The sequence below is a fragment of the Nymphaea colorata genome, chromosome 5 (genome assembly GCF_008831285.2).
Source record: "Nymphaea colorata isolate Beijing-Zhang1983 chromosome 5, ASM883128v2, whole genome shotgun sequence".
NCBI classification, from domain to species: Eukaryota; Viridiplantae; Streptophyta; class Magnoliopsida; order Nymphaeales; family Nymphaeaceae; genus Nymphaea; species Nymphaea colorata.
The window spans coordinates 5460035-5532123 of NC_045142.1; the positions used below are offsets into that span (position 1 = coordinate 5460035).

The 72089-nt window shown below is 37.5% G+C and overlaps 3 protein-coding genes and 1 long non-coding RNA gene across 5 annotated transcripts; 2 read left to right on the plus strand and 2 right to left on the minus strand.

Moving 5' to 3' along the window:
* Nucleotides 1–8944: 8944 nt before the first annotated feature.
* On the plus strand, nt 8945–10318 carry LOC116254426 (anthocyanidin-3-O-glucoside rhamnosyltransferase-like). Its single transcript, XM_031629808.1, has one exon. It carries the CDS (start codon nt 8945–8947, stop codon nt 10316–10318), a length of 1374 nt encoding a protein of 457 aa, XP_031485668.1.
* A 17128-nt stretch (nt 10319–27446) lies between these two features.
* Nucleotides 27447–29036, plus strand: LOC116254853 (anthocyanidin-3-O-glucoside rhamnosyltransferase-like). Its single transcript, XM_031630461.2, has one exon. The coding sequence runs from the start codon at nt 27487–27489 to the stop codon at nt 28861–28863; it is 1377 nt and encodes a 458-aa protein (XP_031486321.1). The 5' UTR covers nt 27447–27486; the 3' UTR covers nt 28864–29036.
* A 24950-nt stretch (nt 29037–53986) lies between these two features.
* Nucleotides 53987–56861, minus strand: LOC126410080 (uncharacterized). Of its 2 annotated transcripts, none has more exons than XR_007573459.1 (2): nt 56740–56861; nt 53987–54463 (listed from the first exon to the last, which is right to left on the minus strand). It is a non-coding gene; the product is annotated as an uncharacterized LOC126410080 (long non-coding RNA). The 2 variants fall into 2 exon arrangements; XR_007573458.1 differs by having other exon boundaries at nt 53987–54469.
* A 5922-nt stretch (nt 56862–62783) lies between these two features.
* LOC116253877 (ABC transporter G family member 6-like) lies at nt 62784–65567 on the minus strand. The gene has a single exon (XM_031628853.2). It carries the CDS (start codon nt 65513–65515, stop codon nt 63272–63274), a length of 2244 nt encoding a protein of 747 aa, XP_031484713.1. The 5' UTR covers nt 65516–65567; the 3' UTR covers nt 62784–63271.
* Nucleotides 65568–72089: the final 6522 nt, after the last annotated feature.

The window sequence follows — 72089 nt, forward strand, 5'->3', positions numbered from 1 at the left end:
TACTATTCACTCTTTCACCATATTTTTTTTCTCTCTTATCACGAATTTTTCTTCTTTTAAACCCTTTTTTAGAAGCTCTTTTATATAAAGAAATAATGGTTTTTTAAAATGTTTCATATATCCCCTTTAAATTAAAGACAACTATATCTTTCAAACTATATTTGTTTAATTTACAAAAACTGTTGTTGGAACTGAAGTGCCCTACAAAATTGTTTTATAGAAATCCCCACCTTGAATGTCTGCCAAACATTTACTAACTCCTTTACAATCATTTTAGTTTCTTAACAAGCTCGTCAATCTGCAAAAATATTTCAAATGATATGGGAAGCTGCTAACGCATTATTAAATAAAAGGGGAATTGGGGTTACCTAATGTTGATAATGCTCATATTCCCTAAGAACATGTTCGTTGAGCAAAATAATCTAATTTGCGCGAGATAGTATCTTGGATATCAGCTTCCAATTCCTCAACAATTGTAGGCATCTATAGTGAAAAACATCAGTTCTCATAGAAAGAATTAAAATAAGATACTCACTTGTACATTATACATGTAAAGTAGATTAATTTCTGATTGTACACAAATATGGCCAAGTTCACCACTCTTTGTCTACTGCCAGAAACCTCAAAAACTCTTTGAGTCCTTTTTGTTTCAATCAAACTTCTCCCAGTAGTTCAGAGGAAAACATTTGAAAGATCGAGCTTTCCATGCAATCTCCAATGAATTTTTCAACCTCTTTGCCACCTACAATAAAGAAAAAGTGTTGCATGAGAAGGAAAGTTATAATTATTAGCTGACAGCTGACTGTTCATAACAGATGAAAGCATGGAAAGTTTTGAGTGTGTGACTGTAACATATATTAATCAAGTGCCCTTTTCAAACAGTAAAGGGTCTTTGTCAATTAAGGACCCCAGAAAATGAAATAAATAAGTAAAAAATAAAAGGTATTGCTAGTGGCGTGCAGCATGCAAAAGAGGTGAATGGAGAATATTGACATTATTGATGAAGTGCTAGAAAAGCACGCAAGGGAACCCCCACTCTCAGTGGAGCTTCCTGGCAACGTCGAGATGGAGGACATGCTCCAGCTGCTTGGTAGAAACTCATTCGTCCTAGTGATGGAACAGAAGGCATTTGGTTCAACAATGGGAAAACTCTGTCCACTGGGACTCGGGTTGGATGAGCTTTGTGTTGGTTCCAAACTTCATTACATTCCTCTTCATCCTCTGCGATTGCAAGGAAAAAGCAATATTATTGATAGTCAGATAATGAAGAAGCAGTGGGCACTCTATTAGTATCTGCAAAATTGGTTTTGGTTTTTGGATTGTTTCATAAAAAAAAGAGTTTTTGTTTTGAAAAGTGAAAGAATGGGACTCATCTGTCGGTACGAGGCCCAGCCATTCCCAGCGCTGAGAGTAACCAGGTAAAACACTAGCTTCTTTGCTTTGCACATTCCAATATTGTTCAGTATTATCTCAAGATCACATATGCATGTGTGCTCAAGTTAATCAAAATTAAAAAAAAAAAATGATAAAGGGGGTTTAGTTTAAAATATAGTACTCTCAAGGTAGAACTATGGACTTCGGGGTTTTAATGAACTCCAAATGGTAGTAGCAACTTTTAAAAAATAAGATTGAAATGTGAAAATGTCAAATAGTTTAGAACATAAATTGTTGGAAGAAAATCTTTAACATCATTTGAGCTTTTCCAATATCGTCATTAGAACTCAAGTGTAAAAGATAATTTGTGGTTGAAGATAGTTTTTGCATATCAAAGTTTTCAACTTATTTTGATTTGAAAAAATATGATTGGAAAATATATTTGCAAGTTTATCATTTTGCAATATTCATAGTTCAATTCATCATAGGGGCCAATAGGGAGGCACGTTTCAATATTGCAAATATTTTGAAAATCAAAGTAGTATGTTGGTAAAGATTTGAATTAAAATGAAAAAATATTATGATTTGTAAAAAAGTTTCCCTTGAATCTTAAGGAAGTTTTAAGGTTTTGCCCTAATTTGATTAGTACTTTGTTAGTATTTGATTTCGTCTTACTTAAACTTCTTAGAGATGTAGTTGTGCATTTCTATAATCCTTAAGTGCATCATGTATGCATGACTGCATGAACTTTATATGCTTGAAAACAGATTATTCATTCGTAGCATGACATTTATCTAAGAGCATTCCTACCATCACATGTATCTAAAGTTTCATTCATTTAAAAGAATTTTTTACTTAGAAAACTATATTACTATGAAACTTTTCAAGAAAAAGTTTTTGAAAATATATTTAGATTGTAGGCCACTAAGTATTGTCTCAATGTTAGATACATTACTTTGGTTTTGGCCTTAATGAAGTGGATAGATTTTTAAGCCAAGGAGAATATATAAGAATTTAAAATCTAGACTTTGTGTGAGAGAGATAGAGATAGAGAAAGATGTTTAAAAGAGGAAAGGGATATTAATAAAAGAGAGAAAGAGATATAGATCAATAAAAGATAGATATATCAATGAAAGAGAGAAAGAGATTTAAAGAGAGAGAGAGAGAGATCAATAAAAGAGAGATAGATATATCAATGAAAGAGAGAAAGAGATTTAAAGAGAGAGAGAGAGAGAGAGATTAATAAAAGAGATAATAGATATATCAATGAACAAGAAAGAGAGATCTATTCAAGGAAAAAGAGATTAATAAAAGAAAGAGAGAGAGATTTTAAAGAGAAAAAGAGAGATTAATAAAAGAGAGACAGAGATATCAGAGAGAGGGGGAGAGAAAGAGAGTTTAATAAAAGAAAGAGAGTGATATCGATAAAAATGAGAGAAATTTAAAAGAGAGATAGAGAGATTAGTAGAGGAGAGAAGTTAAAGAGAGAAATCAAAGAGTGAGAGGCAGAGGGAGTATATATATATATACATATATATATATATATATATATATATATATATATATAAAAGGAAGAGAGAGATTTAAAAGAGAGAAAGAAAGAGAGAGAGAGAATACAAAAATTTGCTTTAGTAACAGGGTATCTTAATTTTTGGTAAAAGTTATGTTTCAATGGATAATTTTAGAAATTTTCGGACCTCATTCTTTTTATATAGGTCAAAAAGGAACTTTGGCTCGTTTTAGAGCCAAGACTAACCCTCTAAAGCCTTTGAAATCAACAAAAGAAATATAAGAATATAAAGACATAGATTTGAAATATCTTATTAAACTTATGATTTGCAAGAGAAAATATGCCCCTCCCACCGACGTTGGGTATGTGTTGGAACAAAAAAAAAAAAATTACATGCAAAATTTTTAATTTCTAAAAATCTGAGCTCCAGTACCCCTCTGCGCTGCTTGGAGTCATAATCTTAATTCTAGTGCAAAAACTAATGATTTCAACAGTTTATCTCTGTATAAAGTTCCACTGAATTTCACACACACACAAAAGATTTCACGGCAAATAAAAGGTTTGTATCCCACTTGTGGGCATTTGGGCAGTGTAACATCACTCTTCCAAGAGAGTCCCGAATTGAGTGCTTTTCGTGGCTGAGTAAGATATCAAGTTATATAGGATCTTGCTATCAATTTAATCAATATTTTTTAACATTTAAAGGTACCTAAATCATTAATTAGGCGCACACACGTTTACCACATCGTGATCGGCATTTGGCGATCGACATGCCCCGGCATTTCATCAACAGAGCCTCCTTTCTGTTGAAGCATCATTTTACTGTTCATCTTCCATCGATCCGAAACCAGGAGAACAATTAATGCAACATTAATGCATATTGGTCAACATGTATGTTGGCTCATTCTCATCTTTAAAAAATTTAAGAAACTAATAAATTTTTGTGATATAATATATTGATGCATTTCACCCCTTGCGGGCCACTATATATATTGACCTATTTTTAAGTAGTAAAGGTTGTGCACACAGTTATGTGTGCATAGTAAAAAAGGGAGATGTTTTTGCAATAAAAAAAATAAAAAAAAAAGATATTTTTTGTAGTCATTTCTTTTTTTTTTTTTCATTTTTAGCTTACCAAAGACTTGAAGGAAATGTACTTTTATTATTAACCATACTTCAACTTTGATTTTGAAGCACACTTTTAAAGGAGGCCACATCGGCTCTTGTGGGGATAGCAAGAAGCTTATGACCCACTGCCTTGAAAAGAACCACAAGTCTCCCTTCATTTCGAATGCCTCTGGGTCCAGCTGGGCCTCTTACGCCCTCATATTGAGAAAGTCGATTGCGTATACAGTGACGCAAGATCATGGATTTGAAAAATAGTTTATTTTGTGATCAGGGTTTTCCTCCAGAACCTAAGGAACTAACTAGTCATTCTTACTTTAGCCATTTATTCGTGCATTCTGTGAAGACAAGAATCTCAAGAAGAACCTCAAAAAAGGATCATTTCTTGGGAAAATCAAAATAAGGATTTCGATTGGGCCACCGACAGAACTATAGAGCTTTATCATGCGAATCATGCCAGCATAAATCTTCACTGGCACTATTTAATTTGCATGTGGAAAGTCATACTACCAATTGCTACTTGTGTGGCAATTACTTGTGCAGAATAATGAAAGGACGCGACGGGAAAAAGAGCGGGACACTCGATTTAATGTCCGTCGACATGTAGGCGACTGTCAGTGAGATGGACCAGCTCACCGGTAGAGAATGTAAGAGTCAATGCTGCCAGTGAGGCATCTACAATAATTTACATTCTCTAGGATGCAAGATAAAATCCTCCTTCAATCTTTTATGATCACCTTTACATGTTTGATTGACAGTTTCGCCATTCATGCACTGGGCATTCCCAAAGGTATTTTTAGCTCATATTTTCTTGCCATTGTTAGCTGGATTCACCTTGAGATTTCCCTTTTTGTTGGTATTACAGAATAACTTGCGGATCTTGATGATGGATTGCCTTATCTCTCGTGCAAGCTGGAGCTCCACTGCCTTATCTCATGTGTCCTCCGCTTCATTCTATTGTCGGTTGAGAGTCAAAGCTATGCTTCAACTTACGTATTGATATCCTAACATTTTTCGGTAGCAAATGCATTAGGAGTTAAAATGGCCGGCCAATTAAGCATAGATTTCTCAGTCTCTTTTTGAATAGGTAACAAATAAAGCAATGTATATTTTTGCACCTCACGCGCTAACGCAGTTTAGTGTTTTAAAACACCTTTCTTACAAGTAAAACACTTATTACTCCATAGCCAAACCCACATAGTCGACGGGAAATCACGTAACCATTTGACATAGAATGCGCACAAACATTTTTTATCTATGGTTAAAGTATAGCAGAGACGGAGAGCCAGAGACTCACTCTTCTCTTGACATAGAGGAATGATTGTTGACTGTGGATTAAACCATGGTGTTGGGGCATTATTTTATACTTGATTCCAAGGAACAATAGAAGATAGCTCGATACTACTGAAAATTTGCGGGCAATCCTAGAGAATAACATCACATCAGACACATCATGTCCTTTCTTCCACATGGTTTCCATTAAATGAGGACCGCCTTTTATGGGGGGATGATAAAGGCAACTCACTTTTCAAAGCGGGGAGAAAACTAAGAAATTATGTGACTATGAGAAAATGATACCCTTGAAGGTTAAATGCATTTATTCTTGGCTTTTACTCATACATGTGATAGGATTTAATGCATCAGTTTCTGCGTCATAGGTGTTTTGTCTATTATGCCGAGCTCGGCCGTAGTCAACGGGCCATCTTTCCTCTAGTTGGCACCAAGAAACATAAAATGGACGTTTAGTGGTCTCAGTAGAAGACAAAATTAAATCACAGCTGGAAGGATAGTCTCATCAAATTGCATGCAACCACCTCTAAGAGAGGTTGGATGTTAAAAAATTGAAGATCTATACCCAAATTAATTGTTGTTGAATCAATCTAGATGCAAGTGAGGATAGTCTCCCTACCCTCACGATCGCTCCCTGTCCCTCCCATGTGGCAATTCATATGAGGCACATCCTCAATCGGGTTAGTGTAATGATAGACGACTGGTTTTCATTTTGAATCCTCATAACATCAATCTTTTGTACTGCAAACAAGGACTGGTTTTCATTTCGAATCCTCATGACATCAATCTTCTGTACTGTAAACAATGACCATTGATGTGCAAGTTAAAGCACGACGGGATGACACCCCGAGACACCAAAAGCAGGCCCTGTACTGTATGGAGATAATGGGTTAGGTGAGGGCTTCCGCCTTTCTATGAATAGTTCAGAATTCATATCACATACACTTTGGTGGAAGGATAATAAAAAATAATCATGTAGGTGGTTTGCCTGCTCTTAACAAGCCTAGGACAAATTTCTAACCATAGGTCATATTGTATCTCTCATTTACAAACTCCTTATGTTAATCCCCAACGACAATCATAACATTTGTCTGGCTAGAAGTTCTCATGTTCAAAAGTGGAACTTTAAAAACACGTTGTGGCACTAACAAATTTGGTTAACTTCCTTATACTTTGGTACAGAAGGTACATATAGGTTCTTGTATAACTCCCTATGTCCTTGATATTAGGGTATCTTTTTTTGTGTGGCCGCTGATCTTCGTTTTGATATTTTGTTTTTCTTGTACTGATTTTGTTTGATTCCATTGAAACATAAGTCGGCCTTAACACTCTTCAGGGTTGATTCAGAATTGACATCTATTAGTCAGAAACTAAACGAACCAAGGGTTCAAAATTATACATTCAGTGAGCATGGTGCTTTGCAACTGACTTTACCAATTACTACGTACACTGGTAATTAGGATGAATATGCTTCAATTCTCTTGTTTAGTGTTGCATCTATGCAATTTCACACAATATTACATGATATTGTATTACATAATGTAATATAATATTACATTAATGGCAACTAATTGCTAAACACATGCATGTGTTCTTATTGTGCTATCAAGCCCATCAAGGAGTGCTCCCATTTTCTTTTCTTTTTAGGGAGGAGGTTGAAGTTGGTTTTATTATTGAACAGTGTCATGTTAGAAGGTTACGGGCTAACTTACCTGGTTCAACGTTGAGAAGGCACAAAGCTCATAGTTCTCATCATTAGGGTCCATAGAACAAAGCAAATCGAGAGTAGATGTGAAAGTAATTTCATAAATGAAATATACCATTAAAAGAACCACAATTGCTATAATTGGTGGAAGGAAATTTTCTAATTCCTTTCTAATTAGTTTTGCGATTAATGAGAACTAAAAATATTTCTACATATTCCGTAAATTTTTTTCCATATCATGAATCGACCCATCTCCACAGCGATGCAGCGTTGGATGAGTCGTCACATCTGCCAACTATCAAGCTAATTACCAGCCAATATTTGATTTAAAAGCAATTTTGATTATTCTCGAAATTCAACAATTTTTATGGTTGCAAAAGTCGACCTATTATTGACAAAAGTGGTAACTTTTTTTTTTATATATAAATGTGAGACTATGACAATCCAACCCTTTATTCAAGAAAAGATGCATTATTTGATGTGGGGAACATATCAAATCAAATGCCTTAAGTGCGGCCCCAATGACAATCCAACCCTTTAATGACCAGCTTCTTCCGCCTAAAATCAAAGGAAGCATGGATTGACCAAACTAAATGGGAGCTTTTACTTTCTACCTTTTTTTGCAGTAACGCTGGCTTTAGATTCAATTTACCAACACAAGACAAGTTTGTCCAGAAACTTTCTACAAGCACTTCATGATCTAGTTGATCTAAGGTGTGGCTCAACCGCTTGGATCTAGAGGTTAAAACAAAATCACGACTAGCATAGATAAGTCGTTGATGATATATAAATTCAATGAGGTGCAATGCTAGTAAGGTCACAGGCGTATCCTCCAAGAGGGTTTGATTGGTTAATGAGGTGCAATGCATCGTTAGGCTCAGTGGAGCCAAGATTTTTTAGTCATGTGACACTTGCAGGGAAATATAATTTTGGAGTCACAACAATGTATTGTTGAGATATTATAATGCGAGTTTTTAGTGGCCCACCCTAACCAAGTAGATCCGCTACTAGTTAGGCCCTGAATCGGTATTGGCCATAGTGTTTGACTCATCTGAGAATACAATACTTTTAACTTTCCTACACTTGGTTGAAATGGTCAACCCCAGATTACGACATATGAGAAATTGAGCGTGCCTGATTAAATGCTCCAAAGAAAGTGGGACATCCGCTCAATAGAGACATGTGGCCCATGGCCCACCTCTGTAATGGGTTAGGGACCCACGTATCTCTATAGAGGGCCAGATACATTGAGCTCCCCCATTTTGAAGCATGAGTTGGTTATATGCACTGTGTAAAAAAAAAAAATATGTATAGGAGATTTAATGACTAGAATAGTCCTTGTCAGTGAAAAGAAGAACTCCTTGTAAGGACAAAAAAAGGTAATGAAAAAGTAAAAATCTAGAAAAGGCATTACTTTTTGAAAAAGTCTACAAAATACCCCAACTCCCTCCTTCCGTTTTTTTTGGGTGTTATCTATGGCATACAATACTCCAATGCACTCAACTCACTCTCTTTTTGAGCATCTACATGACTCTAGGAAATGAGGATTCATAGTTGTAATGGATTCTAAGTCGAAAGTGTTTGTTTGGGCGTGGGGGTAGGGAGACCGAGTTTCATGCAGTAGCTGTGCTGCATACAATAAATATATACCAAAAAACAAGAATGGGGAAGTTGAGGGTATTTTTAAGGATTTAAAAAAAAATGTTTTTTTTTTTTTGAAGTTTTAACTTTTCTATTATTTTTTTGTCCTGGTAGGAAGACTCCTTCAGGGGTATTCTAGTCATTACAATCAAGTGCACATTTTTTTATACACCAGCTTCATTTTTGGGGGTGGGGGGGGCTGTGGTGTCACTTGTATATATACATGACCACTTAATCTATATCTCTCCATCAAGCGAGTGAGCCTCATACAGGAGGAGAAAAACTAGTGCTTGGTCACAATGGAAGGAGTTTGCCACCCTTTTCATGTTGTCATGCTCCCATGGCTAGGCTTTGGTCACATCTGCCCATTCATCCAACTATCCAACAGGCTGGTCGAGAATGGTGTCACAGTCACCTTCCTCTCTCCGCCAACCCTCGTGGAGAGGATCCGTGCTGGCCTCGACCCTAGCATTCCAATCGTCAACTATGACCTCCGTCCCATCCCTGGCCTGCCTGCTGGAGTTGAATCGACTACTGCTTCTGTGTCTGCGCGCCTGCGCCTGCTTCTCATGGAGGCCCTTGACGCCAGCGAGCCACAGATCACCAACATTCTACGCAAACTCTCTCCTGAAGTCGTCGTCTTCGACTTTGTTTACCACTGGCTTCCCCCGCTCGCAAACTCCCTAGGAATCAAGCCTGTGTTTTTCTACGTTGCAGCTGCCATCTCTACTACGCCCATGAAGATCTTCACCGTGGTGCACCCAAAAAAGCTAGCCCTTACGCTTAGTGAGAACCTTCCTGTAAGGCTTGTTTCAGCCATCACCAGCCTAAAGCCCTATGAAGCACGCGACATGATGCAGAACTTAAGGAGGCACCATAAATCGAGAAGGTCCCCATGCACGAGGATTCTCGCTGTCATGGCACTGAGTTCTGCAATCATCATAAAAACTGCCGTGGAGATCGAGGAGACGTACCTCAAGTTCTTCTCGTCCTTGACCGGGAAGCAGGCGCTCCCATGCGGTACGCTCATGTCCAAGGCTCCAAGGGGAGAGCTCGAGGAACGATGGCAGAAATGGCTGAACAAGTTCCCTGTAGGATCTGTTGTCTTTTGCTCCTTCGGCAGTGAGGTTTGCTTAACAAATGAGCAGATCGTCGAGCTCATTGCGGGATTAGAGATGAGTGGTGCACCATTTTTCGCTGTCCTTAATTTCAGAACACCTGGGGAGCAGGCAGCAAAGCAAGAGATTGTAGGGGAAAGAATGGGAGGAAAGGGGATGGTGCATAGCGGATGGGTTCAACAACCACATATTCTGAGGCATCCTTCAGTTGGCGTGCACCTTAGCCATGGCGGCTTCGGCACAATTATGGAGGCCGTAGCAGGCGGGTGCCAAACGGTCCTGCTTCCCCAGATATCAGATCAGTTTTTGTGTGAAAAGCTAATGACCAAGAAGCTTAAGGCTGGCGTTGCCGTGAAGAGGAGGTCTAAGGACGGATGGTTTACTAGGGAGGCTGTGTGTGAGGCAGTGAGAATGGTGATAGACAATGATGAAGAGAAAACGAAGAAGATAAGAGCCAACAATGCCAAACTAAGGGAATTCTTGCTTAATGAGAGCGTGCAACAAGAATATATTAGGACTGTAATAGGAAAACTTCAAGAGTTGGTGTTATCATGATCCTGCTGTTGAAGATGGTCACCCCCATTTAATGTGTGTTTTTCTTTTCCTGTGTGCCTAATGGCTGTTACAAAGTTATTGCTCGTATGTGAAGTTTGATCAACTTGCATTTGGCAGAAAGTTGGTGTTGTCATGATATTGTCGCAGACAGTCACTCATTTAATGCTTGTTTTTCCGTTCAGTGTAGTGTGGCTGCTGCGTGTATTAATAATCCTCTCTCTCTCTCTCTCTCTCCCTCTCTCTCTCTCTCTCTCTCTCTCTCTCTCTCTCTCCGATGGGCAAGTAGTAGACTTGTTGTGAGTTCAATTCCTATGATGGGCAAGTAGTAGACTTGTTGTGAGTTCAATTCCTATGGGCACTGAGTTTTGATGGACAAGTTGGCTTTCTCTCCCCCTCCTCTCCCCCCTCTCTTTCATGTGGCCATTTGTTCGCATCCTTAAAATTTTTGATAGTTGGAGTGATCCAAAAAAATGAGAATTGTTTTGAAAATGAGAGAGAAAGGGATTCACTTGTCGGTTCCTGGCACCCTTATTAAGGGTAATCAATCCAAGGGCTATGTTTATTATTGTTTATTATTGATGCATTTCATTTTCACTCAAACATTCTTTTTTATATGCGGTGTAGAAAAATATTGAAAGTTTGATGTTTCAAATTTTTAAAAAGGTTCTTAAAGAATCACTTGAAAATGTGAAACATTTTTGAGAAAACGAGAATTGAAAGATTTTTATAAATATCATTTGGAAAACGTGAGAAACTATTTTGAAGTCACTTCAGTATTCTTTTAAGATTTTAAGTATATTTGAGATTTTACTCTAATTCGGTTACTACTTACTTAGAATTCTATCTCATCTTGCTTAAATTCTTTTGGAGAGTTGTTTGTAATCACAAGTAATATTAAGCGATTGTGAATGCATAAATGCATTGATCCTACATGATTGAAAGAAAATAAAACATTCTTACCACAACATTCATCTAAGACATTCCTACCATAATATATATATAAGATTTCTGTTTTGATAACTATCATATATAAGTGGAAAAAAATTTTGAAAATGGATTGGGGTTATAGACCATCAAATATGAATCCAATATTAGGTTCTTACTTAATTTTTGGTTGAAATCAGCAAATGAAAATGATCTTAAACCAAGAGAGAAAAATATTTGAAATGATGGAGAAATGAGATACTCCCATAGAAATAAAGAGAAATAGAGAAAAAGATTTTAAAGATCTCTAAATATAAGATTTTGAAATAGGAGGAGATACATATTCTTTATATGTATGTATACATATTTGTGTAAGTTTTTGAAAATGAAGTATTAACTTAAATAGAAAGGGAAAGAATATATATATATATATATATATATATAAGAAATTTGTAGAAGAATACAAAAAGGTTCTAAAGAGAGAAAATTGAATACATGTATATATACATTCATATGTATATCAAAATTTGTAAAATAGAATGTAGAAACATAGAGAGATAAATATAAAGGGAATCATCATGTGTACATATATGCATACAACATGTATATACATATGTGTTTTCATGATATTAAAAATGAAGAAATGACTTAAAACAACCGACTTCAAATTTGATGTAGGTCGAAGGGGAGCTTGGACTTGTGCAAGAGCCTCAGCTAAGTCTCCAAAGCCACATTAAAGAGGGTATTTGCTTTTGAAAATCTTTTGTAAAATATGATTTATATATAAATATAAAATGTTATTACTTGGTTTGTTACAAGAGAATACATTTTCTCTACCATTGGGTATGTAAGAAAATCAAGCAATATAATGAGACACTTGTTAGGGTTTCTAATTGGATGATTAGGAAGGAAAGTAGCGCCAAATAATATGCAAATGCATATTAACATGTACATTTTTGTGAGGATTTTTCTTATGTTAAACAAGTCCCAACCTCAAAAAAATTAATATGAAGATAAAGATGAAGAACTCCAAACCACACTCTCATTCTCACCATATATTCACATATAAATGAAAAACCAAGCAATTATGTATTGATAATATATAAACAATATTTAAGGAAGGAAAAGAGAGAGAGAGAGAGAGAGAGAAAGAAAAAAAGAGAAAGGTTCAACTAGGAGAGAGGGCATGATATAACTATGAAATGGTATACCATCTCATTTTTTCATGTTTTCGGTGCACTTAAGCATATCCTTTTGACTCTAAAATAGAGATTAAGGGCCATCTCATACGGCCATGGGGAGATAAAGAAGAGGGAAAAATGAAAAAGCAAAACAATACTATTTTTAAGAAATGAAATAATATGATTCAAACATGAAAATAAAAGGTCATCTCATCTTCTCATGCTCTCGGTGCACTCGAACATAGCCTCTTGATTCTAAAATAGATATTGAGGACTATCTTCTTTGGCATGAAGAAAGAAAGAAGAGAGAAAAATGAGAAGCAAAAGAACAAGAAGAATATATTTAAGAAATAGGATAACATGATTCAAGCATGAAAATAGAAGATCATCTCGTCTTCTCATGCTCCCGGTGCACTCGAGCATAGCCTTTTGACTATAAAATAGAGATTGAGTGTTATCTCGTTATGGAAAAAAAAAGAAAAGAAAAAAATAGAATGAAATAAGAGAACAACAACAAGACTATATTTAAGAAAAGAACAACAACAACAAGAATATATTCAAGAAAAAAAAATATGATTTAATCATGAAATGAAAGATCATCTTATCTTCTCATGCTCCCAGTGCACTCAAGCATAGCCTCTTGACTCTAAAATAGACAGTGAGAGCTATCTCCTTTGGCCACGAGGAGAGAAAAGAAAATAGAAGAAAAATATGAGAGATGATGATTACATACCTTTAGTGAGAAATAACTTACGAAAAATTAACAACTATGTTTGAAATGATCTTAGACTCACCTTAAATGAGTCGCCAAGATAATGAAGAGGAGTCCTCCAAAAAAACTTTGGTATTTCCTTGAAGAGTTGTAACTTGCTCTAAGTTGGAGAGAAAGAGAAAAATGAAAAGAGAAAGAGGGAGAGAGAAAGAGAGAGCTAAGGAAAAAACTTTAAGTTTCCAAGTGAGAATACACTAGGTTTCTCCAAGGGCTAGCTTATACATAAGAGGAGGGAATGTGTGGGTATTTATACGGAGTTTTGGAGCAAAAACTCAAAATTTGAATTTTTTTTAATTTCAAAACATTTTCATCCAAATTTCAAATAATTTTGAATTATTTTCAATTAAAAAAAAAGAAATAAGTTTTGACTTAACATGATTGGCCATTAGGCCTGAAAATCACTTTTTTTTAGGTGTAGGCAGGGCTAATGCCCACCTAAAATGATCGAAAATGCCTCTAACAAACGAAATTTTGAAGAAAAATGGGGTCTGCACACAAGGCAGGCCCCACCTGAGCGTGCGAAGGGTCGCTCACCCAACCGCGCGGTCGGGCGACGCAGGCACGCGCGGTTGAGAGACACGCTCGGTTGAGAGAAGCGCGCAAGCGCGCATTGCGCGACGCTTGACCGCGTGACGCAACTATTTTTTTAAAAAATAATAAATAAAATTTAATAAAATCTAATAGAATGAGAATATTGTTTAAACATTCGTAATTTTTTTTATTTAAAATATGTTAAAGAGAAGTTTTTTATTAAAAATGGGCGGTCGACTCCATTTTGAGCGTCTCCGAACTCACTCTAAATCTGATTTTAGTTTAATCGGTTGTTGACTCGTTCGAGCGACTTGGGTTTGAAAACACATTTTGGTGTGAGAAATGAGTTTTTTAAAACAAAAGGAAGGGCCATGCACGCGCGAAGCTCAAATTTTGTCGTTTCGAAGTCGATTCAAAATTTTAGGTCTGAAATGCTCAATTTAGATCCGAACTTGGGTTTTGGATCTAACTTGGATCTCTAAAAAATGTTTGAAAATTTTGGGGTGATTACACAAGGTGTGTGTTCAGAAAACAATGTTATTTGGTGAAAGTTCAGCTGTTATCAATGGTAATTGTGTACATATTATTGTATAAATGTTCCTCCCTCTCACAAAAATCAGCAAACCACTCTTAGGAGACGCTTCCAGAAATGAGATTTTTTTGGAGCCTTGAGATATGATTTGATTTGACCTTTTGTAACCAATTTGTTGATTTTTTTTATGACTCTTCTGATGTTCACATAATTATGAGCTTCAATAATTAATTTGATGGCTGTTCATCCATTTTATTTTCATGCTCTATTCTTGAGCCTTGTCCGATAAGATCTGCTCTTCATCTCATCTTGCAGCATTGTTTTTCTCAGTGCGGATTCCATTTCCTCAACTGTCAGTTCTCTTTCATTGTGATTCTGATGAGTGAGTTCAGATATAGATAGTGTTAGATTCCATGTTCAACAGATTTGAATGCATTCTTTTCTCGGCTTAAGAAGAAGGTTACAAACAATTAACATGATAATTGAGTTACAACCTTGCATTTCATGGTTACAACCTTATGTTCTTGTTACATACGAGTAACCTGTCATGCTAGATAAGACCTAATCGTCTAGCGGAGTATTTATTGTCCACGCCCGGCCAGTCTAGTGCCTAATAAATTGCCGGAGATAGACGTCTCTTTTGCATGCAGGAGACTAGGGAAAAAAAAAGGACATGTAGCAGTGATCATATTCACTGCAAGAAAGTGACAATGGTTTAACCAAGTCACCACATTTAGCCGGTTAGAAAGAAAAAGTTTTCTAGACTCCTCAAAATCTCTACAATCAACATTTTAAAGGACCGAGACTATTGATATTAATAGCTTTTTTTTTTTTTTTTTTTGGCATTTATCTGCAGTGATTCTTCAGAAAGCAAACATATGCTTTGCTGGTGAACAGATTTTCAGTCCAGAGTATTTTCTCACAAATATCAATACCAAGTGCGCAACTCTTCAGATTTATTTTTGGTTAATGGACATTATATATCTTTGCGGAAACTTCAAACCTTGGACCTTAGATTATAACTCCAGAGTATGCAACTGAGACGACCCTTTTATTTCTCTCTCCAATAAATGCTCATAATGAGTGTTTAATTGAAAAAACAGATAGAATTATCTCAATTGTTCTAACATTAACACAAAAGTAGCTCGAATATGATGCGTAGATCAAATCAGATGAATGTACACTCAGGTTCGTTTTTTTGGATAAGATTGAGAGTTTCACTATGATCTGCGCACATAGTTCTTCCCAATTCATGAAAACTTGGCTTCTGTTGTCCCAATTTCAGGTGTATTCTCTTATATGTCATACGAAGTCCCAAACTTATTGAAGACTATACATGTATGATATGGAACAGCGGATTTCCTTCGGGAAATAGTGTTAGATAAGATAGATACAAAAGCAATTGTTGGAACAATTGGAGTAAGTGCATATCAACTAACCCATAAGACTTTAGTTTTTCTGTTCCAGTCTGAATTCTTTTTTCTGTATGCTAGAATATCTCAAAGTGAGAGTAATTGGCAACGAGTTAACCTAGATGAACATCTTTTGTAGATTGCTGTCCTTTTTTCCCTCTCAAATTGTTCCCTTTCTTTTATTGGGCTCTTAGTTCCACCTTTTAGCAGCTGGCTAAGTTGCATGTGATGAATGAATTGTCATATTAGGGATTGCTGTTTTGGATGGAAAGAAAGTGGGGAGGGATGGGCTCTGTAACTACGGTTTTGCAGAGCTACTCTCTCAGTTACTTGTAAGAGAAAAAGAAAGATTCATGACAAATTCTTAGAAGATTAAATAAAGTGATCATAATTTTTTTGTTTGTTCAACATGACTGTCATTTATAGTGGAATTCCTTTAAACTATAGTGCCCTCACGGTAGAACTATGATCTTATGGGTATGTTAATGAACAACCCCAAATGATAACAATTTTAGAATATGAGCTCGAAATATTGAAATTTTAAGTAGTTCAGAAAATAAATTATCCAAAGAAAGATACTTTAAAATCATTTGAGCTTTTCCAATATTGTCATTAGAACTCAAGCATAAAAGATCATTTGTCTTGAAGATAGTGTTCAAAATCAAAAGTTTCAACTTGTTTGAGAAAATATGATTGGAAAATATATTTGTAAATTACTTGTTTTCTAAAACATGGCTTCAACTTGTCATCATTGGTAAAAGCAAGTTTTTCAAGCTTTGTTTGAAAAATAAGATATTGAATTAGAGGGACGATGACCATAGTTTGATTTATCATGGAGCCAAAATGGAAGGGGTTTTTCAATATTGCAAATATTTCTAAATCATAGTATGTTTAGAAAAGATTGAAGATTTGGTTTTTGAAATGAGAAAATATCAGGATTCGTGGAAGTGTTTCTCTTTGAATTCTAAGGAAGGGTTAAGACTTGACCCTATTTCGATTTTTACTGTGATAGGGTTTAATCTTATCTTTTTTAGGATTCAATGACATTCTTATTTTGTGAAGTGACGGTGTGTGGTTATGCATGCTTGTGCATATCTAAATGACAATAAATTTGATTTTGATTTTACTCAATCACTCATGGATTGATTAAAAATATAGGTAGGCCACGAGGAGGCTAGAAAGAGAAGAGTGGAAGATAGATTTGCAAATTTGAAAGAAAATTGAAAATGATATGCTCAATTAAGGGTGGGTATCGGGCCGGGGCGGCCAGCCCGGCCCAGGTCTCGTTTTGGGCTCGGCCCGGCCCATTTAAATTAAAAAATATTTTTTAATTTAAAATAATATTTTTTAAATATAAAATATATTTATTAAAAATAAAAAAATATTATTAAAACAAAAAAAATAATATATATATATATATATTTTTTTTAACTTACCAAGCCTAAATAGGCCAGACCGGGAAAGAGAAAGAATTAAAAATAGAGAAAAATAAATAAAGTAAAAATAGATGAATAAAGTCGAAAAATTAAGGGAGATAATGAACTAAAAAGAAGAGATGTTTAAATGAGAGAATAAAAAATGATAGAGAAATAGTCGAAATAAAAGTTAAAATGAGAAAGAGAAAAGTAAAGAATGAGATAAACACAAGTTAAAATGAATGAGAGATAAGCTAAAAATGTGATAAAAACAAGTTTAAAAGTGAGAGATGAAAAAAAGAGAAAAGTGAAGAGCAAGAGAAATGAAAAGAGCGAAAAAAGAGAAAAAAAAAGATGGAAAGAGAGAAATAAGAAAATAGATTAAGAGGAGAGAGAACAATATTTTTCAAAAAAGATATAAAACCATGTTAAAAACATAGAGAAAGAAAGCTTAAAAAACTATACTTGCCTCTGTCTTGATCTTGGACCATTAAGGAAGTTCCTTAGCTCCAAAGAGATCTCTAGAAATTCATCTGCTTGGCATAAAATAGAGAAAAAAGTCTAAATGAGAGAAAAGAAAAGATCAAAATAAGATAAAATAGACTTAAAAGAAAAGGATAAACATGTTAAAAGGATAAAAAGGTAAAGTTAAAAAGAGAGGAAGAAACATCATAATCGAAATAAAGAATGAGGGAAATGCTTGTTTTTTTCATGCTTCCTGATAAACATGTTAAAAGGATAAAAAGGTAAGTTAAAAAGAGAGGGAAAAACATCTTAATCGAAATAAAGAATGAGGGAAATGCTTGTTTTTTTCATGCTTCCTGAGCTTCAAGAAGGATCTTTAGCTCCAGAGAAACTCCAGTTCATGAGCTTGCAATGAATAAACGAAATAAGAAAATAAAAAAGAAAAGAGATTTACATACATTGAAGAGAAAAAAATCAAAAGAGCGTTGGCTCCTTGGCTGTTCTGAGCAAAGGAGACTCCATGATAGTGGTTCGAATCGGTTGGAAATGAAGGATTGAAGTTGATTATGAAGACAGCCAAGCAAGAAAAAAATGAAAGAAAAAAAAAAGAAAAAAAAGTGAAAGATAGAAATTGAAATTGGAGAAGAAGTCTAAAAGAGGAGAGAGAAGATGCAAATAGTTGATGGATTGATAATAGATGAGAGAAACAAGAGAATATTTATAGAAGAAGAAGGCTTAAGGGTATTATCATAATTTTTTAAGTGTAATGAACCACTAATTAATTATTATTAGGTTTAAAATATTTAACTATACTAAAGGAACAAAATCTGTCCAAAAATTCGTTGATTGGAGGGCTGACTGCGCAAGGGGGTAGGCTGCCTCCTTGGCCGGCCCAATGATAGATTCTGTCCGCTTGGATCCCCTGCAGTCAGAACGAGTCAAGCTACTATCTGCAGCCCGAACATGCCGGGCTAGACCTGGTCGAACAGTGCACGGCCTGGCCGGGCCAGCTGCACCAGGTACGGCTTTGATCGGGCCAGGTCGACTTGCCAATGCCACATCAGCAGTGGGGCCCACTGAGAGCGAAAACGGTATTTTGGGCAAAAATGAGGGTATTTTTTTAAAAAATAAAGGATATTTAGAGAAACCAAAGGCATTTTGGCAAATTGAAAGATGTCTTCAAAATATTATGGGTACTTTGGGAATTTGAATAAGAAATCCAGGGTATTTTGAAAAAGGACCATAATGCCTCGATTCTTGAGCATGTGAGGGGTTTGGAGTTTGGACTTGGACCTGACATTAGATCCAAATGCTAGGAAATGTCAGATTTAGAATTTTGGTGTCGGGACTGACTACAAATTATAAATTTGGATCTTGAATGTTGATTTGGGTCGGAAAATGGATCAAATGCTCAAAATTGGATCTAGAATCAGAGATTTGGATATGACTATCAGTTTTGGGTCTGGATCTCAGATATTAGATTTGGATGTAAATATTGGATTTGGAATTAGAATTGTGGATTTTGATCTGAAATAAGATTTAGGCACATCGAAATTGGATCTAGTCTTGCATATGGATTTGGGTCCAGATCTGGATTTAGGAATCCGTTTTGGGCATGGAGATGGGATTTGCATCTGGATTTGGATCTAGGGATACACTTTTGATATGGAACTGAGATTTGGATCTATGGATATGTTTTGGATATGTAGCTTAGATTTGGATCTAGATTTAGATCCAGGGATCTATTTTGGATTTAACGCTGTGATTTTGATATGAATCTAGATCTATGGATGCGTTCTAGGATTTGGAGTTGGCATTTGGATCAGGATCTAGGTCTGAGGATCAGTTTTAGGTATCAGTGTCAGTTTTTGGATGGATCCGGATTTGAATTTGGATTTGAAACATAAAGTAAGTCTAAATTGGAGTTGGGCTTGGGTTCAAATTATGAAATTAGGTCCAAATAAGCTCCAAATAGAGTTGATAGTGGGATCAGAAGATAAATTGATCAAAATTAAAAGAAATTGAAGCCTTTGAGGCCAAAAAATCATTGAAATTTGTTGTAAATTTGTCAAAATATGCTGAATATAAACTTTTGGAAAATTTGGGGCGATGACAATATGTTCAGCAACGGACGTAAAAAGAACAAGAAAGAATCAAAAAGAGAAAAAACACAAGAATGGGCAAAACCAAACACGTTCATGTAACCAGACAAACACATAACATTGCCTGAAAAAATTGTGTTTCCGGTGCATGTTTGAGGCACATCGAAATTTTGCTGCTCAAAGAATTGCGTAAATCATGCATTTGGCAACAAAGTAAAATACGGTCACACTCAATGGGCAACAGCCTCCAATTATAGGAAAACAATTATTTGCACCATTAAAAAGAAATGAGTAGAAAACAGTTTCCCTTCAGATCTTGAAAAGGTCATCAAAAACTTCAACCTGCAAGTTGCAAGTTGAAAGGGGAGAAGGGAAAATTAAATAAAGAACCGATTTGAATGCTTTTATGTTAAATGACTGAAATACCCCCTTAAAAGAAAGTGAAGATGAAAGTTACATTTTTCCAAGAGGACAAATTATGTTTAATTAAAAAAAAAAAAAAAAAAAAAGAGTACTCCTCACACTACCATGTGGCCCCATGTGAGGGGTTGACCATCAAAAGAGTAGAAGATAACATCGGCCGAGGCCAAGCCCAGCTTATAGCCCTGGTTCAAGCCCGGTCATATATATATATATATATATATTGGTTCGACTTGGGCCAACCCGGCCTAGCCCAATAGCTTATGGGTCAAGCTGATGTCCAAAATTTGGGCCTCAGCCCAAGTCGGGCTGGGTGTCGCTCGTGTACTTGGCCTGGTGCCCACGCTTAATGTGGAGCATTGACTGCGCTGAATATGTCATAAAACATACCTAGAAGTAGGTATTAACTATTTCCTTGTTCTCAGACAGTCTCCCTTGCGACTGGAACCTCATGTGCAGCCCCCTTATGTTCATGAATGTAGATCTCATGAAGGACACGGCTTTCCAGCCATTTAGAACTATAAGGATAATGACAATTTCTACTTAAAAAAACCATACCCCAGCTTGAATATCTATAAATTGAGTGATGAACAAGCGATTGCCCACACAAACCTACAAAAATTCCCATTTTCAATGTATACTTGGATTGAACATGGATTTCCTCTACCCACCTGCTAGAAGGCGTCTTTCAATATATACAGAAATTGACCCTTCACAGCTGACCATGTAATTAATGTCAACCAAGGGAGACTGTCTGATTGATGCCTTATTAGAATGGAGCAATATCAAGCATCAATTGAGGATTCCTTTTTTTAGAAATAAAAAACAATGACTTTTTGGTTAGCTATATGATGGAGATCAAGACACAAAGTTCATTCAGCCAACTGTTAGAAACCATAACGACAAAAACAAAATAGGTAAATAAACCTATACCGGTGAGGATATTCACCGGTAAAGTTAGCACTATAGGTCAGCCGCTGTGAACCGTTATTGCTGCTGTGACCGTAGCTGTGTGGGATGAAATAATACCCAATCTATAGCGATGATTTTTGGCACCGCTATAGATGATCAACACCGGTGCCTCGGGCCAAGAAAATCGGTATAACACTTTTTTTTTTTTTGTAGTGTGGAAGAGAATAGGTGGGAAAACGCAAATCAGATTTGTGACAATTTTTGAAGTAGCATTTTTGGCAACTTCTACAAAGATTTTGATGCAAAATTCCTCAATGATCTCCCGCCTGGTCGGACTGTCAATGAAGCCGTAAACATATTTCTAGACGCCCCTATATCAAACAAAGAGATCTGTGATGCAATTTTCACGTCAAGTAGAGATGAAGCGCCTAGATGGGATGAGATTCCAACATATTTTTGGAAGCACTTCTAGAAAATTGTGAGCAAATGTGTAACCCTGATAACCAAATATTTTTTTTTTTGAAACCAAGAAGCTTGTTAAGAAAATGAATGAATCTTTAGCTGAACCTGGTTACAACTTCTGCCTGTTTACGATGTTTTATCACATGAATGCTTGATATGCCTGTTTCTGTATTCAGGTGGTTGTTGCTAATATAATTTTTTCACTAGCTCAACGGACAACCTCAGAAAATGGATTGGTCACCCAAATTTTGAACTTATTCAACATGCTATTTTCCGCTTTTCTTAACTTTCTAGTAATCAGCCTTTTTTATCTCTTCAATTAAATCACTGTGTATATTTTTTGGGTCTTATAAACCTGTTTCAAATTTTCAATTAACTTCTCGTCGGCCTATTTTGCAGTTAAGTTTACTTTCGTTCTGCATCAATATTCAGTCGAGTTACTTTTATGTGAATGAATAATGTCAAAATTTTGAACTACATTTTATTCTTTTCTCAAAGTTGAGCTTGAACTGAGTAGATAATCTAATGATTGATTTTGTTTTGTTCTGTTTGAATAGAATGCTCGGCTGTCTAATTATATCATGGTTTGTTGCTCCCTTTTACATGCCATGGTGTATACATATTTGCATATGAAGACGGATGATGGAACTCATTATTAGGAGAATGATTATATGCAAAATGCATACAAATATCGTAAAGGACAGACCTCTTGGAGTACATGTGAGGTTCAGTTATAAGTGAAGGGCTATGTATTTTATAGTTACCTTAGTTGAGCAGTTCCATAGGAGCAGAAAAATCTCCAATCAAGTTTTTGAATTATGGTTGACATCTGATATTTCATTTTAAATGTTTCAGATTTGCTATTTCTTCTACAAGAGTATTGCCTTTGGGCTCACATTTTTCAACTTTGAGGCATTCACTAGATTTTTCAGGCCAGTCAGTTAATGGTGATTGGTACAGATTATATTGAATGTTATTCTAACTTCATTACCAGTTATATCCTTGGGACTTTTTGAACAAGACGTTCCTTTCGAGGGCTGCTTAGGTAAGTTTCCATGCTATCATTATTGATTTTCTAGTATTTCTTTCATTAGCTTCTTGGAGTAGTACTGGATGACTTCTCTTGTTGGTGTGTCTTGTTAATCAAGCTGTTGAGGATGCATGATATGCTGGTGCATCAAAGATCATTGGAGTTGATCTCAATGTTTGAATGAGGTTCGTTAAAATTTATTTTCTTCATTATTATTTTTTGTTATGTTTCATGTTAACTTTCCTTTTTTGGATCTGGTTTAAGCCTCTTGTGATCATTCATCTGTAAACTGCTTGCTCATAATATAGTTTTTAGGCTATGATGTGGTGATGGTGGTTCCTGATCATAATGATCTGCCAGAATGATCTGCATGCTTCATAAGCAAGTAATGCTCCATCTTGATGGTGAGATACATATGTCCCTAATCTACCATTTGGTTGCAGGAACAAGTGTTCTTAGAACACATGTTCTTGAGACAGCTGTTACAAGTACAAGGAGTTCTTGTCCATGTCGACAAGTAGCAATTATGTCCAGCATGTTTAACTTGTCTTGTATTTTCAAATCATTGGATTGGCAAATTTAACATATGTTTTGGTTTTTTCTATGATATAATGAAGATGAAGAATATGAGGAAGAAGACAGAGATGGTCTTCAAACATCGACAAGAGAGAGAGAGTGAGAGAGATGATTACTTGCACAGATAAGAAAGCGAGCCTTGAGAGAAACGATGCCAGAATTTCGAGCAAGATGATTTCGAAAAAAAAATCTCCCTCCCATTCCAAGGGTGGGGTTGTTTCAAGGAAGAACGCATTTTTTCGTTCAATGAGGACGCTTCTTCCTCCACGTTTTTCTGTCAGGCGTTTGATAGCGTAGAACAAGGCGTTCTTGGAATGGTGTGTAACCGAAACCAAATGGCATCTAATGGACACAACAATACAATGTTGTTTTCACGGGTTTAACTGCACTCTTCATTAATTTGGAGATGTTTTCCCCTTTATTTTATTAGTTCCACTACTGTTTTTAGCTTATTCAGTCGACCAAACATGCCATCCATGTGTCTAGTACTACTAATCTTCTACCATGCAACCTTGTTGAGTTTTACCAGTAGCATCCCGGGACATGGAAGCCGCAATTCATGTCACCACCATCCACCGAATTCATCAGATCGATGAGGAAGAGGAGGAGGCACAAAGTGGCGTCAAATAATTCTTGATTTTATTGTCTTCTACTTTTTAGGCGCAGAGCTAATATCCGCTGTTTTTAATACGTGTAGGCATGGTTTTGAACCGTTGCTAAATGTTTTTAGCAACGGTTTTTCATGTTTTTAACGACGGTTTTTGCATTGTTAAAAACAGATTTTCTTGTTGTGATGAACCACATAAGATCTTTATTGGCATCAATCCCAATAAACTATTAACTAAGGGTAGTTAGAGGTGGCCCACTTTTATCTATTGGCAAGCAATCGTAGACAATAACATCACATCAGACACATCTTGCCCTTTCATCCACATACTTTCCATTAAACGAGGACCGCCTTTTGTGGGGGATGATAAAGGCAGCTCTCTTTACAAAGTGGGGAGAAAACTAAGAAATTATCAGACTAAGGAAAACGCTTATCCCATGAAAAAGAAAGTATATGCGAAAATGATACCCTTGAAGGGAAAATGCTTTTCAACCCAGTAGGTTGACTCATTTTATTTTATTTTTCAATATTTTATTGTTTTTTTTTTGTAGTTGATACATGTGAAGATATAAGTTATTTTTGTTACTTTCGTAATGACACAAGTTCAATTTGCCAAAGTCAATCAATATTAACGAAATTGATTGAGTTTTCTTAAAGTTTTTGCATTCAACATGCTAAATTGCAACAATTCATGGAGGATGAACTTAGTTGTGACTTCATTTTATGTTAATTTGACTTTTTTTAATCATATAATTGAAATTAATTCATCTTACAAACATTTTACGTTTAACATAACCTGGTTCAAGTCACTGAGTTGACCCGCATAACCTGGTTCAAGTCACTGAGTTGACCCGCCCCGCCGAGCCACGAGTCAAGAGCAGACAAGTCGAGTCCTAAGTCACTATGTTTTAAAACATAATTGGTCTCATCAACCTCTTTTAAGAAAGGTTGGATATTACATATTTGGAGAATTATACCCAAGTTGTTGACTCAATCTATTAAGCTAGAAAATCCACCCACCGCAAAAAGAGGTGCAATTTCCATGCAGCCATAAGGCATCCTATTTGGGGCAAGGTTCGTGACATTTGCAAGATCCTTGAGTTAATGTCCAATGACAATCATAACATTTGTCTGACTCTTATCCTACGTTTAAAGATAGAACTTTAAAAACATGTTGTCGCACTAACAATTATTTTGGTTAATTTCTCTACTTTGATACTAAAGGTATGCATAGGTTCTTATATAAATCCCTATGTTCTTGATATTAAGGCATCTTTTTCTGTTGCCGCTGATCTGCAAAACTTCTTTTTTTATTTTTTGTTGTTCTTGTAAAGATTTTGTTTGATTCCATTGAAATAAAAGTGAGGGGCTTAACCCCTAGCAGGGTTGCTTCAACACTGACCTCTATGGTTAAAAAACTAAACTAACCAGGTGTCAAAACTATACTTTTAGTGAGCGTGGTGCTTTGCAATTGACGTTACCAACTAAAGTGATGATTTATGGTAAGTTCATCAACTATGGTTCAATTCTATTGCTTTAGTATTGCATCTATGCAATTTGGCAGAGTATTATATTATATTCTATTAATACACATTTAATTGCTAAGTACATGTGTTCTTATGGTTTTATCAAGCCCATCAATGAGAGATCCCATGATCTTTTTTTTTTTCTCTTTTTAAGGAGGAAGATTAGTGTGAAGTTGATTTTATTCTTGAACAGTATCTTGTTAAAAGCTTACGGGCTAACTTGCCTGGCTCAAGGGTTGAGAAGGCACAAGGTTCATATTTCTCATCATTGGGGTCCATAGAACTATATTATAGAACGGAGAGTACATGAGAAAATAATTTTTTAAACGAGACACATGACCTAAGAACCATAATAGCTAGTCTTGGTGGAAGGAAATTAATTTTTTTTATTTAACTTAATTTTCTTTCTAATTCGTTCTCAAAATTAATGAGAATTAAACATACTTTCTTACATATTCAATATTTTTTTAGTATCATGATTTGGCCCTCCATGCAGCCACATAGTAGTAATTTACCTTAATTTCTTTTCAAATTAGTTTTGCAATTCTTGAGAATTAAACATATTTTCTTATATATTCAGTATTTTTTCAGGATCATGATTCAACGTCTCTCCGCAGCAATTCAGCATTGAGTCTCATATGCCAACTGTAAGGCGCAGAAGCCAAAACAGAATTTGTTATCGACAAAATTGATAAATTTTTCTGATAAAAGTATGAGACTGACAATTTAACCCTTTCTGAAGAAAAAACTGTGTTGTTTGGTGTGGGGAAACATGTCTAATCAAATGCCATAAGTCAGGGCCCAATGACTGTCCAACCTAGCTTTTTAAGGTCCAGCTTTACCGTGCCTAAAACCAAAGACCAAACTTAATGCAAGAAATTAAAACTTTTATTTGTTAGGGATATAAATGGAAGCTTTTATTGCCTACCTTCTTTGCAATGTACCTTGCTTTGGCTTCAATTTACCGAGACCAATACGCCACTCTTTAACAAGCATATGCTCGATGTGGACCTTATTACTATGCATATTTACTTTAATGTTCACGTGTAGCATCTGTAGCATCTGTCATTATCTAATGTCCGTAGCATTTAAGATAATGATAAAAAGTGACAAAATAATGACAAATGTATGAGATAACTTTAAAGAGAGTTATGACATAATGTATATAAGATAACAAAAGAGGTATGAGATAATGATCAATATATGAGATAACGTCAAACAAATGTATGGAATAATGTGAATGAGATAGATATGAGATAATAACAGACAATAATGTTAAACACAGGTACGAAGTGTGAGATAATGATATATGTATGACATAATATTATAAGCGGGACAAAAAAATCTAAGACACTTTTTTGTTGCTTAGAGGGGCACATTGGAACCGACAAATTTTACATTTTTTTGTGGTTTTCTTTTTTTTCACACAAAAAGTTTCTTTTTGTATTAATCGTGGGTATTTTTTGTCATTATTAAAATAGAGCATGAAAAATTCATATGTAACCAGCTTTGCAATTTACCAACTCAAGACATGTTTGTCCAAAAAAGTTACTACAAGCCAAATGTGGAGCAAGAAATTTTTTTTCATGATCTCTGGGGCTGTCCTATATAACTATAATCAGATCCACCTAAGTTCAACCACTAATTTAAGGCTTTATAGAAACCCCCACCTATCTAATGCATGATAGAGTTAGTTGATCTAATTTGTGTGGCTCCCCTTATACGCGTGAACTGCATGGATCTAGAGCTTATGGCTATGATGGTGGGCGCTGGGGCATAGCTAAAACCCAAACGACAAGTGGTTGATAATACATAAATGCAAGGAGGTGCAATGCATGCTCTTGTACGTAACTAATTGATTTCTTTGACACTTTAACTTACCTATGAGTGAAACTAGCACTTCGTTTGCATGGTTAACACAAGATTAGGACATATGTAGAAAATGAGCGGGCCTGATTAAATGCTCGAAAAAAACTTACCTATTGGGACCGATCTTATTAATGTACATCACTACGTCACCCTCTTGTCAACGTCGCTAGGCGTAGAAGTAGAAGGTGGTTTTGCCGCCGGTTGATGCGATTGATCTTGGTGTTTGACTCCTCTGATTCAACGCTTCATCTTACTGACCTGTAGGTTAAACTTTTCACTTCCATCGTCAACGCAAAGTTACAGACATGCCGAAAATTAATGACTCACGGCAGCATTGGAAACTATAAATACGTAGACATGACCACTGTATCTACATCTCTCCATCAAAGCGAGTGAACTTTACAGAGACAATTAGCTAGCAGCAAAGCCACCATGAAAGGCGTCAGCCAACCTTTTCATGCAGTCATGCTCCCATGGCTGGGTTTTGGTCACATCTGCCCATTTATCCAACTCTCTAACTTGCTTGTTGAACATGGCATCACCGTCACCTTCCTCTCTCCCCCGACTCTCGTGCCTAAGATCCGTCCAAGTCTCCACCCTTCCATTCCAATCGTCAGCTACGACCTCCCTCCCATCACCGGTCTCCCTCTTGGTGTTGAATCCACTGCCTCTGCTCTTTCTATGCGCCTGCTTCTCATGGAGGCCCTTGATGCCAGTGAGCCGCAGATTTCCAATATTCTGTGTAAACTTTCTCCTGAGGTCATCATCTTCGACTTTGTGTACCACTGGATTCCCCCGCTTGCTTGCTCCTTGGGAATCAAACCTGTCCTTTACTACATTGCCGCTGCCATTTCTGCTATGCCTATGAAGATCTTCACAGTGCTGCACCCGAGAAAGCTAGCTCTTACTGTCAGTGAGAGGCTTCCTGTCAGGTTTGTTTCAGCTATCACCAGCTTAAAGCCCTATGAAGCACGAGACTTGTTGCAGAACTTAAGGAAGCATCATAACTCGGGAATGTCCCCATGCTCCAGGATGCTCGCTGTCATGGCGCTGAGTTCTGCCATCATCATAAAAAGTGCCATGGAGATCGAGGACACGTACATCAAGTTCTTCTCATCCTTGACCGGAAAGCAGGTGCTCCCATGCGGGGCGCTCATGTCCAAGTCTCCGAGGGGAGAGCTCGAGGAACGATGGCAGCAATGGCTGAACAAGTTCCCAGTAGGATCTGTTGTCTTTTGCTCCTTCGGCAGTGAAGTTTGCTTCACAAATGAGCAGATCCTCGAGCTCATTGCGGGGCTAGAGATGAGTGGTGCACCATTTCTGGCAGTCCTGAATTTCACTGCATCTGGAGAGCATGCAGCGAAGCAGGAGATTGTGGGGGAAAGAATGGGAGGAAAGGGGATGGTGCATGCTGGATGGGTTCAACAACAGCATATTCTGAGGCATCCTTCTGTTGGTGTGCACATTAGTCATGGCGGCCTAAGCACAATGATGGAAGGCGTGGCAGGTGGTTGCCAAACGGTGCTGATCCAGCAGACAGCAGATCAGTTTATGAATGCAAAGTTGATGGTGAAGAGGCTTAAGGCTGGTGTTGCAGTTAAGAGGAGATCCAAGGACGGATGGTTTACCAGGGAAGCTGTGTGTGAGGCATTGAGAATGGTGACGGAGAATGACGGAGAGAAAACGAAGAAGATAAGAGCCAACAATGCCAAACTAAGGGAATTCTTGCTTAATGAAAGCGTCCAACAAGAATATATTAGGACTGTAATAGGGAAACTCCAAGAGTTGGTGCTATCACAGTCCTGTTGAAGTTGGTCACCCCATTTAGTGTATGTTTTTTCTTTTCTTGTGTGCCTAATGGCTGTTACACGATTGTTTCTTGTCTGTGAAGTTTGGTTAAGTTGCATTTGCAGAAAGTTGGTGTTGTCATGATCTTGTTGAAGACGGTCACCCATTGAATGAATGCTTTTCCTTTTTTGTGTGTCTGCTGCGCGTATTAATGACTGATACGCAACTGTCGCTAATTGTATGGGTAATTTAATTACTTTAGTTGCATCTGCAGTTTATGCATAATAATTTGCAACTGAAGGCAGGTTATCATCTCTCTGTTGCTAACTGTTGCTTTGTTAGGTTTCAATTCATATGGGAACTTCCACTCTCTCCCCCCACCACTCTCTCCCGGAGCTCAGCATTGTTGGTCGAGTTGATGCCTGATAAGTTTGGCTTTCTGCCCACCCTCGCTCTCTCTTGTCATGTGGCAAGGTGTGGATTCCATTTCCACAACTGTCAATTCACCTTCATCATGATTCTGATGAGTGAGTTCAACGATTGCCGGTGTTCGATCCAATGTTCAACAGATCGAAGGCACCTTTTCTTGGGGCTTAAGAACGTTACCTACAATCAACATGGCAATTGAGTTGACGGCCTTTTATATCTAGATTGACAACTCCAACGAAATGTGACCCAGCTAGATCAGACTTAATTAGGCCTGAAAACAAGCCGAGTCTCGAGACCTAAAATACTGCGCTCGAGCTCAAGTCAATAATATATCGAGGACTATCCGGAACCCAAAAATTTAATGCCATTCCACTTCCCAAGTGCCAAGTCTTTATTTATAAAAAGGTGCCAATGAATAAATATTGTTCATTAATAAATGCAAGAAACTAACCCATCAGAAAAAGTGGATGTTTTGGAATTTAAAAAAAAAGGTGTGTCTTTTGTAGTCATTTTATTTTTTTATTTTTATTTTGATACTTGTCTTTTGTTGAATATGGGGGTGCAAAGAAAAGGACTTCTCCTAAAAAAAATGAGCATTTAATAAAAAAAAAGTAACCTTGGGTTGTGGTGTATGTCAAGAGAGAGAGACGTAAAGGCGGATCTTTTAATAATTAAAAAAATAAACTTGGCTTACCGAGAGAATTAAAAAAAATGGAGGCGGCTGAAAAGAAATTGCCGGCCTCCAATAGTTGACTGGGAAGCGTAAAAAGAGAAGTTAAATAAGGTTAAAGCGGAACGACCAGCTTGGCTTGAGTTTTACAAGTTGAATTGAGTGATGTGGGTTACATAAACGAGCCATTCCACAAACTCAAGATCCACTCCTTTATTGAGAAACTTGACTTGAACTAGGGCTGGAGACGAGCTTTTCTCCGACTCTTTGTTCACCTCAAGCCCTTTTGTTTTGTAGAGTATTTGTTGTCCATCCCCTGCCTGTTTAGTGGCTAATAAATTGCCAGAGATTGATGTCTCTTGCATGCGTGCAGGAAAGTAGAAAAGAAAGGACATGTAGTAATGACAGCATTCACATAACTCGCCGTGGTGAGATGGTACTCCGGAAAAAGTAATGGTGGTTTAATTAAGTCACCAGATTTAATCGGTTAGAAAGACAGCTTTCTAGACTCCTAAAAATCTCCAAAATCTATAGTTTAAAGCATATTCTTGTCTAGAGGGTCTGACATTTAATACGTATTAATTGTTTATCAAATGGTCGACTACCAATGGAAACTTCTCCAACTAAACTCCTTCCTCTTCTTCATAACGAGTTAGACAAGAAAAACAGGGAAGTAATTCAGTGCCCTGACGATTCCCTTGTTTAATTATTATGCACTGACCCGCCTGTTTAACACAGTAGGCTTGATCGAGACGCATGGAGATATGTCAAAAGGGGAAATGTATTTTGATTGCCTGAGTGTCACTCAAACGTAAGCTGGTGAGATTTTTCTTGTTTTCTTCAATTCGTGAGGATCTGCTGATATTGAAAGCTTGTTCTTTGGTTTTGGCTATGATCTGCAGTGATTCTTCAGGAAGCAGGCAAACGTTTTGCTGGTGAACAGATTTTCAGTTTCTCGTAAATATTCGTGCCAATGTGCCCTCCTCTTCAGATTTTTTTTTTTTTTTTGTTGATTGTGGACATTGTACATCTCTATCGGAACTTCAAAGCTTGGATCTTTGGTTGTTACTCTAGAATATGTAACCGAGGTAAACTTTCTATTTCTCTCTCCAATAGATGCTCATAATGAGTGTTAAATTGAAAAAACAGATACAATTATCCCAATGTTCTACCATTCGTCTGATATGAGGTAGGCTTTTTAGATGCTTATGAATTCAATTTGTTTGCGCAACACTAGTTATCGACCCCGGTCAGGTCAAGTGTTAATTTTTGCATGAACCAAAAAGCGTTAATAAGGTAAGGGGGGCCATGGTTGCTATGTCTAGGAGCAATATAGGTTTCACTCTCATGGGCATCACATTTTCCCCAATCCAAAGTTGGGTTTATCTCTTAAGTCAGATCGGGTTTTGGAAAGTTCTGCCGCTGTTTCTATGAGGGGTTAATTACCTCTTGGGGTTAGAGAAGACCTACTGGTTTTCTTGCCCTTCTTTCCATGTGGGTTCGAATTTAGATTTTGATGTGTTTCTTTGTCTCTTTCTCAGATATTCCTAGGTAGATTTGAAATCTTCCCATCTGAGATCTAAGGTTTTACGTTCCGGGGTGTCTTGGCACAGCAAAACAACAGTGTTAACCACAAAAGTGTCCGTAAAAGTTTTGTTGATGTTGTGCCTGATTCCAAAACTCGCGTCAGGAAGACGTTATTGTTGAAACCTTTATTGACATCGTGTAGCTCGTCAGTAAATCTGTTCCCATTATTGATAACTATTGACATTCATACAAAGGAAGACGCGATGCACAAGTTCTTGCGCAAAAATGTGTCCATGTGCTTACATCCTTCGATTGGATCAAACATGTTTTTCTTAATTTAATGGTTAGATCGAACAAGTTTTTCAACAACAAGACTTCACTAGCTAGGCTGGCCAAAAGGTTCCACTACAATTAAGAGAGCCACACTATATTTGAAGGTTGCAATGGAGTGTTGCCATTAAGCAAGGAAGCACCAAGTGAACACAATAGTGAAATAGATGCACACGAATTTGATGGTTAGATAATCAAAAGTTAAAATATATATATATATAGGGACAGGTTTTGGTAGCTTGAGAACAAACATCGTAGCTATACTAGCTCAATCAGGTTTCTACATTAACATTGCCCTTCGGCTAGCATTAAGAACTTGTATACGAAGGAAATGAGTTGCATAAGTAACATGATTAATAAGCTCATAGTATACAAGCTGCTACATGCATGTCGCCGTAACCAAGATATTGCATGTAGCAATTTATATTGCATGACCAAATACCCTCATAGAAGCCACTTGTCATGAAATTAGATCTGCGTAGAAAAATAGAGTCCAACTTACAAGAAAAGTAGCATAAGAAACCGTTCACTTCTAATCAACTAGGTGTTCAATACCATTAACGGTAATAAAAGAATGTAGTAGCGGAAGACACCACATGAGTGCACACAAGCAATTTTACAATGTACTTGATAATTTAGTTTCACATTTCAGTTTTCATAATAAAAAACTCGAAAAAAGAAAAATATCCCAGCACACACTAGTCCAATCGAGGGCTGGTCAAACGTGCATAGAAAGATCCAAGATTTGCCGTAGTTGAGACTTCAAAATTCAGCAAATCATGTAATATTTAAAAAAGATTTTTTTTTTCATTCAAAAAGCAGCAGCATCTTCCAAAACTTTTCTTTGCTCCTTTTATTATATGAAAAAAAAAGGTAGCGTGGATCTTAATTTAGTTGGTGTTGAATGTACTTCAACAAGGCCGTCATAAAAATTATGAAAGCCACACATATAAAAGGATTCGCTCATGTTCAGGTCTAAAAATTTTCTGTCAAACGAATCTAATGCATTGCACGCTTGTGAGTAAATAAAGCATAAAGAGCACATTCGATGGCTCCAAAGGAACAATATATATATATACACACACAAAACAGAGAGCGAGATGGTGTGTAAAACACAAATATATGAAACAACTGTAAAAAGCCAAAAAACTTAGATGGTTTTGAAAAAGAATGTAAAATTCTTAAGGCTTGAATTACACGAGCAGTTCCAGATAGTTGATGTCTAATTCGCCAAGAACTCTCCCTGGGCCCATGGGAAGAGGGACATACTTCTTACAGAAACTGGACAGGTACATGCATATCTCATCTGCACTGTCAGAGTTTATAAATGAAATTCAAAAGAACTGCCAAAAGTGATGGTTCTCTGGACGGATTAGTTGGTGGCAGGCTGGCAGCAAGATCGGCCATTCGATCTGCACAATTGGATGGCACTTATGTTGCAGTAGCTAAACCAGTAGCTCTATTTAGTGCCTCCCTCCATCCCAATTTCCACTTGTCCAACTCCTCCCCTAACCCTACGTTGTCCTTCACACGTATATATTAAGCCTTTTTTTCCCCTTAAAGTGAACTACGATCACCAAAGCTTATGAATGTTAAACCCTAAGCCTAATTTCCTTCGTACTTTTTCTTTAATCGTATTCAATCAGTACACGGCCTTGTCGAGCTCCATCTTTTTATAGTTTACTTGGTTAACCACTCCCCAACTGGAAAGATTTTCTAGCAGCAAGAGAAAAAAAGAAAAAAGTGAATGAATTTCAGTTTCTCCGGTTAATAGAAAATTACTCACTAGCACAAGTGCACACGTAATTGAAATTCAAGTAATATCACGTTTGATAATGGAAGAACGGGATGTTTTTTCTCCTGAAATGCTATTAAATAAACCTAGATTTAGAAGATGTAAAGGATATGATCATCCTGTCATTCCTCCTCAGTCGCAGCAGAGGCTATCAGGCTGCCCATCCAAGTGGCTGGCAGCATGCTTGTTTGCTCGTGCACTGGAAATTAGGAAGCTGGTTACACAGACAAGGTCGTGTATGAAATTTTCGTGTGCCAACTTAATCATGATGAAAAATGCCCCTGATTTATAGAAAAAAAAAATTGTACAGACAAAAAGCAGAACCAAAAAACAAAAAGATTTTGAGATTAGATAAAGCCGGAACTTGTAACGCATTGCTAGTTTAAGAGCTTTACATCAGAAAAGCAAGTTTGTTTGTGTGTGTTTGTCTGGGTGAGCCAGCGTTTGCTTCACTCCATGTTACTTTTCAACCAAAAAGAAAGACTGATGAAGGCAGATTTAATAAGAATGCAGCTGCAGAAAGTGAAGACTGAAGGGCACAGGCACAACAAACATTTGCTGCTGAAGGAATTGTGTAAGTCATGCATTATTTGCCAACAAAGTACAATACCATCACACACTCACAGGGCAACAACCTCGAATTATAGGAAAACAATTATTGGCACACCATAGAAAACGCAATGAATGAAAAAGTCTTAAGATGAAAGGAAAAAAAGTAACCATTAAATAAAAATAATTAATGACGTCCAGGCCCCTGCGGATTCAAATGGATGGTTGAAAAGTTAAATGACTGAAATACCCGGAACTCAAAAAGGATAAATAAAAAAGCTGGAGGCTATATTGGAAACCGAAAATTACAATTCACTTTTTGGAGAAAGAATATATATATATATCATAAAACATACCAAGAAGTACATATTATCTACTTCGTTGGCCTCACGAGTCTCCCTTGCAACTGGAATCGTATGGTGTAGTCCTCTTATGTTAAAGAATAGGGATCTTATGGAGGTACATCTTTTAGTCGTTTAGAACTAGAAGGAGAAACTAGTTTATACTAAAAGAAAAAATCTCCAGCTTGAATATCCCCAAATTGGGAGTTGAATAAGCAGATTTTGTTTCCGTTTCACTTCTTTCCGGCTTGGTGGTGGGGCACGGCACTTGATGAAGCACAATTAAAAGCATTGGGCGCCGGAGACAGACGTGGGCACTTAATATTTTGCATACTAATATTTACGGAAAATTTTCTATGGTGCTCTTTAAAATTATAATTAGTATTTTTTAACCAAAATTTTTTACTCCGCCCTTGATTGAATGTCTTTCCCATGGTTTGGTCTAGTTACGCTTTCAACCATTAAATGCAATTATTAAAATATACGTAGATTTCCTTAATTTTCCTTCAGCAAGGGCTGAATAAACCTCCACAGAATAAACCTCCACAGTGACAGGCCACATGATCATAGCCATCAAATTCAAAGTAATTAATTTCTCCTTGGTCCATGGTGGTGATATTGATCTCTATATGACATACAGTGGCTTGCAAGTGTCTTGTTCGTCAATTAATGCACATTTAATGCTGTTGAACATTAATAAGTGAAGCCTATCGAACTTTAGCTAGCTGTGGTACCATTTCAAAGGCGCAGATTTTACTTTAGAAAAAAAAAATATCTAAGCTAGGATTTTCTCTACTCGACTAACTAGGGAGCATCTTTCAATATATATGGAAATAGACCCTTCAATTGACATAGCATCTAAGCAGGTAAGTGGCGGACTGTGTTCTCTGCATTAATTATGGGTCATCTCAGACTTACAAAAAGTGGAGTATACATCAAGGCTCGAGTGAGTTTGTTGGACCCTTGGAAGGTGGAAATCTATCTGTTTTGGCCTGATTCCCACAGGCATTGTGCATCATGCTCATAGCTCTCCACAATAGCATTTATAAACTCATGTGCCGAAGCAAATTCATCTCGTCTATTAGGGAGCGTTTGACAGACAGGAAAGTTCCTGTAGCATCAGAGAGAAGATCCAAATTTTAAAGAATTTCCGGTCCCCATCAAACGTAGGATAAAAAAATTTACTGTTGATGGGTATTTCAGAAACATTTTTCCAGAAATTTCGTCCCACCCCAAGGGGTCGAACCAAGTTTCCGGGATCAAAAAAATGCTTGTTAGGTCTATTGCAAAGAAGACCCTTCTTCCTCCTGCCGCGTTACCCCACTGTTCCTTCCTGCTGCTGTGCAGCTTCGTCAGAGCTGCCGACCTTGACCTCTTTGGTGATCACCCCCAAACCTGCGGGTTGTGCTCCCTGTTGCAGCAGTCGAAGGTGAAGGTCGTCCCCAAACCTGCTTTAGGCGCGTAAGAGAAAAAAAGGTGTTGGAGCTGTGGTCCCTCTTCTGCTAGATGTTCTTTGCTTAGGGAATGTGGAATCCCTCTTCACTAGTTGTTGCTGTGTTCCAGCAAGGGTTGCCGCCTGCAGCCCTTTCCACTCTAGCTGTGTTACCAATGACGTTTCTCATTTTTTGTCATGTACAATTTTGTTTGTTTCTTCCTGTTGCCAAAGGAAGTTTTGTCCTTCACATCTTAAACGCAGAGCTGCCATTTGTTTTAATTCTACTGAGATTTGGAATGAGGAAATGAACGATACCGATTGCAAATTAAAATTGTCAGGCTTTCACATGAGTAGTTCTCAAGAAAAGAGAAGACCACATCTAAAGAAAAGTTGAAAACAGTAGTTCTGCGAAGAGAGTAAAAGATTTGGCTTTGTAGTGAAGCTTCTTTCAGAAGGAGAGTCCCTTCAAAACCAAAGCAAAATCTTAGTTATGATTGTTATCTCACTTCCCATGCCTTCCCATGCCATCAAACTAAGAAACATGTTTCAAGAAAATTTGTTTCTTAGTTATCACACACCAGCAAAATGAGAATGAAGCAAAATTTTCAATTCTCTATTTCTTGGAAACTTATTTCCAGAATCTTATTTCTCATTTTAGTTTTTTCAATCCATCAAATGGCCCCTTAGGAGACTGAGTTACATGTGTCACCCCAGTCTATGCAATGAGCGGACCCCGGGCGTGGACCCTACTGTGTATACGTGAAGTTCTAGTATTGACCTTAGTGAATGAAAATGTATATGTCTATATTTAATTGAATGTCTTTAGAGGGTGGACCGTATTACGTACATATAAAGTTTTAGTAATGAAATCTGTGTCAGAAAATATGTATGTACACATTTACTTGAATGCCCTTGCATTGAACAGATGTAACATGCGTACTTAATTTGTGTTCTTTCACATTGCATGCATTATTTCACACAAAAGAAGGATGGTGGTCAGGAAGAAGAAAAGTAGAAGAGGAAGGTTCCCACTGAAGGAAGGAAGGAGGGCAGAGGTTGGTGATGAAGAAAGCTTGGTCTTGAAGTAGAAATGGGGGGAATGGCAACAGAAGAAAAGAATAGTGAGTTCACGATTATGTCGTTGTGGTTTTTTGTTCATAAATAACAAAGGCAATGGCTTTTACATGGCCTTTTTTCAATGGTTAGGCATTCAAAGAAATCAAATGAGCATTTTTTGAGGAACTGAAGGTGAAAGTGATGGCAAAGCTGAAAAATGAAGAAAATTTTGATGTAACAAGTAATGAGTGTATCCTAGTTCATGTAGTAGATAATGTTATAAATGAAATAATGAGTGCATCCTAGTTGATATGGTAAATAATGTTACGATGTAACGAGTTTGAGATAATTTGCTTGAGAAAACGAAATTGTGGCATAACGAATGCGTGAGATATGACTTCAGAGGATAGTTTATGCATTCCAGTTTATATCATTATTTCACAACCATCGTTATTGAGAGAAGACACATGTACAAAGTAGGTGATAAGTAACGAAGACTAGATAATGTGTTCACATAATGAAAGGAATGGTTACAAAGCAATGAGATAACAATGAATCTATCAAAAAGGCCAATGATGGTAACGAGAGAAAGAGATAACAACGCTTGTAAAAGGGATAGTGTTCACTAAATGGTGTGAGATAAGGTTCCTTATTGATCAACAAACTTTACGGTGAGACAAAGTTGAATATTATTTGATGAAAGGTCTTTATATGTGAAAAAAATAATTTGTGAGATAATGTTAAAATGTAATTTGATTGATGGACTTTATACAATGCAAATGTCGTAGTGTATGGAATATTTACATCATTAGTTGGCAACAAACAAGAGATTGAGTTCCTTTGCGAGGAAAAGGAATAGCCCAAAAAATGCGCTCCTTTGGTATAAATGGAGTTCAAAACAGAGGATCATGAAGAATATGGTCCCACTATAGGATTGGATTTTTCTACTATAAGAATGGAGTTCGAGATAGAGGATCTTGGAAAACATGTTCTTATTGTAAAAATGGAGTTTCATATAGAAGACGCAACATAAAGTTTTTACAATTGTGATGCTTTTCAGTACAAGGAAGGGTAGGATGGAGAGAGACACACAGAGCCTAGTTGTGCGAACATCAAATATTTGTCTGAAACAAGAATGAAAGAGATCAGTAACATATGTAACAAAGCACAAGATTGATACAATGTGCAGTTGTGCTGCCAATTTGGAGCTAGGAATGCATCCAAATAGAAAATATTGTATTCTTGCAAGGACGATTGAACACAACCATCCATTGGCACCTTCTCGCATAAGCGACATGTTGAGGTCATATCCAAGCAGGCATATTCTCAAGGAAAACATATGACCTATTTGTTAAAATAGAAAGTGGTTGTAAGAACGTTGCATTCACTTGCATGGATAATAGAAACCACTTGATGAGAAAGATGACAGAATCCATGAAAGGATTAAAAATTATGGCATTGGTCGAATCCATTAAAAAAAGATTAATGAAAGACATGTTTCTATAGCGCCATTTAGATAGATGTAGATGGTTATGCTACGAATGTCTTTTGGGCAGATTCGAGGTCTAGGTTAGATTTATGGATGTTTCAGCGAAGTGCTTATTTTTTACACAACCGTGAATGTCAATACTCACATATGGCCTTTTGTTCAATTTGTGGGGTAAACCATCACTCGAAAAGTTGCATTTTTGATTGAATATTCTGATTTGATCAAACTATTAAGATATTTGAGTGGTTGTTCAAGGTAGTCACTGAGGCCATTAGTGGGAAGCACCTCAAGGTTGTACTAACGAATGGTGACAATGCACTAGCAGCTATAGTGTTCCTGGTATGGCTAGAAGCGCATCATCGTTTTTGTTTGTGGCATATATTTCAAAATGCAGCAAAGAATATAGGACATGTAATGATTCAAAAAAACTGGCTTTAAGGAGAGTTTTGCAAATTATGTCCTTAAGTGTGAAGATGGTGAGATGTTTGGATGTATGTGGACACAAAAAAATTGAAACATATAACCTACAAGAAAATACACTGCTTCAAAAATTGTATAAGGACAAAAAAAAGTGGGTGTTGGGATATGAAAGACAACACTTCTATATATGCATGATGAGCACACAGATAGCAGAGCGCATACATGTTATGCTGGAAAGGAGATTGTACTCTTGCTTACAAATATCTCGAATAACAGATTTTTAGATGGTCTTAAGTATGATGAGAGCATTTGTATATCAGTTTCAAAGTTTGGGTATGAATATCCTTAACCAAGCTGTAGTTATGTACACAGTACACACCAACTGCATTTGAATAAGACTATGTCATTCAGGTGACTATATTTACGTACACAACAATCAAGTTGCTGCATATAACTTGTGATAAAAAGGGGAAGTGATTCAACAATGATCAATGATGCATTTGTGTGATCTACGACATTGAAACACATGATGTCAAATGTTCTTGTAAAAAATTGAGTTTAAAGGTATTTTGTGTTGTCATGCTCTAAAGAATCTCAATCGAGATAACATTCAGGAATTGCCAGAGAAATACATCATAGGTATATGGACCAAAATTTAAAGATGGAGTTAATGAAGATTTCTCTTGAAATTCCTTTCTGTGATAGTCATAAGTCATGTAGTTTGTCATGCTACCAGCATATGTGCAGGACACTAATGTATGTTGTAGACTTAGCAGAAAGAAACGATTAAGCTTATGAATACATGATGTAGTTGGTGAATGTTGTTGTAGAGAACGTTTCGACTCTGTTGTGACAACAAGGCGACTATGAAAAGTCAACCCGAAGCAGCAGGTCCCATCACCCCATACCCCTCGGAGAAGAAAAAGAGTCATGGTTCTGCTTATATGGTGTTCGGTAACATATGAGGACACTAGTCTACTAGTCACTTCTTTCAAGAGAAAGCCAAATAGGAGTTTGCGTAGGACAAAAAATGCCCAAAAGAAAAGAGATAGGACAAGCAAGAAAATCATCTTCAACAACTTGATTATGTTTTGCTTACAAACAATGCAGTTAAAACCTATATGTCGTCTTACATATACGATCTCGGCGTTTTTACTAAACTTATGGTAATAATCGATTTTGTTTATTTATTATAGTATCGTATGGATTTAGTTTGTTCTTCTCAACAGCTCTTGCAATGTACCATACAGTAAATGATTTTTTAACAACCACTGAGACCCAGAAGAAATAATGTGATAACCATGCACAAACGTGATCATATATGTTAAGTGCATGAATGGATACTGCAAGACACACAATGACAAGCGAATGAGATAATAATAATCCAACAATGAATGTAATAAGTAAATAGACACCCAATAACGCGATAAATTAACATATTGAAAGAATGTGATAACAATGAGTCTACCATAACAAGAGAATGAGATAACGACAAAATGAATACATGCAATAAGTAAACAGAGATGAATTAACGTGATAATGATAGAAAGGGCTGGAATGGATACAATAAAATGAGATAACAATGTGTCTACGAAGAAGACGATAAGTAAACAACGATGAATTAATGTGATAATGGTAAGAAGGATCGGAATGGATACAACAATGCACACGGTGACGAGCGAATGAGATAACAATAAAAGATGATAAGGGAATGGACACCTAATAATGAGATAAATTAATATAATGAAATAATAAGCTAACAACAAGTCTACTATAATGAGAGAATGTAAAAAAACACGTTGACAAGTAACAACCCATCTACGAAATGCATAAATGGGTATGGAGATGAGAGAATGTGGAGACAAGTAACAACCCATCTACGGAATGCATAAATGGGTATGGAGATGAGAGAATGTGGAGACAAGAAAATGAGATAACAACACATCTACCAAGAAGATGACAAGTAAACATAGATGAACTAATGTGATAACAATTAGAAGGGCAGGAATGTACCCAATAAGACAAACAGTGACGAGAAAATGAGATAACAACAATTCTGCTCAAGAAGACAATAAGTAAACATAGATGATTTAATGCAATAACAACATGAAGGGCTAGAATGGATGCGATAATACACACAATAACGAGAGAATGAGATAACAACATGTCTATAGAATGCGTACATGAGTATGAACACGAGAGAGTTATATAACAACACATCTGTTAAGAAGATGATAAATAAACAAAGACGAATTAAAGACTGTGGTCAGTAACAACATTTTTAGCATCCCCAAGCTACCAGTGTTCAAACATATTTTTAATAATAAATTATATATTTTTAATAAAATAAAAAAATTTATTTGTTATCAACCGAATCGAGCCTCGTCGGGCCAACCCGAGCCGGCCTGATACATTATCGGGCCGGCTCAGGTCGGTTTTTTCGGGCCCGAGCGAAGGCCCGATCATGCCAAGTACCGGGTTCGTGTTGGGTACCCAGCCCAATGCCCAAGTCCATTAAAAGCAACTTTGATATAATATAATGCATGGTTGAATGGTTTCTCCTCTCGTTAATTTTGCTATAAATGTCGCTACAAGATAAATAAATGCAAATGGAAGATTTTTGTCCCTAAGCTTTTGGATCTTTCTTATTTTATTGAAATATAAGAGTTTTAATTTGTGGCGATCTTTATTCACCAACTTTGTGGGTGTGGAGAGGGGCATCCAATTCGTCTGTCACCTTCTACCGTTGTGGCGGGATGATGATTTGACTTCATCAACCGCAGCCTGGGCCATATCTTACGGTCCACTCCAACTGACAGGTTGATAAAGCTTGTAGCACTGGCCCATTCAGATAGTACTTAGTACTTCGGATAAGTGTTGATGATAACAATAAAAATATGTTTGTACAACATATTTTATTGTTAAAAATTATTAAACGGATTTGACGGCTGATTTGATGACATTCTCAATGCATTAAAGACTCTGGTCATTCGTTGGTTGCTGATCTTGATTGTATTATCGAATCCCATAAAAGACGTGGCAGTATAAAAGGCCTATCTGCATGTAACCAACTTCGTACATTGATCAGTGTTGGTTAATAAATGCTTTCTTCTTTCTGTTCTTTCTGTTCCTTGGCTTGGCTTGCCCTTAGATCTACTTTTGCTTCTCTATTTTTTTTTTTCCTTGCGCGTGATGTAGTAAATGCGAAGAACACAAAACACAATCCTAAACTTAGCCGTGAGGTGCTATATAGATTAATTGTATCACATCTCTGGTGTTAGATTGTGGAGGTCTGACACTATCCTGAAGTGGCACGCTGTCCCCGGCGCAGGTCCCCGTTGAAATTGATTGCATGGTCACTTCAGCCGTTAAGTGTTTATTTCCATATTGAAAGACGCCTGTGGTTAGGTAAGTAGAGGAAATCTATGTTTGAACAGATCCAAGAAATTTGCCTTCGGATACGCTAGCCAATATAACTTTCTTTTTTTCTAAAGTAAAATCTGCGGCCTGGAGATGGTACTGTACCTAGCTAAAGTGCTTCACATATTGTTCACTAGCATTAAATTTGCATTTAACACACGAACAAGAAACTTGCAAGCCACTGAAGGTCATATAGAGATCATTAATCAAGACGATCAATATCACCACCAGGGACCGAGGAGAAATTACTCTGAATTTGACGGCTACGATCATGTTTGCAAGCGACTGAATGTCATATTGTTATCAATCAAGACAATCAATATCACCATCACCGACCAAGGAGAAATTATATACTTTGAATGTAATGGCTGTGATTGTGTGGTTTGTGACTGTGGAGGTTCAGAGGCCTTTCTCAAGAAAAATAAAGGAAAACTACATATATTTTAATCATTTTGTTTTTGGTTTTTTGAAGCTTTGCTAGACCAAGTCATGGGAAAGGCTTTTAACCAGGGGCAAAGCTAGAAAATTCTGGTTAAGGGGCACTAGTTACAAAATCTTAAATTTTCGTAAGGCACCAATATAGTATGAGAATAATTTTCCTGAAATATTAATATGAAAAGAGAAATTTCTTTCGGGTATGTAGCCAATTGCCAACACAGTGCCTACATCTATCTCCGCCCTGCTTTTATTTGTGTTTCATCAAGTGCCGTGCCACACTACCAAGCTGGGAAGAGCTAGGGCGGTATATGAGTTAATAGATAAATTGAGAATATGCTAAGTAGTGAAAAGGAAACAAAATTTGCTATTTGTGGATATTCAATTTAAGGCACTTGGGCTTTTTGTTGTAGTAGAAGTTGTGAAATACTTGTCCTTCATAAGATGTCCATTCATGAGCATAAAAGGACTACACATGCGATTCCATTTTAAGGGAGACTTGTGTGAAACCAAGCATTGGTAATATTTTACTTATTGGTATGTTTTATGATACGTACTCAGAGCAAGGTTCATGCTCGGCATGGTCTAGTCTTTTCTATGGTCAACCGTTCACACGGCCGCTACGTGCCTGTGTGAGGAGCATTCCTTTTCTTTTTTTTCAATTCCGGCCACCTTGTCCTTGTTGACCTTAATTTCGGGCTTTCAGCTTTAACGGGGTCTCTAGCCCTTTTTTTTTCCTTTTGGGTATTTTGGTCATTAAATATATTTTCAAATATTGATTTAAATGTGCAAGGGCCTACTCATTAAAATTTTTTACTTAGGTCGTGCTGGGATAACATCTTGAAAGATGGTTTTTTTTGTGAAAACTTGGCTATTTAAAAACCAAACTTTTTTAATGAGTTTTGAAAAACTGGTTTATGTGTTTGTATGAGAGGACAAAAACCAGGTTCACACTTTCTCAAACCCTGTTTTTGATTAGATGACAAAAAATGAGTTTTAGATGGTGCTTTTAAAAAGTATATCAAAACCTTAAATATTGTCTACAAGATATTATTTTCTATATTATTGCCGTTTAAGAATAAAAGAAATGAAAACAAGCTGAATAGTGCGATGCCTAAAGGTGCTTACGAGTTGAAGCTATGAGGTGTGTATAAAAACCATCTCAAATATTCAGACGATAACAGAAAAAAACATTTAAATTATCTTAATAAAAAAGGAATTAAAAATCACTGTTTTAAAATGCATTAAACTTTACGGCATAGGAAAGGGCAGAGACAACCATGATACATTAATGAGAAAACATCACCATAACATGATTGATGAAAATGAAATGATCTTCCCCTATGCATGCCCAAAACGATCTTCCAGCACGTCATTCAAAAGAAGGGTGGGAAAATTCGTGTTGGAAAAACTGAGTTTTTGGAAACACCCTTTCAAAGTGATCCAAAGTAACCCTCAAAACGAGTTTTTGGAAGCAAAATGCTGTTTTTCTTTAATACACGTCGTTTTGAGGGTGTATCCAAATGCACCCTTAAATTTTCTTCTTTCCCTTTAGTCTTGCAGTTCATGACTTTTTCAAGATCTGGAGGGAAGCTTTTTTTCATTTATTTCTTTTTTATGGTGCAAATAATTGTTTTCCTATAATTAGAGGTTCTTGCCCTATGAGTGTGTGATGGCGTTTTACTTTGTATTCAAATGCATTATCTAAACGATTCTTTCAGCAGTAAAATTTTGATGTGTCCTACACATGCACCGGAAACATAAATGACCACAGGAATACATGCTATTGGCCATACCGGAAACATAGATAACCACAGGAATATATGCCATTGGCCATACCGGAAACATAGATGACCACAGGAATACATGCTATTGGCCATGGTTCTCACTCTACCCAATAGCCTTAGCGGCGTAGCAATCAGCCTATTAGCAATGGCTCCAGCTGGATACCTAAGGTAAAGGATGGGGGAAAGTCTTCTGCTAGGGCTAGAGTCTTAGCTAATAATATCATTGGCTACAATGGTTGAAGTCGTTGCTAAAAGAAAAAAATGTATAGTGGTAATTGAGAATACGTTTGGCAGTGGTTTATGTCACCGCTGTAGATCCCTTTTTCTTTTGGATACCAAAACAATGCTGCATATATAGCAGGCGGACTTTTTTTTTTTTTTTGCATTTGAAAATGTGATGATCTCAAATAGATAATCAAGATTGGTACCAACAATAAATGAACATTGTTTGATAATTATATTTGAAAGGCACAACATATATGTATGTAAGGTTCCTATTCTTATGCACACTTTTGAATGGAGACACATTTAATCCTGGTTACTGGGCCCCAGTACCGAGCCCGAAAAACCAGCCCTGGTCAGTTCAATGGGACCCGATTTGGCTCGATTTTTTTATTTTATTATTATTATTTATTTAATAATAATATATATTTTATTATTAAAAATATATTTTATATTCAATTTTTTATATTTAAAAAATATTTTTTATTTTAATCGAGCCAACCCAAGCCTTATCAAGCCGGGCCTGCCGGCCCCATGCCCAGATCTAGCACATTGGCATTTATACACCAGTGGGTTGAGAAATTTAACAGGCACTAGACATATTCCTATTCTTATGCACACTTTTTAATGGGGGGCACATTGGCATTTATACACCAGTGGAGTGAGCAATTTGACTGACACTACATATATGTAGGGTTTCTATTCTTATGCACACCTTTTAATGACGGCACATTGGCATTTACACACCAGTGGGGCGAGCAATTTGATTGACACTACATATATGTAAGGTTCCTATTCTTATGCATACTTTTTAATGGGGGCACATTCTAATTTATACACAAGTGGGGTGAACAATAAGCTTATGACCCACAGCCTCAGTGTCCTTCCATTTTTGCACGCTTCTAGGGCCCTGAGCTGTGTCAGCACACATATTGACAAAAGTGGATGATGTATACGGTGACGAAAGATCATAGGCACACATATTAACAAAAGTGTTTACGTATTTGAAAAATAGTTTGTTTTGTGATCAGGATTTTCAGCCAGAACCTGCAGACCTTCATTCTTACTTTAGCCATTTCTTCGTGCATTTTGTGTAGACAAGGACCTTATCTCGAACTTCTACAAAGTATCCTTTCTTGAGGATCCAAATAAAGAGTTCGCTTCTTTTTGCCACCGACAGAACTCAAGAGCTTTATCTTGCGAGTCATGCCAGCATAAATTCACTGGCGCTATGTGCATGTAGAAAGTCTTTAACACCAATGGCTACTTGTGCGGCAATTATTTGTGCGAAATAATGAATGTAAGGGAAGAAGATGGACCACTCCATGTAATGTGGTTCGGCATGCTGGTGCCTATGTCGGTGAGATGGACCTCACTGCTGTCTCGCATGGTGAATGCAAGACTCGCTGCTGCCAATGAGGCATCTACATAAATTTTTGATATGGGAAGATTTGCATTCTCTAGGAGAAAAAAGAATGTCCTCCTTGAATCTTTTAGGATCACCTCTACATATTTGATTAACAGTTTCGCCATGCATCCATTGGGCAATCTCAAAGGTATTTTTAGCTCATACTCTCTTGCATGGTTAACTGGATTCACCTTGACATCTCCTTTTTGTTGGGATTACGCACATCTTGATGCTGGATCGCCTTATCTCGTGCAAATTGGAGCTGAACTGCCTCATCTAAAGTGAGGTCCAGTGTCCAACAACTTGTGCACGATATTTGACAGGGGGTAGTACAATATTCTGGATGCGCAAGAGAAGTATTTCATCTTATTATCTAGCTGAAAGCCCAAGCTCCCACCTTTCCCCAACTACCACCCCCTTTCTCCCCACCTCTCCCTTTACAGTAACAAGCCTATTTTCAGTGTTTCAATATAATGTCTATGTTGTGTTTCAACTTGCATGTTGGTGCCAATATTGTCCGCTAGCAAATGCATTAATAAGGGTTGAAATGGCCGACCAATTAAACCTAAATTTCTCAATTTCTTTTTGAGTAGGTAAACAATTAAGCAGTGTCTAGCTATTTTCGCACCTTATGTGTTGATTTTAGCTTAATTACTTTGCAGCTTAGTGTTTTAAAACACCTTTTCTATGGTAAACCCAAGCCAGCTATATAGGGCTGGTTGGAATTCCTACACATCAATGGGTAGCAACTTGTCACACCTACACCGAATTCCATTTGGTGGGGTTCTCCCTATGTACCCCCAATTAAATCAGTGATGGTTGATTGCAAGGGGCTGTTAGGAAAACCTCCTCCACTTAAATCATGGGTGGAGAGGCTTTGAAAAGAAGCTATTGGTACTAGTGAAAGAGGAAGGAGTAGAAGTTAAAGGTCATGGATTACCAAGAGTTGTTATCTCAAAGGAGTGACTCGACCAAAGGAGGCCTGGAGTTGGGACACCCATCAGCTCTGGGCTTAAAACCCATTGAAAAAATTCACAAATACATGAAATTCCTTTGTGGTTGGAGGGTTTATATTTTATGATAAGAATCGATAGTAACGAGGATCCATAGATTGTTTTGCAAAAGTAGGCATGGTAGATAGGTGTTGGGTGAGAAAGAGTTGTATTTCATCTTACCGTCCAATAAAGGGTTGAAACCCCCATTCTTGAGGTATAGTCTTGCTTTTGGTGCTTTGAGATAGGTGCATCTGCTATGTTTGAACTTGTATATTGGTGTCCCCTTTTTGCAACACAGGGAGTTGATGCACTATAAACTCGAAAAAGAGACTAGCATCCTACCAGCCCTGCTCAGTCCATTGTGCCGACCCCCTTGGAGATGGTAATTAAGTGATTGGATGCTTGTAGCAAGCTGAAGGGTGGCTACCAGAATGCGACTCATGGTGAAGCAATCAATCACTGTTTCTCTCTAAATACACTTACCCAACCTTCCATCAATTCTTTGGATTAATGACAGTTTCAAGGCTGTAGGGCAAGCCCAAGAGGTTGATATTCTTGAGAAAACTAGTTTACTGAATCCCTCCTCTAGTTAAGGCTGGTGATTGATTTGAAAGCTGGTGAGAGGAGTGTTCTGGTGGAGGAGATTGTATGCGAAGGCAAGAACAGGTTCTGTGAGAAATATGAATAATATCGTTGTGAACTCCCACTTTATGGAAGACTACAAGGAAAGAATATAATTGAAGGATCAAGCAAGTCTCCAACACCCCAATTGTTAAAATGGACAGTTGGAAGCATGTCTTGAGCTAAATATCTTTCCAAACTTTTACAATGAGGAAACTTTTGATTAACTTCTTCAACGATCTCTTGACTAGCCTTATTACTGTCGAGAAAGCTAAAAACATGTTCCTATTCACCCCTTTATCAAACAATGAGGTCAAGTAGAAATAAACAATTTGGTCAACATATTTTTAGAAAGACTTCTGAAACACTCTGGGCAAATTCATCACCATGGACAAATACTACAAATATAGATGGATTCACGGACGTGTGGAAAAATGGACGCTGGTGAAAGTGTTCTTTTACCAACGTTCAGGTCGACATGTCGCTGAAAGCTTACTTTAGCCGACGTCTGACGTCAAATGCCATTGAAAATGAGCCTTCGCCGACGAATGCCACTATAATGACGTTTGGTCTGAGAACATCAGTGAAGATTTAAAACACAGACTTTTTTTCAAAATGGAGAAGCCAGTTAAGAAAATAAATGGATCGCATTTGGTCATCATCCCTAGTGTCAAAGTTTCAAGGAACCACTAATATCTAAGACTGCATGTCTATTTCTCTCCACAAAGACCTATGTGCGCATAGCTTATGACAACTGGGGGGGGAGAGCTTTCCTACGAAGAAGAACTATCCAAGACTAATTCTTGCTGCTCCATGAACTCGTAATTTTTGCTGCTGTATCATAAGTCTTCCCGCCAACTGGAGTTTTCCCGTGCAACCTTCTAAAAAGTTTAATACAACACTAGAATGGTGTTGATCCCAACAAATCTTTGACCAGTATCCTTTAATACAACACTACAATACAACACTAAAGGAACATCATGCTAATGATAAGGCTTCAAGGTGCGCTTGAACAATTGGAAAGATAAGTATGTTCTTTGGAAGAATATGTTGCTGATTGTATGGATAGTTCAGCAGTTTATGCATGGTTAGCTTGTGCACCTGAAGGCAGGTTCTGGAATTATGGATTTGGATATGGATATCAAATTTGGATATGGATTGAGATAGAAACATTAAATTGGATCTAATTTCGGATCCAGACCAAGGACTTGGAACTGGACAAGAATAAGAATCTAGATTTTTGGAGCTTGGATCTGGAACAGATCTAAATTGGATCCAGGGCTTGCATTTGGATAAAATGGGTTTGAAATTGGGATTTGGACCTATTTTTAGATCTGAAATCATGTCCTGGATCTGGTTTAGATCTGACATTCCATTTTAGGATCTTGTTTTTTATTTGAAATCCAGTTTTGGGTCTGAAGTTGGAATTTTGATCCGGATGTGCATCTTGGGCTCTGCTTTGGATCTGAAGGTATGATTTGGATTCGGATATGGATCTAGAGATTTATGTTGGATCTGTAGTTATAATTTGGATCTAGATTTGGATCTATGGATCGATTTTGAATGTCAATCTTGGATTGGGATTTACATTTGAATCCATGGCTCGATTTTGAATCTAGAATATGGATTTGGATGCATATTTGGATCTAAAATCTGGTTTTGGGTCTCCATATCAGTTTTTGGACTGGATCTAGATCTGTTGGATCTGAATTATGAAATAAGTTATATTGTGGTTGAACTTAGGTCCAAAGTTTGAAATTATATCCAAATGAGTCTCAACTCTCAAGTAGAGTTGATAGTCAAATCAAAGAACAAACTGATCTGAATTAGGAGAAATCCAAGTGTTTGAGGCTAAAAATTTACGAAATTTGTAATAAATTCGTTATGAAATGATCAAAAAATGCTGAATGCAGATTTTTGAAAAAAAAATAGCTGATTACACACTCCTATACCAAAAAATTTTTTGAACTACATTGCTAAACAGATTTTTTGCTATCAGGGTGCGGCAAGCAAGAAGTTTGTTTACAGAGTATATGAGGATGGTATAGAGTCTTAACTTAATGAAGCGATAAGAGCGAACATGTCGACTTTTGGTGTCTTTTCAATTAAGAATGATTACAAGATCTCGTTAGTAGTGCTGCTCAAGCGTGAGTTCACGAGCGAGAAGGTGCGGAACCCGGATATTCTGCATGGTTAGGCGAGCCAGAGCAAGAGCCGGGAGAGTTCAATCTGTTGAAGATGGAGCTGCAGAGGATTCCGGGTTTCAACTTTTGCATGTTTGCGATAAGTAGTTTAAGTGGCCACAGGAGATTCTTTTTGACACAATTATGTCGAATTTGGTCTTGAATTTTCGCAATTAGTTAGCTTTGTGTTATTCGAATACAGAGAGAGACCATGGTTTTTTTGACATTCTAGTCACATGGGGTTCATATTTGTATTTTGTTCCATGAGTTCATTATCATGTATTTATCAATGTTACTATATTTTACTTATATTGAAAGCCGTCCTTAGCATGTGAATTGTATAATATGATTTTCTTGTAATGAAAAATTTATGCATCGTAATGTGCAATCTCTTCTGCAGAACTAAAAAAGGGAAAACTGTTCCACTTCTCTTCTACAGTTGAGACAATCTTCATTTTGTTGTCTAGCAAGGCATTTGATTAAGCATGATTTTGGTTGTTCTGATCAATCAGCAATATCCTCGTTAGAGCAGCTTGTGACCGGCCTCCCAATGCACAAGGAAACAAAGGTGTCTTGCTCACACTTTATGAAAGACATGACGCTTCTGTTCAGAGAACTAATTTTCCTAAGTAGATGTATTTCTTAAGATATAGGAGTCTTTCTTAAGTGTTCCTTGTTATGTTTGGTTGTTTAATCTTCTAAGCAGAACTAGCATCTTAGCAACAACAACTGGTTGGCATGATCACTTCAGCTAAACTTCATGTTCAGCATCAAGTTTGTCACAAGATTAAAACATGCCGTCTAATTGATGTAAACATCCCAGTATAAACATCCCTAGAGGGGCTTTTTTTCTATGATAGAGAGGAAATAACGGGAGCCTGGCTCAGGCTGCTGAAGATAGCTGGGTTCAAATATTTTTCTACAAATCGTTTGCAAGATGATAAGAATAAATGCGGCCAAAGGATGCCTTTGAGCTACCACTTCTGCACCTGCATAGCCTTATGTTGAGCTCCTGGATTGCCGAACTATGTCATTAAGCCATGCGTCTAATGCCTGTTAATGCTAAGAATGCACTAAGAGATCTGTTGTCCGAAAGCACCACCATGTTGTCAGTTGTCACTTTAGGTGCTTTTATTGTTTTCTTTTCTTCCTGCTGCCAAAAACACTGGTTTTAAGAAATTGTTTGGAACTAGAAGTATATTAGAAATTATGTTTGTGTGGCTACCAGAATAGATCTATGTCTCGCATTTATTCATGAGCAGGTTGAACCATGCTTGCATTTCTTCATGAGCAGGTTGAACCATGCTTGCATTGTTGAGATTTTTCCCCATAACGCATATACAAAACCAAACGTATATACCTTAAACAGGATCATGCTCTTGCTAAATCATTGAAATAAACGAAACTTTAAACTGAAGCGGAAGCGTACCTGAATCCATCTGATCTGGTGCACGGGAAGATCGCCGCAGAGTCTTCCAGGGTACGTGCGGCGCGCTTGAGGTCTCTCTCTCAGATGGGGAAGAGGAAAACCCTATAAACCAATGTTTCAGGCAACCCTTGCACGACCCCAGGGACCACTACCATTTTATAATTAGGACAATTACGGATTCCACCCATCAAAGAGTCTGTAATTCCGTACTGGTATCTATACATTTCAAAATTACCTCATACCATCTAAAATGACGTAATATCCCAAAATGTAATCACTTAAGCGGATATTTACGTTAAGACAGTCATAATGTCTGAAATTCCTCATAGACATATGCCGGCCCACCAAATGATCTTACAATCTCCCACTTTGGCCAAATATGTCTTAATACATTCAGACATTACATAAAACCTTAGGAGCTCATAATTGCTATCTTATAAACGTCATTTTCACCAATCTCGTCCATGACCATATAAACACAGAACCAAAGCGGCTTTCGCTATAATAAAATTAGCTAAACCTTCAATGATCACAAATGTTAACATAATCAATGACATAGATCTGATATGGATGTATAGCATGAGAATTACATGTAATGTGATTACAACATGTCTATTCTCAACTGGTCCAACTTTAAAACCTTATGGAGATCAAAACCTAAACACAGAATGGAACCAAATAACTTTAAACTTTATTCTGCAGAAAACTGAATACGTGTCCATACATTAGAGCAAACAAAATACAAACTCCCACTAAACCAGCACATCATCCAAGGATAACACCCCCATATGAACAACATGTTCGTGAAAGACCTTATGTGTTAAACCCTTGGTAAGCGGATCCGCAATCATAGAGTTTGTCCCAATATGCTCTAAAGACACCTGACCATTCTGTATCCCCTCTTTAACAGCCCAAAAACTTCAGAATCTGAATACCTAATGATCTCCCACTGGTCTGACTTCCTGTATGTGAGCATAAAATCTTATGTTCTTTTTAAGTACCTCAAAACTCTTTTGGCTGCTTTCCAATGACCCATACCAGAATCACTTAAGTATCTGCCTAACATTCCAATGATAAATGCAATATCCAAACGAGTACAAACCTGAACATACATAAGACAAATAGGGAATCATTTCCATTACTTTAGATTCGATTTTACTTTTAGGGCACTGTTTGAGACTAAACTTGTCTCTTTTAGCAACTGGAGTCTTTCATGGTTTACAATCCTTCATGTCATATCGCTGAAGCACCTTATCAATGTAGGCCTTTTGTGATGATCCAAGAATACCCCGAGAACGATCTCGAAATATTTGGATCCCCAATACAAAAGATGCACAACCAAGATCCTTCATGTCAAACTTTGTTGACTAAAAATCTTAGTTTCATGCAATATGCCAACATCATTACTTGCCAACAATATATCATCGACATATAAAACCAGAAAGATAAATTTGCCCCCACTGAACTTTTGGTATACACATTCATCAACCATATTAATTTCAAAACCAAATGAAACTATAACTTGATGAAGTTTGTAATACCATTGACTGGAAAACTTGCTTTAGCCCATAGATGGATTTCTTGAGTTTGCAGACCATTTTCTTTGCATCTTCTAAAGTAAAGTTTTCTGGTTGCACCATATATATCATTTCATCAATGTCTCCATTTAGAAACGTTGTTTTAACATCTATCTAATGCAGCTCTAAGTCAAAATGAGCTACAAGTGCCATTATAGTCCTGAAAGAGTCTTTCAACGAAACTTGAGAGAAAGTCTCTGTATAATCAATGTCTTCCTTTTGAGTAAAGCCCTTAACGACAAGACGTGTCTTATACCTTTCGATGTTACCTAATGAATCCCTCTTGGTTTTAAATATCCATTTACAACCAATGAGTTTCACACCTTCAGGCAAAGGAACAACTTCCCATACGTCATTGTCTATCATGGACTTGATTTTCTCATTCATGGCATCTATCCACTTAAGAGATTTAGAACTCTTTATTGCTTGCTGGAGGTTGACAGGATTATCCTCCATTAAGCCCATATCAACATCATGTTCTTGGAGATAGACAAAATCATTTGAAATTGTATTTCTCCTCTCTCTAGTGGATCTTCTCAGTGGCACCTCTGCTTGATTTTCTTGAGGTTGTTGAGTTTGTTCTCCAGTAGAAAGATCGACATCATTGCCTTCTTCTGAATAGAGTGGACTCAGGTCCATCTTTAAAGGCAATGTGTTTAACCTAATCATCTCCACAAACTCAATATCCTCAAAGAAATGGGCATTTCCCTTTTCAAAGAAAGACTTACTAAATGAATTATAAAACTTATAACCCCTTAATGTTTGTTTATTTTCCCTTTATACATTCAATGCAAACATTAAAGTCTGCAAAATCAAGGGACTCAAGAATTCCTTTTGACATAAGCATTTATATTCTCTTTTCAGAGATATGTCTTAAGCGCCAATGCCACAACATAATAGAATTCTAATTTGCTAATTTTACTTTTAGTACCACTAGACGTAACATGCAAGATTTCATTATATGAAGCAAACATATCAAGCAAATAAAGGTTATCGCTACTAGACAAAGAACCAGTGGCAATCAAATTTAAGTGCAAAAACAACTTAAATTTACTTCCTTCAAATGAACAATAATAACCAAACTTGTTCAATGAGGAAATAGGAACCAAATTCCATCTAAAAGACGGTACCACATAAGTTTCTGTCAAATTCAAATAACAACAAGTCTTTAACAATAACAAAAAATCTGCTATGGCTTCAACCTTCACCTTCTTGTCATCGCCCACATAGATGAATCTTTCAGCATCATTTGGCGTTCGACAATTTAGGCAGCCTTGCATAGACACTATGTGAGTAGTAACACCGAATCTACCCACGAAGTGTTTCTGGGTACTGAAGTTAAATTAACCTCAAAACAAACCAAAGTGAGAAGTGTACCCTCCATTTCATGCCATGCGTGATACTCAGTACAATCCTCCTTCATATGACCTTCACCCTTGCAAAAGAAGTAGCCTGATAGGCCTTCCTTATGCTTCTTCTGTTTCTTAACGGATGATTGGTCAACTGCAACTTCATTAACAGTCTTTCTTTTCTTACTCGAAAAAATCGAATCATTTAATTCAGGAATAGTACTCAAAATTTACAAATATCATATAAGCAGAACTCACTGTACAAAGAACAAACCAAAGCATGCTCACAATCAATACATATACAAAGATGAAACAACAAATATAAATGAATTTAAACACAATGACCCAAAACCCATCACAAGGTACCGGTGCAACGCTAATATCCAATCTTTGGATTGAAATATTAACTGCAAGTGGCATTTTTGGTCAACAATGAATATAGATAATTAACCCTGTCAAACAAGGAACCTATCTTTGGATTGACTCGCTATTCACATGGAAACCTGAAAAGTTATCACATATTCATTGCCCTGTATACTTAAACCTGACCAAACAACAATCCTCCTTTGGGCTGATCATTGTCTGCATGGATCAAGTATACTATCATCTAATGTTTAAAACAAGCAAATTCGTACAACAGAGATCACTTTAGCGACATAAAGTACAAACGTACTCATTTCAAATAACAGACATGGCCAAAGATCAAAATTCATAATCCAAACATTCATCTAAAGCACATACACAATTTTAATAACATGCAAAACATGATACATGAATTAAAAAAAATTTACATATAAAATTGTCATTCATTGAATCTAAAACCAAATGATTCAATGATGTGACACATACAAAATTGCCTTACATGAATCCAAAACTTGATGCATAAACCAAATTACATACACGTATGCCCTACATTAAATCCAAAACCAAAATAATTCAATGAAATGGGCCCAAAAGAGTCCAAAATTTATAAACCGGTATCATAATCGTGCTTAATAGGGTCAAGAACTACTGAATCGGCCTTAAAATAGCCTGTATCGTTCTTAAACCACAACAAAAGCACCCACAAAGGCCCTAAATATGGTTGAACCGATCAAAAAAATTGGACAAACCGTTCAAAATTAGACCTTATCGGTTCCAAAACCCAATGAACCGGTTAAAAATGGCTAAAAAACGGTTCCATAACTCAATGAACCGGTCTGAAAATGCCGGAATCGGTTCGAAAATCAACTTAATCAGTTCTGAAATGCTAGAATCGGTTCTAAAACTGAATGAAACGGTTCTGAAAAGCCCTGAATCGGTCCGAATGGGTTCTGAAATGAATGAACCGGTCCCAAAATGGTCTGAGTCGGATCTGAAAGGTCCGAACCGGTCCCTAGAAGGTCCGAACCGGTCTAAATCGGATTGAATCGGTTCTAAATCGTAAATTAAACCGCATGGATACGAGTCGTGTCCGACAGGACCCGACCCGGTCCAAAAACCGAACACAGCACGCGGGCGGGCGGGCGAGCGCGGCAAAATGAAATTTTTTTTTTTTTTTAAATCGCGATGGATCCGGATCGGGTCTGTGACGACCCGAACCGGGCCGACCCGGCTCGACCGCCCGAGCGTCGTCTCCACTCGACCGAAACCGCCGTTCGCCTGCCTGAAGCCGAACGGCGGATTCACCTCCGGGAGCCTTGGGTGAGCGCCGGTGGGTGCCGCCAGGGCCGCCGGACGTCAGCGGCGGCGATGGCGGGCCGATGCCTGCCGCAAGCCGGCAGATTCCACGGGTTTTCTCTGTATTGAACATCTGCCCCTTTTCTTACCGATTTTGTGTGTTGCAGCGGCGACGAAGCCACCGGCGGGCCGCCGAAGACCGTGGGTGGGCGCCTGAGGGTCGCACGGCCCCGTCCGGCGACAGGTAAGTCGCCGGCAGGCCTTTGACCGATGTCGCCTTCCATGCCGTCGCCCTTTCCCTACCTCTTTTCTTCAATGGCTGCGACGGACGAAAAGGGGTTCACCTGCAGGCCACCCAACAGCGTGGGTGGCCGCTGGTGGGTCGCGCTAGGACGGCTGGAAGCCGTCCGTCGCCTTCCGGCGACAGTCGCCCGCCTAAAACCTGTCGTCCCTTACGCCATACCCTCTGCATCCTCAGGCGGCTGCAGCGGAAGCCCGACGGCTTCCGTTCCTTCCCACACCAATTTTTTTTTTTTTTTTTTTTTGAAAAACTTGCAGCCGAAGAACCAAATGAGGAACATCCGAACGGGAAACGACGCACAAAATCATCTAAAAATCAACAATTTAACGAACAACATAGGCTCTGATACCAAATGTGGGATTTTTTCCCCATAACGCATATACAAAACCAAACGTATATACCCTAAACAGGATCATGCTCTTGCTAAATCATTGAAATAAACGAAACCTTAAACTGAAGCGAAAGTGTACCTGAATCCATCTGATCTGGTGCACGGAAAGATCGCAGCAGAGTCTTCCAGGGTACGTGCGGCGCGCTTGAGGTCTCTCTCTCAGATGGGGAAGAGGAAAACCCTATAAACCAATGTTTCAGGCAACCCTTGCACGACCTCAGGGACCACTACCATTTTATAATTAGGACAATTACGGATTCCACCCATCAAAGAGTCCGTAATTCCGTACTGGTATCTATACATTTCAAAATTATCACATACCATCTAAAATGACGTAATATCCCAAAATGCAATCACTTAAGCGGATATTTACGTTAAGACAGCCATAATGTCTGAAATTCCTCATAGACATATGCCGGCCCACCAAATGATCTTACATGCATTTCTTCATGAGCTGGTTGAACCATGCATAGTGCATGAGGACACAAAACCTAGCAATTTACTACTTGATAGAAATCTTAATCAAAAAATTTCTGGTCTCATATTTGCTAAATTTTTACCTCACACATAAGCATCGGCGTTGCGGGAGCATTGTAATTTGACTCATGATTTAAAGGAGACCCTAACACAGAATTTTTACACGAAAGTGTCCATGACAGAAGGAAAAAGAATAAAATTCACTTGGTTGAAGTTGAACGCTTCTTAGGCGAGAATCATAGACAGATTGTTAATGCCTACAGATCATAACCAATTGACAGGTATGCAGTTCAACACATGTGTGTGTTGATAAATTTGATTATTCGGTATTTCTTCTGATTGCTGTGCTTCTATTTTACATTAATTGTGGATTCAACTCTGAATTTGTTTCTCTGAGTTTGTGCTTCTGCTGTGCACTCAATGTGGATTCAATTTAGGCAAAGTCGGGCAGTTTTTTCTACAGGGCGTCACGTACCCATTACAGTAAATGCTTCTTACTTTGTATGTATTCACTCCTTTCCATGCATATAAGTGTGATAAACTTAATTGTGTCCCTGACCACTGTCCTATTTGCTTGCTTGTTTGTTTCTATCTCTTAATAGTTGAGACTCAACTCAGTTTCATAGAAATACTTGCAGAAAACCTCTACAAATGCTTTCATATTTGGTGGATTATGGTTTTAACTTTTGCTTTGCTTGGTTGCCCGAATGATACCATAGATCTCTAGAATAATAGAAAACAAGTATATTTTATAGGTCCATTTATTTTGCTCACCAGTACTTTTGAATTTTCAGTTCGTCATATCTTATGAAAAAAAACAAAAAAAAAATCGTTCTTTCTCAACAAAACATGCTTAAGATCTCTTTTCTTAGCAAAAGGATTGTGATGAAGACTTGCATTCTTAGATTTTTGAAAAGGAAAATACTTAAAAATTGCGTAACAGGTGAATGTGTAGATGTGATATTGATCAATGAAAAATCAGTAGGGAAAAAATACGAAAAAAACCTGTTTTTAATTTTGGTATTTAAAAAAAACACTTTTTTTTGCTGTTTAATTAGGCTTACTTATTTTTTACGTTTTTAATGGGTTTTGTTTTTTAAATGTGTTTTCTTTAACTATGATATAAAGTCTATGTAGGTGGTACACAAGAGATAAAGCTGCTTCGGGTGGACTTGCTTCTGAACTTGGGTGGACTTACATGAGTAAGGCCTCACACTTATTTTTTCGGTAAAAGTGTGAGGCCTTACTCAGTTAATTTCACTGATTAATAAAGTATATTATTGTGTCATGAAAAAGGGGAAAAGAAAAACTGCATTATTGGGTGTCGGGTCTATCAGTAAACACATCAAATCGATCCCTATATATATATATATATATATATATATATATATATATATATATATATATATATATATATATATATATATATATATATATATTTGATTAAAATTTCTGGCTTTACCATTGCTTCCTCCTACAATTAAAGTAAAGCAATAAGCGTACAAATGAAATTAAATGCATCCCTTCTTGTGGGGGCTTTTATTACTTTTTTATTTATAGTCAAAATAGCTGAAGGTTGCAGATCTACTATAGAGGCCAGTAACTAAACCTAGACACCACCAAAGTAAGGACATACTCTTTCTGAAAAATATGAAGCTTGGAGACATGGAGTCATTTCCTACGGACTGTATATTGTATGGATTCAGCGCTAGTAGGAATCGTAGATTGGTCGTCACTAGGGATGTCAATATATCTGATTTGAATTGGACACATGATCGAATTGCTCCAAAAACAAAAAGTTGGATATGGATAAAAAATTAATATCCAATTAAGAAATTAGATAGAGATGGAACTTAAGAAATGACAGATTCTGATCTTGATTCTGATATTATATAAATATCTGATTGGATTTGGATTCAGATGCTGATCAGATTTAGTTTTAAATAAATATCCTATATTCAGTCCCCTTACATTTTGAAAGTCACCGGTTCAAAATTCGGACTTGGATGTGAATGTAAAAGTCATACTCAGATTGAATGCGGATTGTGAAATCTAATGTTGGATTTAGATTTACATATGACTTTTTTTTGTTCATATTCAAATCTGAATTGGAATTATGTGAACACCTGAGAGAACGGATAAAGTTAAAACCTAATCCATTGACCACTCTAGTGGTGGCTATACTCCATTTAAAACACATATATACAACATCTTGCGAAATATAGGTCGACTAACGCATGTGTTTGTGAAATATGATCCTATATATGTCACACATTCTTCATCTTCTTGAGATTTGGACTAGAGAGACTCTTGAAAATGACTATTTCGAACTATTTCTTGGGCAATGTTCCTGATTATTATCCTTCGTTTGATGTTGAAAATGACTATTTTGCAGTAATGAAAATTGAAGATGACAACGACACACCTCCTTCTTTCTTGGACAATGTTCTGGATTATAATCCTTGGTTGGGAAAAGTTAGGTTTATGGAATGTATGATTACCTGCACTGAGAACACATAAGGGAAGAGAGAAGCAAGTAGAATCGAAATATCAGGTGCTTGTTTTGCTGCAGTTTCTATGTTTTTGATAAGATTGAATGATGAATCCGGCTATCTAAAGTCTCCCAATTCACTCATAAAAGTTGTTTCATCTATAGTAATCAACTGTTGAAAATAATACAAGTGCACCTTTTTTTCTTTTGTTTTTCTCTTAATTGTGATCACGATAAACCAAATGACCCTTATGAGTGAAGTGGGTAACTCTGGATGGCCAAGTCCCATGCACTCACTTTTCTTGGTATTCTCCAATGTAGGATGATGTAAATTTAGGCCAAGTTCTACTTTTCACCCACTTTCATGGAAGAGTGGTTAGCAGTAACTCTAGTTCGAATAACACATATGTGTTTGGGAAGCTCGTACATGTAGGTTTGTGCAGGCAATTGCCTACACAAATTTTTTAAATTGAGTGATAAGAACTTTAAAAACAATAAATCTAAAATGAATTTTTCTCTTTTTTTATCATGTTTGTTCCCCATTATTTTTACATTATTTTTGTTTTGAAGTTTAAAACTTAGGTTCAATTATTTATATCTTCATTTCTATCATTAATAAAACATCATTCTTATCATTTTATCAAGCTACTTTTTTTTATATGTTTTGTTGTTAGTTTTTCATTTATTTTACTTTTTCTTAATTTTTAGGATTCTTCCTTTTCTAAAAAAAAGTTGCCCAATTTTTCTCTGAGGCTTTCCCAAGATTTTCAGCTTTATCAAAAATTTTCTGATAAAAATCTCGTTTAACCTATATATGCTTTCAACCAAAAGCAACCTCTTTCAGTACCTTTCATTTGCCAAGTTTGATCACAACGCAAAAGCGCAAAGCCTAACAATATTTAATACTAAGCTTTCCATACATACCACCCAAGGAAAACTCATTTGCAGATATGAAAATCTGAAGAGTCTTGTATATAATATATATATATAATAGAGAAATTATGTGAAGATGTTAATGTGGAAGTAAAAGAATTATTGAAGGGCCAACTGTTCACGTGTCAATGCTGGGCTTTGAGATGTCAAACTGGAAATTATGGTGAACCTAGAAAATTATGTAATTAATTAAACATAAAAACAAAACAAAATTATATCCTTTTTTGGACGTATATCTATCTGCCTTTTGGCTGTTGAGGAAATTAACACCGACGACCATCAACCCACATGGTGGGGCATCTGCCCACCTACTTGGGCAAAGGCTCAAAGGCACATGCATGGACATATGTAGCTGTAGCCCGATGCATCTCAATGCTGTTGGAAGAGAGTGTGGAGCCGGATCTCAATTTTAATAGCATCAGGGGTATTATTGTAATTTTACTCTGCGGTAGTCTAATTTCCTCTTGTAATTTGATTATAATTCCAAATATTTATTGGGACTAAATTATATTTTTTAGAATTTTTAAAAAGGTTGAATTAAAATTTGTTATGCAATTTTTTTTTTTCAAAATCATAGCAGTTGTGATAACTTGCTTGGTCCTAATTAATAATTTAAGAGGCCTTCGCCCCAGTGCTTTCATCATGTCTATGGGCCCCCGAGGACATGATCTTACACATCGTATATAATTGACCGATCTCACTCTAGGGGTGGTGGGGGCAGTTGTAAGCATTGTATGGGCAATTGCCCACATAAACTAACAAAAAAAATGCTTTTTAGCTTTTTATATTAATACATTCGAGTAATTTTTCTCAATTATACATTGATACATGTTAAAAATTTAAAATTTTATAACTAATGTTCCTTAGCTATAGTTTGCTGGTTCTGTTGTGAAGATCGGCTGTTATATGGAGATGTGAGACTAAGTCACCAGATTCTTTTATTTTACTGTCGCACCGGAGTCCGCATCGAGTCGGGTGCACACCGGACATGAGTGCGGCTTCGACTCACACCCGAGTCCAATTAAAATGTCATATTACTAAATTATTTATATAATATATGTTTTTTTGATATTTTCCTATGCAATATAATTATTCAAGTATGTTATATACATTAATAACTAAATTGTAATAATATGCTTATTTTGTTATATATATAATAAATTAAAAATCATAATAATAATAAAATACCATCGCTGCACTGCTGTACCTACATTTTTTGGGATGTGCCGTTCCGGCACGAGCACCCGCACCCTGCACTATGGTGACATAGATGTGAGATCAGCGGAGCGCATTGAAGTCAAAGTTTTTAAAGTAGTATAAATATGTGAAGGAAGAAGGACCTACTTAAGAACTTATATAAAACTGTGACATTTGACTTGAAAATGAACAAACAAATGTGATGATAAGACGACATTAGATTTTTCTAAACAAGGATGCCGTGATCAAACTTCCATATATAATTTCGAGGATTCTATTCATATATTAACTAAATCGACAGCCTTTGGTTTAGGTCCTTATTCATCTAGAAACATCATGCTTACCATATACTGAAATTGGGAAGCGTTTAACGTTTAGCAATTATTCATCATGTGCTGATTCAATATTTTCTCGGTATGCAAGCGTTGGATTTCTAAAGAAATATAAACTCCAATGATAGTGGAATGCATCGTGTAGGGGGCAGAATTCAGAGGTGGAGCCAAGGGGGGGCAGCAGGAGGGCAAGACCTCTATCCTCCACATTTTGAAAAATTAAAATTTACTCGTTAGGCTTTTTAAAAACATGTGTTTGACCCCTTGTAAAATTTTTGAAAAACAGGTAGTGGCCCACCTGAAAAATTTCAAAAAATATATTCAATGTGTTGCATGTCGGCAAAATCCTGACTCCACCTCTGACAGAATTAAGGACTTAGACTTGCTTTAATTTTCTCACATACAGGGTTTTGTGAAGATTAATCAAAAATTAATGATATGATCTTTTCATGTTTGCATATCAAAAGAACAAAATACAACTATATAATTATCATTTCAAGGAAAAGCGCTCGTAAGCATGAAGAATTCATGCTTTATTTGCTAACTTTTATTCAAGGAGAAAGTTAGCTCTAATTTGACTTCGGCTTTTTTTGTCGCCGGTGCAAACGTGGATGTATTGAAAGGTTCGACTTGAAAAGGGAATGGCGAACTTAATTTGAAAGTTGATAACATGGTGAGAGTTATTACAAAGACTTATAACATAAAATGCATTTCATTGAAATTACAATCACTAAGTATCAAACAAGAAACAATTATCTAGAGTGTAAATTAATTTTGGAATCTATTTCAATAAATGAGTTCTTCGGCTCAATAGATTAACAATTCACTGTTCGAAAAGGAAGATCCACTCATTTCTCTTGATTTTGGAGTTCTATGCTGCATCTTGGCTGAGATACAGTTGAATTAGAAAGTATTTTTAAATCAATTAATAATCTTTTCTCTTAAGTACAGTCTAATACATATACGTGCCCTAAACACCATAGACTATCTCCCTCTTTAAGTTTCATTTTCCTCCACCAACCAAGCCAATATAATTCAAATCATTAAAATACAAAGGAAGAAAAAAGAAGGCAAAATTATCAATCATAACTGTAAAAGTCAAAAGGAGAAAGCACAAACTCCACCACCAGCGAGTGACCACCGGCGCCGTCGCCGGCGCCGGCGCCGAGAATAGACGTTCTTCACCTTCTCTTATTCTTGCTGCCAATCAACAAGGCGACGTAGAACAGCAGCCTGAAGAAGAATCCCCACGCTATCGTGATCCAGAAGCAGTTCCACCTGCTCAGCTGTGTCACGCTCTGCTGCTTCAGTATGTCCGACCCCGTCGTCAAGCACGTAGTCAGCGTTATGTTCCCTCCCAGCGATCCGCTCAGCTGCTTGAGCAGCACCGCCTTGGCGTCGTCGCTCAGATCCTTCAATGGCGTGTTGTCGAACATCTGCCTCCCCGTGGAGAAGCACCTCGACGTCCTGGCAAACTCGTTGTGGAGCACACCCTCGTAGGAATACTTCACCAGCGAGAGGTAGTGGAACCAAATCCAGTACGGTGGTATTCTGTCCCTGTTGATGAAGAAGCCGCTGAAGAGAACGTAGTACGCCAGGATGGCCACCACCACCGTGTAGCCCAACATGACATGCGAGATGACGCCGGAGAAGAAGGTGACCATCCCGCTTCCGGCCCAGTAGGAGGCGAAGGTCATGGCGAAGAAGTAAAGGAAGGCCTCCCCCCCTCCGGCGAGGCCCACCGCGAAGAAGGTAATGGCGGCGAAGGCGAGGGAGTGGATCATGAGGGGAGGAGCGGTGACGATGGCATTGGAGAGGACGTAGGAGGAGCGGCGGTAGGCGTTGTAGGCGGTCTCCCTCATGAAGATGTAGCGCTCCTGGAGGAACACCGGCAGGGCGTCGGCGCAGGTGTAGAAGATGGTGGACATGGCGAAGGCTAAGAAGCTCAGCCGCTCCCTGACGCCCTTGGGCGTGGTGTCCAGTTGCCAAAAGATGGTGGCGAGGATGAAGCCGGTGACGATCACCATGACGAGACGCATGACGAACAGCTCCGGCATCCGGTGAGTGTTCAACATCGACCGCTTGGTGAGTATGATCGTCTCCCTCCAGAATGGATTGGCGAATTCCGGCGATCTCCCGCAGCCTTCTTTGGTGTTTGCGGAGACGAGCTTCCCGCGGGAGATGCTCGCGTTGATGGCGGCCTTGAGGGTCATGCCCTTGCCCTTCCGCTTTTTGGAGTCTCGTGAGTGAGAGGGTTGGTTGCTCTTCCAGGACTTGTAGAAGTCCACGAGGACCTTGATCCCGCTGGAGCTCGCCTCGAGCTCGCGGATGAGGTCGAGAGCGAACTCGACGTGGTTCTCGTTTTCCGGCACCCGGTGGCCGAAGTCTGACAGGAAGCCGGAGAGGCCGGACGGCGGTCCGTTGTAGACGGTGTGGCCGCGTGAGAGGAAGATCATGCGGTCGAGGAGGCCAACGATCCTGGAGCTCGGCTGGTGGATGGACATGATGACGATGCTGCCGGTGCGGGCGATCCTCTGAAGGACCTTGACGACCATGAAGGCGCTGGTGGAGTCGAGCCCAGATGTGGGCTCGTCCAGGAACAGGAGAATCGGGTCATGGATGATGTCGATTCCGATCGACACGCGCCGTCGCTCTCCGCCAGAGACTCCTCGGTGGCCCTCGTCTCCGATGACGGTCTTTACCGCACGGCGAAGGTCCAGTTGGTCGATGAGGGCCTCCACCCGCTCGCGCTTCTTCTCCTTGGAGACGGTCTGAGGCAACCTGAACTCAGCGGCGAAGGTGAGCGTCTCCTCCACGGTGAGCATCGGGAAGAGGAGATCGTCCTGCATCACGTAAGCAGAGATAGACCGCATCAGCCGCCCCTCGACCGCCTCGCCGTTGAGCGTCACGGTGCCCCGAAGGCTCCCCCTGGCGATCCGGTTGGCCAGGGCGTCGATAAGCGTCGACTTCCCCGATCCGCTGGCACCCAACACTGCCAGGATCTCGCCGTCGCGTGCCTCGCCAGATATCTGGTTCAAAAGTACTCGTGTTTCCGGGTCGGCCACCACCTCGACGGAGTCTGCGCATGCCGAAGGTAGGGTGCGCTTGCACCCTCCTGTGAGCGACATCCGGCGGACGCGAATACTGTAGGAGAGGTCCGTGAAAGATAAGACGAACGGTATTTCCCGGATTCCCTCCTCCATCGCCACCAGTCGACGTTCAGATGACGAGGGTCCCGCTGGGGTCTCCAGCCTCGTGATGGCTTGCTCCTCGGCCTGTTCGAGAAGATCGCCGAACTTGGGGTTTTTCTGACGCTCGTCTCGGGTGACGATGGCCGCCTCGATATCCCCACCGTCGCCATGTTGCCGGGAAGATGATCCCCCCGGCAACTTTTTCCGCCCCCTGGACGTAGAGGAAGACTTCATGAGAGAGATGCGGTGTGTGGAAGTGCACCAGGAAGCGAGGGGGAGGGTGTGAATTTAAACGCACCAAGAAACAATGGCGAACAAAAAATTTAAAGAAAAACATCCATATCAATCCCTCTCTTTACGTAATTTAAAAAAAGTGCACAATTTTTTCACAAAATTGTGGAAGAGCCTCTGTATGGAAGGAAAATTTTTAATTTTTAAAATGACAAAAGTACCCTTCAATAACTGTGGTCAAGTAAACCTCTCTCTATGTTGTTGCTGGTCACTGCCCTGTTTCAAGGGAATCAAAAGAAAATGAGGATTGGCTCTTGCTGCTGCTGGTTACTGCCCTGTCTTCAAGCTAATAGAAAGAAAATGATTACTGGTTTTACAGAGAACAGCGATCCAAACGAATTATTATAATTCTCTTCCTCGCTTCCTTCCTTCTTCTCCGCTCTTGTTGTTTCCTTCCAAAACTTAACCTTCTAATATTGAAATCATGCAGAGAACTTCATATCACAGTCTAGAAGAACATAATTTTCTGCAACCTAAACACCACCTTCTGCTATACAAACAAAATCATAATAAGCTAAAAGAAATCCTCAAAAGCCATATATCATCATCTTCTCGAGGATTACCACATGGGCACCGGAATCAATGCATCATCACAGCAGCAATCAGACGATTAACAGAGCCTCACAATCTAGAACTAGAAAAAATGCGCAAGAAGGGAAGAAAAATCAACAGAAAATCCAATAACTCACCTTCAAACTTGCGGCAATGACCTCAAAAAACAGAGAAAACATAAAAACTCATGGCCATCGATCGGCTGACACCCTCTTCCACCGGCAGAGAACCGATCCTCCACCATCAGAAGCCTGAAGCAAGAGCTTTTGAAGCATACTCCGTCAATCATGAAAGAGATGATGTCGTGTTTTCTTTGCATTTTATACAGAAAACGAAGAAGACAAAAGAGAAAGAAAATTCCATCTCACAACATTACTGGCCTCCCAACAAGAAGTTAGGTAGGGAAGAAAGTAACAGAACATAAACAACATCAAGGGATGAACGAAAAACTAAAAGGCAAAACAAGGAGCATGAGAAAAAAAACGCACCGCTCGAAGAAGAGAAAACTGAAAAGAGAAGTAATTCTTCCTCTCCCAAACAGCATGCAGACACGAGAATACGAGGAGGGCAACTGCGGAGTGGGAGAGAGAGAGAGAGAGAGAGGGTACTTTTGTCAATTCAAAATTTTATTGAAAAATTTGGGGACCGGTTTGTTGAGTTTCACGAGGGATTTTTAATATTGGCTTCAAAGTCAAGGGGCTTTATGTAATTAACTTTTTTTTAAACTCTTTTTTAAATATGAACTAGAGTTGACTCAAAAGTTGCTCTCCCAAGCACATAAAACGTGGAAGACGACCGACTAAACCATTGGCGTCAAGCTTCAATGTCTAAATGACGGAAATACCCACGAGCAGTCGCAAAAACTTCACTGGAATGATCTTACTTACTGTAATTATGATCATTTGAAAATTACGTGGGTGCCACTGCCTGTGGATTAGGAAAAGGAAGTGAAACCTCTTTACTAGGACAAACATGAAAAGGTGTAAAAAATTTACTTTTGTAAGAGCTTAATGATTGATTTTATATATATATATATATATATAAACTCAAAAAATTTCTGATTAAAAAACATTAATAGTCTAAATTTTAATTTTGAAGGGGCACCCATATATAAGATTAGTAAAATGATAATGAAATATCAATATAAAAATAAAAAATTTGTAATAGTGATGACACTTAATATTTTTTGAGAATTCTATGCCTTTGAAATATAACGATTGAGGCTTCTTAGGAGTTCTCACATTTTGCACTTGTTGTCGGCCAAGTGAATTTGTTTGGCCTAACTCAATCTCTCCGGCAACTAAGAAGTAAGAGGTCCTGGTGAGTCCAGCCGCAATCTCCTTGATTCCTTTCTCAACCCAAAAGGTCAAAACGGTCTGAAGATTTATATATATATATATATATATATATATATATATATATATATTAGTGATAACATAATTTAGAGTGTTTTTAGCAACAATTCATGGATTTCTTACTTTTTACTCACTTTGGTCTTATTTTTTATGGGTGCATGCTGTAAAATGACAATTTTACCCTTTTTCCTTTTTTTTTCTTGCCAAAATCGCCAGCTATATTTGTATGTCTGCATATATAATTACACTGTGAGCTAAAATGCCTTTGGTTTTCTTTTTTCCTCATTTACAAAATCCTTTTCTTTTTTTTTTTTTTGTGGGGTGCCAATCAAGAGCGTAATCCTTCTTCCACGTACTTAATGGGTGGCCAAAAAATGGGCATGCCTTCTTGCTCGCCCCAGTTTTTCTAATATATCATCTACTCATCATCTTTTGTTTGTTTCTTCACATTATTCAGAGTGGCCCCATATATGGTTTTCCTGTTCTCTCCCATGCTTTCATTTTCAAGGTAACAGTAATCTTTTTAACAGGATCTCCCTGTAGCTTGGCTTAATTCAAAATTTTCTTTATCCTGTTTACATTCACAATAAGTTAGTAATAAGTTAGTAGCAGGAGTATTTCATTTTGTCTGTTAAAAAAAGAGTCGAAGCCCCCACCCAACAACTTGTCCCCATAAAATATAGGACTTGCTTTGGTGTCTCGAGATGTTACCCCTGCGCCCAATGGCGGAGCCAGAACAGTCCAACCTCTGGATCTGGGTAGGGCCAAACTAAATTTAAATCTAAAAAATACATAGAGTAATTAAAAAATAATTTTTTTTTTTCGTTTTGCCAGGATGGGGCCATGGCCTAGGCGCCCCCCCCCCCCCCCCCCCCCTCCCTCCGCCCCTGCCTGCGCCACTACTCACATTCAAAGATAGATCGAGCCTAGTAACCCAAACCCCCCACACCTTGACTAATTTGGACTAATTGGCAGTTAATCCTAAATATTTTAGACATGCAGAACATTTAAAGAAGATCGATTTGATATTCCTTTCTTTTTCTAAGTTCTGAATTTGGTACTCAGAAAAACTCTACGAAGGTTCAAACAAAAACAACAGGTTTGGGTTTGTGTAGTTCAACTTTGAGCAGATCTCAATGTGCATGGAGCAGGTAGGTCCATGCTCGAAGTAAGTAAGTTCTTATATAGAAATTGACCTTTTTGGGTTTGATAATTCAGCCTCTTAAGGGTCACAAGGGCATGGACCCAGTTTTGATTCTTTAGCCAACTCAAAAGCAAGCATTTGTTGTCTTTGCAGGAGAATATGCCTGATATGGGCTCAATAGTCTAATGGTAGGGTTCCAAATTAATGAGTCAGTTCAGAGATGCTAAATACATTAGGCTAATGGTTCGAAACCATAACATAATGTTTCTGTTTCATGTATTTGCCTAAAAAAGTGGGACAGATTCATTGAACGCTTTTTAAATTGTCCAATGTGTCAAACTAATTTTCGGGTAAGATTTAAACATCATGTTTCCAAATGACCGCTTAAGGGCACGTTTGCTAGCCCTAGATTTTGCTTTGAAGCAGTAGCCCCCAAATTTCTGGCTCCGCCAGTGATGCCGGCTTTCCATGTGTACAAAGAACCACATCCTTCTCATGGATGGCTCTTCTTTCTCGAGCTTTTGGACAACTATAGCCCAAAGATGAATGAAATTGAAAGAAGGATCATTGTCATCATGCGCCAAGCGAAAGATTCCCCAGATGCCCACTGATTTGATTTTGTTGCTATGATACATTTATCTCCTTTTTTCTGTCTTTTTGTTGTTTGATTTAGCATTTTCTCTGGACACCATCTAATGGAACAGAAACATTACTATCTTCTAGAACTGGTTCTGATCCCCTGAAACATTACTATCTTCTAAAAATGGTTCTGATCCTCTGATACATTACCATCTTCTAGAACTGGTTCTGACTCCTTGAAACATTGCTATCTTGTAGAACCTGTACTCCATTACTATCTTCTAGAAGCAGTGCTTCCCTGGAATTGGTAATTAACCATGGTGATTGGAGGATTCAAGCTACAATAATAATCAGAAAATTTTGAAGCACATAAAAAGGAGTGGAAAAGCTACCCCTATCACTAAAGTTCATCCCTTATCACGAACGCAAAAAACTGTTCATTACTTAATTAGATGGTTGGGCTAATCTAATGAAGTATACATTATATATCCCAATTACATCTGTCCTCAAGGGGGTTGGCAGAAAGGTCTGGGGTGGGCGGCTGGTAGGCAGCCAGTCTTTATTCCAAGTGTCAGATGCATCAACCTCCTGTTCTGTAAAAAGTGGTTTCACCGATACGTAAGTTGAAGCGCAGCAGAGGATTGACACCCCAAGGCATCAAAAGCAAGCCCTGTACCCTAGGAGGATAAGAAATTGGGGCTTCGGATCTCTGCTGAGTGGTCGGTCTTTCACTCATCCAGAATAATATCCCAACAAAATCTTTAAAGATTTGAACAATTTCCCAGCATTTCTTGTCCAGACTTGTGGAACAATCTCAGCCATATACTATACGGAAGCAAACTGTGGGGCAGTGATGCACATGAGGGTGTAAGCAATTCCACAGGCATAAACAGAGATAGTGATCATTGAAGGTTGTCTGAGGACTGTGGACTCGATTCATTGGATTTGCTCTTCCTGTTTAAGATACCCAACAAAGAAAACCACCTCTACCATGTGATTTTGAGATCCACAGATAGTTTTGAGCATGTAGTTGATATTTAAACTTTGATTATCTTTATATGAGATGTATAGTACCTGTTCTTCCCATTTTTTTTCCTATTTTCAGACTCATCTAGAAAAATAAACTAAGCAAATCCAAAATGGGAGCCCTGGAAACATCATCATTTACATGATTGTTGCTTGATTGTTGGATATGAAGCTTCATGCTATTTTTAGAAGCAGGGAACACTACTTCAAACTTCTATATATCGATGCAACGGTAATATAGATAGTTTCTCTCCGGTTGCGTTCCAGCCTTCTCAACAAGCAAAGAAAACTTGCTTCCTCAAGTGCACTTTATATATGGACATAAGAGAAATGAAGTTTAGCATATAATTCCAAGTTATTCAATATTTATCCTAGAGAGGTTGGCAAATAAAATGCGGCAACTGTTTGTAATATATGTGTTCTTGTAGTTCTAATATAGTGCTACATATTTATTAAGCATTTTTGTAAAAAATGGAATTAAATATTTATCAACGATGAGTTGTTTAATGTTATGAGTTCTCACTAGGTGATATGATCTGTAAATGAGGAAAAAATGTCTGATAGTTTCTTTAAAAAAAAAATTAAGTTCCTTGTCCAGAAAGTAGATTTTATATATATATATATATATATATATATATATATATATATATATATATATATATATATATATATATATATATATATATTCTTGTCAATTTGGTTTGTGAATATGTTACATGCTAGATTTGCACATTTAAGTTCCTTCTCACGCATTTGTTCTCTACTTGTTGAAAACTTGGTTTGCAAATTTATTGTTTGATTAGTGAGAATAAGATCGTCTAAACAGTTACGAAAAAAAAAAGTTTTTTCTAGTTATTACTGCATTCATAAGGAAAAAAAAAGTGATTTCAGAAAAAACAAAAACATGTCATAATTTACAAAAATTATTATTTGTGACCAGAAAATATTCGGCCCCACGGGTAAAAGTTTTCAAAGGTACCAAAGTTTTATCTAAAAGGCAATTATAAAAGGGCCGGTTTTAAGCAGTCCACATAACCGGTCCTGTCTAATTGTTGAAAATGGCTGGATCTGTGTGGGCACCTGCCCACACATGCCCAATCTCAAGAAAAACTTGTTTAAAATATATTAATGATATCTATGACTGTGATTGAAACCCTATCAACTGATAAACTTGACTGGCTGATCTGTTGTTCTCTCAAGTAGAATCTATAGTTACAGAAAACAGGGTTTTAGAGAAAGGTGCAATAAAAACATTAAAAACATTGAAAACGAAAAAACGAGTCGCTTTTGCATTTTTGGGGAAAAAAATACAAGATGTGTTTTTCATGTTTTTTCGTGTTTTTATCATGTTTTTTTGTATTATTTTTATGTTAGTTTTGCTTTGAAATTCAAAACTTAAGTTTAGTTATTTCTCTTTATTTTTATCATTACTAAAATATCAGTTTACCATTTTATACAGTTATTTTTTATGTTTTTTGTTTAGCTTTTCATTTATGTTACTTTCTCATTATTTGTAGGATTTTCTTTTAAATTGTCGATTATTCATGAGATTTTCATGCTTTGCCAAAACATACCCTATAAAACCTGCTTAAAACGTGTTAATGATGTAGGTGACTATAATTGGAAAACTCCAAATAAACTGACAAACTTGACTGGGTCCAATTTAAAGCAGCATATGCCATTGAATGTTGTCTTCTAAACTCATGGTGTGGGGGACATGTCATGTGGCTCCTAAGCAGTTGGAACCAATCAAGGAGCGCTTTCAGAAGCGCACTATTTACGGGTGAGCGAGAGGTAAATCCTACCATCCAAGTGAAGGCCGAAGCCTAAACCCATATATATATATATATATATATATATA

What these genes read in the sequence shown, in the direction of transcription:
- LOC116254853 (XM_031630461.2), top strand. Translation starts at nt 27,487, where the DNA reads ATGAAAGGCGTCAGCCAACCTTTTCATGCAGTCATGCTCCCATGGCTG.
- LOC116254426 (XM_031629808.1), top strand. Translation starts at nt 8,945, where the DNA reads ATGGAAGGAGTTTGCCACCCTTTTCATGTTGTCATGCTCCCATGGCTA.
- LOC116253877 (XM_031628853.2), bottom strand. Translation starts at nt 65,515, where the DNA reads ATGAAGTCTTCCTCTACGTCCAGGGGGCGGAAAAAGTTGCCGGGGGGA.